The sequence below is a fragment of the Microcebus murinus genome, chromosome 28, assembly GCF_040939455.1.
Source record: "Microcebus murinus isolate Inina chromosome 28, M.murinus_Inina_mat1.0, whole genome shotgun sequence".
Classification (NCBI taxonomy): Eukaryota; Metazoa; Chordata; class Mammalia; order Primates; family Cheirogaleidae; genus Microcebus; species Microcebus murinus.
In genome coordinates this window covers 1,785,329-1,853,548 of record NC_134131.1, presented here as the reverse complement: position 1 = coordinate 1,853,548, position 68,220 = coordinate 1,785,329, and the positions used below count along the sequence as shown (strand labels likewise).

The 68,220-nt window shown below is 53.0% G+C and overlaps 4 protein-coding genes across 20 annotated transcripts in view; all 4 read left to right on the top strand.

Annotated features, from left to right (window-relative positions):
• Positions 1–7,750: 7,750 nt before the first annotated feature.
• FAM193B (family with sequence similarity 193 member B) lies at positions 7,751–43,571 on the top strand. 10 transcript variants are annotated; one of them, XM_012787360.2, is made up of 12 exons: positions 7,917–8,051; positions 8,664–9,139; positions 25,070–25,312; positions 25,888–26,125; positions 27,654–28,038; positions 30,962–31,163; positions 32,077–32,316; positions 35,932–36,066; positions 38,644–39,664; positions 39,814–39,889; positions 41,323–41,420; positions 43,188–43,571. In XM_012787360.2, exons 3-11 carry the CDS (start codon positions 25,199–25,201, stop codon positions 41,417–41,419), a joined length of 2,508 nt encoding a protein of 835 aa, XP_012642814.2. In that variant the 5' UTR covers positions 7,917–8,051; positions 8,664–9,139; positions 25,070–25,198; the 3' UTR covers position 41,420; positions 43,188–43,571. The 10 variants fall into 10 exon arrangements, 9 of the variants coding, with proteins under 9 accessions (XP_012642813.1, XP_012642810.2, XP_012642808.2 ...); XR_001159951.3 differs by lacking the exon at positions 8,664–9,139 and having other exon boundaries at positions 7,751–8,051; positions 38,644–39,075; XM_012787359.3 differs by lacking the exon at positions 8,664–9,139 and having other exon boundaries at positions 7,751–8,051; positions 27,945–28,038.
• Positions 43,572–45,478: 1,907 nt separating this feature from the next.
• DDX41 (DEAD-box helicase 41) lies at positions 45,479–52,204 on the top strand. Its single transcript, XM_012787364.3, has 17 exons — positions 45,479–46,034; positions 46,125–46,235; positions 46,523–46,682; positions 47,120–47,194; positions 47,323–47,383; positions 47,501–47,637; positions 48,515–48,587; positions 48,720–48,873; positions 48,951–49,087; positions 49,948–50,110; positions 50,303–50,434; positions 50,711–50,782; positions 50,913–51,009; positions 51,145–51,294; positions 51,385–51,456; positions 51,571–51,681; positions 51,842–52,204. The coding sequence occupies exons 1-17, from the start codon at positions 46,008–46,010 to the stop codon at positions 51,976–51,978; spliced, it is 1,869 nt and encodes a 622-aa protein (XP_012642818.1). The 5' UTR covers positions 45,479–46,007; the 3' UTR covers positions 51,979–52,204.
• Positions 52,205–54,231: 2,027 nt separating this feature from the next.
• Positions 54,232–59,213, top strand: DOK3 (docking protein 3). The gene is made up of 5 exons (XM_075998435.1): positions 54,232–54,586; positions 55,887–56,192; positions 57,833–57,932; positions 58,057–58,229; positions 58,307–59,213. The coding sequence occupies exons 1-5, from the start codon at positions 54,521–54,523 to the stop codon at positions 58,997–58,999; spliced, it is 1,338 nt and encodes a 445-aa protein (XP_075854550.1). The 5' UTR covers positions 54,232–54,520; the 3' UTR covers positions 59,000–59,213.
• A 6,623-nt stretch (positions 59,214–65,836) lies between these two features.
• The window catches only part of PDLIM7 (PDZ and LIM domain 7), a 17,535-nt gene continuing 15,151 nt past the window's right edge, over positions 65,837–68,220 (top strand). For 7 of the 8 annotated variants that reach the window (XM_012787346.2, XM_075998511.1, XM_012787344.2 and 4 more), the window contains exons 1-2: positions 65,837–65,985; positions 66,932–67,038. In XM_012787346.2, the coding sequence (XP_012642800.2) occupies positions 66,943–67,038 (96 nt within the window). In that variant the 5' untranslated portion in view covers positions 65,837–65,985; positions 66,932–66,942. Of the gene's footprint in view, positions 65,986–66,606; positions 66,800–66,931; positions 67,039–68,220 lie in introns of those variants that run through there. The other variant, XM_075998509.1, reaches the window with a different exon arrangement.

The following is a 68,220-nucleotide window of genomic DNA, read 5'->3' as shown; positions in this document are numbered from 1 at the left end:
CTCAGGCTGGTTTCAAACTCCTGACCTCGAGCAACCCTCACCCCCGCCTCAACCCCAGGCAACTACTAATCTTTCTCCATTTCTATAATTTTTCATTTTAAGAATGTTATATAAATGGAATCATACAATATGTAACCTTTAAGGATTGACTTTTTCCCCACTCAGCATAGTTTTCAAGAGATTTTTTTCAGGCTCTTGCATACATCAATAGTTAGGGGTTTTTTGTTTTTGTTTTTTTGAGACAGGGTCTCATTTTGTTGCCCTGGCTAGAGTGCAGTGGTATCATCAAAGCTCACAGCAACCTCAAATCCTGGGCTTGAGTGATGCTCCTACCTCAGCCTCCTGAGTAGCTGGGACTACAGGTGTGTGCCACCACGCCCGATTAGTTTTTCTATTCATTTCTTTTTCTTTTTATTTCGGCATATTATGGGGGTACAAATTTTAAGGTTTCAAAAAATGCCCTTTCCCCCCCTCCCCCCACAAGGCTGAGTTTCCAGCGGGACCATCCCCCAGATGCTGCACATCTCCCTCATTATGTATGTATACACCCGCCCCCCTCACCCCTTGATTTCTTTTTCTAATAGAGACCAGATCTCACTCTTGCTCAGGCTGGTCTCCTGGCCTCAAGCAATCTTCTTGCCTCGGCCTCCCAAAGTGCTAGGATTACAGGCGTGAGCCACCGCACAAGCCAATAGTTAGTTCTTTTTCATAGTAAAAATAACCATTACACAATGTATAAGAATGGAATTTTGTGACATCAATAACTGAAAAGTATGAGGACAGAACTGATGAAGGAGCAGAGTTTTTGTATGTTATTGAAGATAAGCTGGTATAAATTCAAATTAGACTGTGATAACTTTAGGATGTTAAATGTAATCCTCATAGTAATGACAAAGAGAGTAGCTAAAGAATATACACAAAAGAAAATAAAGAAATTTGTTTTTATTCATTTATTTAAAAAATAAATGAAGGGGCTGGGCACATTCGCTCATACCTGTACTCCTAGCACTTTGGGAGGCTGAGGCGGGAGGACTGTGGCATCTCGCCTTGTCAGTTCTCATGGTAGGAGCTGTTGCTTATGCCTCTTTCACCTGGTCTTCTGTTGCATTCTTTTTTTTTTTTTTTTTTGAGACAGAGTCTTACTCTGTTGCCTGGCCTAGGGTGCCATGGCATCAACCTAGCTCACAGTAACCTCAAACAAACTCCTGGGCTCAAGCGATCCTCCTGCCTCAGCCTCCTGAGTAGCTGGGACCACAGGCATTAGTGGGACAGCCAGGCCACCCTGCCTGGTTAATTTATATATATATATATATATATATATATATATATATTTTTTTTTTTTTTTTAGTAGAGACAGGCTCTTGCTCTTGCTCAGGCTGGTCTTGAACTCCTGAGCTCAAACAATCCGCCCACCTCGGCCTTCCGGTGTGTTAGGATTAGAGGCATGAGCCACCATGCCCAGCTTGTTACATTCTTTTTTTTTTTTTTGAGACAGAGTCTCGCTTTGTTGCCCAGGCTAGAGTGAGTGCCATGGTGTCAGCCTAGCTCACAGCAACCTCACACTCCTGGGCTCAAGCGATCCTCCTGCCTCAGCCTCCCAAGTAGCTGGGACTGCAGGCATGTACCACCATGCCCGGCTAATTTTTTCTATATATATTAGTTGGCCAATTAATTTCTTTCTATTCATAGTAGAGACGGGGTCTCGCTCTTGCTCAGGCTGGTTTCGAGCTCCTGACCTTTAGCGATCCTCCCTCCTCAGCCTCCCAGAGTGCTAGGATTACAGGTGTGAGCCACCGCACCTGGCCAAGTGCCGAACTTTCGGTAATACTTCTCTGACATGGTCCTTCAGAGACTCAGTTGTGTGGACTCTGGTTGAGAGGTGTATTAACTTTTTTTTCTTTTCTTTTTTTTCCCATGGAGTCTCACTCTGTCATCCCAGCTGCAATGCAGTGGCGTCATCATAGCTCACTGCAACCTCAAACTCCTGGGCTCAGGCGATCCTCCTGCTTTTGCCTCCTGAGTAGCTGGGACTACAGGTGTGTGCCACCACACCCGGCTAATTTTTTTATTTTTAGTAGAGATAGGGGTCTCACTCTTGCTCAAACTGGTCTCAAACTCCTGAACTCAAGAAATCCTCCCACCTCAGCCTCCCAGAGTGCTAGGATTACAGGCACAAGCCACCGTGCCTGGCCTAAAGACTGTGAAGTGTCATCTCCCTTTGGGAGATTTGTTTCCCAAACATCCCTGCAAAGTCATGCTCTTCAACACTGTCTGCAGTGTTTTTTCCCCTCCCTTCATTGGTCTTCCCTCATGGGTCCTTCAATACAGGTTCAATTGTTCTTGCCCGATTAATTAGTGATCGGGAGTAATTACTGTTTAATAAAGCAATCTACTGATAGCAATTTACTATTTACTTCCTAGAAAAAGAGTATCTGGTAAAAAAAAAAAAATCACAGCGTTAAAACTGCTGTATAATAGTTATGGTAACAGGCTGTAGAGCTTCGAAGAGGTCAGGGCAAAGTCTAGCAGCTTCGCCTTCCCAGAGGCCCTCACCCAAACATCCCTGTTTCACTCTTTCCATGCCCCAGCTCCCTCACCCTCAAGGAAGGTCCAAATCTCACCCTGGGATTCAAGATCCTTCACACACGCCCCCACCTCTCACCCTCTCCAACCTTATTTCTTCTCCTCCAAACTTCCCTCTCTCTCTGTTGAGGTTGGGAGAGTTCACTTTAGGCATTCCTCCCCAAAGGTACAAGCCCATTCTCAAGGTGAGAGGGAGGAGGATTGAGGGACAGGGGAGGAGTTGGTTGCCTCCCTCTAAAGGTGCTAAGAAATCCCTCTACTAGGCTGAGGTTCAACTCCAGGACTCAAGGAGAGGAAGGGCCTCTGATCTGCCTTCTTCTGGTGGAACCAGGTCTTCACGGATGCCCACCTGGGATGAGGGGGGGGGAGGCAGATGGTGCTCAGTGATCACTGGGGCTCGCTGAAGCACATACCTATGTGAGGCATCTTTTCATACACATCAGAACAATCTAGTATGGGTGGAATTACAGCTAGCCAGGTCCCAGGTGGAGAGCCAGGGGCCAGAGTGGCTTTTCTGTCTGGGGTAAGGAAGCTGGTGGTCTAGGAGCCTTGCCAGTCCTTGGGTCCTGAGCATCACCGGATGGGAAACCATGCAGAGATGGTGATCTAGTTTGCATTGCTGTTACAATTTCCCCTTCCCTCTTTGGCACTCAAGCAATTAGCTCTGTGCCTGTTGCCTTGAGGCGGGAGTGGAGGGTAAATCACCGGGTAGGAAGTAGGAGAACTTGAAAACCATCCTGGATTTGGGGTTCCAAAAGCCCAAGCACTTACAGACCTGAGGGATTTAGGCCAGTGGCCTTCAAATGTTTGCTTGCATTCCCCAAAATCAGTTTAAAAAACTACACACCTTCTCACACAAGACAAGCTACATAAATTGTAGCATTCAGTGCACAATGAAAAGATGGACCCCTTGTTCAAACATTAAGAATTTTCAAGAAGGCAACAGCATGGCATTAAGCCAAGCACAGAGCCCTTCTGGGTTTGGGGCCTTGTAGGGCCGCACTATTATGCATCCATGAAACCAAACCTACCTCACACATTAAGTTAATGTGTGAAAAAAGTAAGTTTAAACACTTGCAAAAGACGCAATTTCATAATACTGTACATTGTACACTTGCTTTAATTGTAATTTTCTTCCAGTTTTCAGAGCCACATAATAAGCTAAGGCATGAGAAATGTTTGTCATGACTGCTCATCAACATAGAACAGAAAAGCAAACTGTGCTACTTCTATACAATGGAATACTACTCAGCAATAAAAAGGAAAGTTACCGCTGCATAACATGGATGAATAATTATGCAGAGGAAGAGAAGCCAGGTAAAAGCGAGTATATACTGTACGAAAATGCAAAAGAAAGCAGATCAATGATTGTCTGGGGAGTGGGGAAGAGGTGGGAGGGAAGGATTATAGTCAAGGAAACCATGTGGCAGAATTCTCCCCAGTGGTGTGTGAATGAAAATAATGTGTAGTCATTTCTGGGTACAGCTCATAAAATTGTCCAAAGCAACCCTCACTCTATCTCCTTTCCCATCCTCTAGTTGAATGAAGAGGACTTTGTGAGCCTAGGTAAGGGCAGAGCCACAGGTAGGAGACTGGATCTCTCTCTTTTTTTTTTTTTTTTTGAGACAGAGTCTCGCTTTGTTGCCCAGGCTAGAGTGAGTGCCGTGGCGTCAGCCTAGCTCACAGCAACCTCAAACTCCTAGGCTCGAGTGATCCTTCTGCCTCAGCCTCCCGGGTAGCTGGGACTACAGGCATGCGCCACCATGCCCGGCTAATTTTTTTATATATATATCAGTTGGCCAATTAATTTCTTTCTATTTATAGTAGAGACGGGGTCTCACTCTTGCTCAGGCTGGTTTTGAACTCCTGACCTTGAGCAATCCGCCCGCCTCGGCCTCCCAAGAGCTAGGATTACAGGTGTGAGCCACAGCGCCCGGCCTTGGATCTCTTGAGTGTTTGCAAAGTTCCTTCAACTGGTATTGGCCTGTGACATGAACTATGTCTAAGGTGTTCAACCCTTGCCACCTGTAGTTTGTTACAGTAGCTAACCAACCCTGACTAATACATAGTCCAATGTAATCACCCCGCTAGAAGAGAGCTGGCAGGGCCCCTCAAAGTAAGCTGCACACAAGGGCTTAGGCTAGTTCCCTAAGGCTTGTAAATTGGGCTCAGTAGGTGGGTCAGTTTTGGGGAAGGGACAGCCCATATTGCTGGGCCAGTTTTCTCATGAAGCTGTGGAGCAAGGCCTGAAATGTAGGGAAGAAGACAGTATGGTAGCCACAGACAGGGCCCTACTGCCCGTCGGGTTTTTAAGAGTTTTTGATGAATGTTTTGGGACAAAATAACCTTCTGCTCTGAAGCCATTCTGGATAGTCTGTCCACATTCGTCTTCCTCAAAACTTCCTTTTGCTAAGCCTTCAGTTTCCTTCCTTCCAACTCTCTGACCAATGGCTGAAACCATTATCCAATGCCCAGGAATCAGTGTGCCTCTATTTCAGGGTCTCTGTACTGACTTCGTTTTTCTACACCCTTGGGCCCATCTCTGAGGAAGACTGGAACACACTAGCAATCCACTTCTGGCTGAAGCCACCATACCACTTGGTTTCAGGTTTTTCTTCCTCAGTCAACTCATCACGAACAACTGTCCACGAGACCATTACTACAGGTTGAGGCAGAGGGCAGTCGGGGAATATAAGCAACTTGCTCAGGCAACCTACTTGGGCTTTAGGACTTGCTTGGACCCAGCCCACATATGTCACTTCCTCTTGATGATGGAGTGCTGCTAGCCACCTCTGATTTTATGGCTGGGTAGATCAGATAACACTAAGCTCAGGTTACCCAGTCACCTGGCATGCCATGATCAGGTATCCAATCTCACCAGACCCTTGGAGCAAGCCAGGAGCTATTTCTCAAAAGGCGAATAACTATTTGCTAAAGGAGGGCATATAACTTTGCTCCAAAATCCAATGCTTGAGTATTAAGGCCAAAGCTGGAACTACTTACTTTGTAGAGTGGTAAGAAAACCTCTCTGGGCTGGTGGCTCACGCCTGTAATCCTAGCATTTTGGGAGGCCGAGGTGGGAGGATTGCTGGAGCTCAGGAGTTCGAGACCAGCCTGAGTAAGAGCAAGACCTCCGTCTCTACTGTAAATAGAAAGAAATTAGCCAAACAACTAAAAATAGAAAAAAAAATTAGCTGGGTACGGTGGCACGTGCTTGTAGTCCCAGCTTGGGAGGTGGAGGCAGGAGGATGGCTTGAGCCCAGGAGTTTGAGGTTGCTGTGAGCTAGGCTGACGCCATGGCACTCACTCTAGCCTGGGCAAAACAGTGAGACTGTCTCAAAAAAAAAAAAAAAAAAAAAAAACAACAAAAACCTCTCTGCTTGTTATGATCCTCCCCTAAAGTTGGCAGCTTTCAAGTAATCTAGTAAAACTGGTCAAAATAATGTACCTAAATACATTTCTGTTACCTCTCAAGTCTAAAGAAGCCCAGCAAGTCCTGCACCTCTTTCTTAGCAGGAGTGTGATGTACTTCATTTTGTAGAGAGTATCTCAACATACCCCAGACTCCTAGGTAGCTCATTGACTAGACAAGCCCCTGTATATTTGTGGGATTTATTATCCATCCTCTTATCCACATGATGCCTTACTAAGTCATCTAGGGTAGCTGTTACTTTCTGTTTTCAAGGTCCATCAGCATGATGTCATTGGTGCCATAGTAGATTAGCCTGACATCTATTAGAATGGTGATTTAGTAAAAAAAAATCCCTGTAAACTGAGCATGTCCAGACAGTGACATACCCCTGAAACAGTGAAAGTTTACGGCTGTCACTGCCAGATGAACACAAATGACTTTCGATGTTTAGTATAGGAGAGTAAGAATTGACTGGACTGCTGGTTGCCTTTTATAGGTCAACACTGTGCCAGTCTGCTCCAAGGAGGACCACATCTGGAAAAGTTCCTGGGGTCCTTACCAGGATAAGTCTATCATAATGCTCTGACATTCTTTAAGGCCATCTCTCTTCTATAGGCCATCTCTCTTCTTTAAGGCCATCTCTCTTCTATAGGCCATCTCTCTTCTTTAAGGCCATCTCTCTTCTATAGGCCATCTCTCTTCTTAAGGCCATCTCTCTTCTCTAGCAAAATTGAAAAGGTAATAGTGATGTCATGGGAATCACCCTGTATCTTTCAAATCTCTGTGATGGGATAAAGTACTATTTTTGATTTATGTTCTTGTTAGTTAAGGAGAGCTCCAGGACCTTCCATCTTGCTCTTCTTCTCAAAATAGCCCTTGCTGTGCCTGCGTCAGGAAGCCAATGTTAAGAATCTGTCCCTGTCGATGATATCAATAGCAATTCTCCACATAACCAAACCGTATGGTTTTGGAGTACCCATGGCCCATGCATAAGCAGACTGCACTCAGAACACTTTTAGAAAATCTGTACCATGTGGCATGTATTTATACAGTATATTCACGAAAAAAAGGGAGGGAGGAAAATCTCATCTTTGACAAATATATAATTATTAAAGTTTTTAAAATCCTCCCCTGCACATGCCACGGTTTTGGAAACACCGATCTAGTCCGTGGCCTGGCCATGTCGCCGTTATCGCACTGGTTGTAACTGTACATCCACACATCCGCCACACTCTGGAGCCAGGAGCCAGGTCGTGGTCCTCAGTCCCAAGCGCAGAACGCTGGACTCCTCGCGGACCATAAGTTGCCAATAAAGACCTAGACGGTGTCTTCATCACCTTCAGCTCGGGCTGTCCGCAAGCCCGCGAATTCTGGCTGGATCATATATACAGCAATCTCTCTGTACACCTTTTGTTGCCTCAGTTTTCTCCGCTGCAAAATGGGAATGACCTGTACCTACCTCGCCATACTGTTAAGGGGAGTTCAGCCGATGGATGTGGAAAGTACCATAGCGCTGTGGAAATTAAGGCGCCCAGGGCGGTGCAGCGCGATCACCACGGCGTTTCACGCGTTCCTCCCGCAGGTCTCATCCTCCCAGTCCCCGGGTGGGGGTGAAGGGCGTCTCCCCACTAGGCTTTCAGCCCACGGAACTCCGGGTGCTGACCTTTTTCAAAATGGCGCAGGCAGCGTCGGGGGCTAGTGCGGCGGCGCGGACTCCGCGTGCCCTCTGACCTGCTGGCAGTGGGCGGAGGGGGAGCCGGGCGCCGCCATGTTGCCTGTTGTCCTGTGAGGGGAGCGGCGGCGGCGGCTGCGGCGCGGGTGCTGTGAGGGAGCGAGCTGCAGCATGACTCGGAGGCGGAGCAGGCCGAGCGGCGGCGCGGGCCGGCGTGAGCGGGCTCGGGCTGTGGGGCCGCAGAAGCCGCAGGCGCCCGAGCCGCCGCCGCCGCCGCCGTGCTTGGAGGCGGGAGCGGGTGCTGGGCCCCCGGAGGTGCCGGCGGAGCCCGACCGCGACGGCCCCAGGGAGGAGGACGAGCCCAACCTGGCGCCGGGCCCGCAGGTAGGAGCGAGCGAGGCGACTTCGGCTGCTCGGTCGTTTTCACCTCCACCCTGAACTGCCCTGCCCTGGCCGAGGCCGGAGCCTTCTCCCCAGGCCCGGGGCCGAGGCTTTCTCCCCCGGGGTGAGAATGGAGGCTGAGCCCGTTCTCCAAAGCCCAGGCTCGGCCGGTCCTCCTCCGACCTGGCTGAAGCCGCTTCCCCTCCCCACCGCCTCTGGGCTGGAGCCGAGGCTGAGCGTTCTGGTCACACACCCACACGGGCACTCGGCTCTGATCCTGAGGTCACAGCTCGGCTCCCTGCCCTCCACCTCCCTTCGGGCCCACCTGCCCCCTCAGCCACCCCGGGCCATCTCAGGGTGCCGGGGCCTGGACGGCTGCAGCCTCTTCCCTCTCTCCTGGGAGCGCCTCCTCTCCTTCCCCTGCTCTGCTTGCAGCCCCCACTGCCCCCTCAGCAGCTGTGTCCCCAGCATCTGTCTCCTGGGGCCTCCCTCCTCTCCCTGCCCAGCAGAGCAGTTGGAGCAGACAGCCAGGCTGCCCGGTAGACTTTTTGGTGGGGCTTCTGCACTGAGGAGGAAGCCCAGCGGAACCTGCGCTTTCTCCCCTCGTACCCCTAGCCCACAAGGCAGCCCACCCCGGCCCTCAGATCCCTCCCTGGTTTGGAGAATCCTGCTGAGAGTGAGCCATAGCGGTATTCTCCAAAGCTTCCAGCTTGCCACCTGGAAGAAGGTCACTTTCTTTTGCGCAAAGGAGATGATGGGAGGTACCCTGCCAGTGTTATTTGAGAGGCGGGGGTGGCATGGGCTGCAGTTGCTCTGGGAGGGTTGTGGCATTCGGGGCTGGGTGGCTCTCCCTAAGCTTGCTCTGACAAAAGAGTTTTTGAGTTGGTCTTTTGGCTGAGCCTGCCGAGGAAGGCAGGCTCCTGCAGGAGTCTTGGAGGGTCGGATGCAGCGCCGGATGAGGATGAGGCGTGGCGGAAGATGCGTTTGGCTCTGCAGACACTGCATCGGGCAGCAGGGGACTCTGGGAGGCTGGTGCAGCCAGAACGCATGGCTCTTGACAGCCTTCTAGTAGAATCTCTGGAATTGTGCATGTGAGTGGGGATGCCGTTTGGGGTACCATTCCCAGAAAGCCTTCCCTGACCTCCCCAGTTGAGTCAGGTGCCCCCTCTGTGCCTCCCTTGGGAGCACTCCCCATTCTGTGATGACACATTCTGTTGATGTGTCTGTTCCCCAGAGTGAACTGTGAACTCCACAGGGGCACAGACTATGTCATCTATCTCTGATGACGTGCCTAGCCCAGGGCCTTGCTGATACAAAATATAATGTAAATAACTAGGTAAATGAGAGAATGACTTAGTTCAGAAAGTGTGCTTATTGTAACCCAGTTTTGATGCTGGTCTCCTTTGTATCTTAGATCACAATAAGAAGGTTTTTATTAATGGAAATGTCACCTCTTATTGAGTGTCAGAAGCCCTACCTTCACCCCAGCCTCCTACCCTGGGCTGACACTGGTTCCAAAGGAGACTCCCCAGCTTGGACTGTCCCCTCACTGGGTCTGGCTTCCAACCCTGAGGCTGCTTCTCCCTCTAGCCTACTGTAGGTTCCCCTGGGAGTTCTGTTATCCAAAAAGGGAGAGTGGGAGAAGGGAGAGCCAGGGAGCTGTTGTCTTCTCCCCTTCCCATTCAGACCATACACTACTTTAGGGTCCCTGCCACATGGAGGTGCCAGAAAGCTTGGATGGTGGCTTAACAATTCAGTTTTTATTGAGGACACAGCTTTCCCAAGAGCTATAAGCTTCATTAATTTCTCTGATCTCTAGGTTCCTAGCTTGTTCTTGTCTACTCCACTGCTTGATCTGCCAGTTCATTCATTTATTCGTGCCAGGCACTTTACATGCCTTTCTTTTAATCTTCCCACCTCCCCTGTATTTCTTCTAAGCATTAGCACAAATGTGATTAGTTAACTATTGATGTTATTATTTGTCTATATGTAAACTCTGAAAGTGCAGGAGCCATATCAGTCACCCTATGCCTGGTGATTAACAAATGTTAATGAACAAACTGAAAGATATAAGTATTATTACCCTGTTTTTCAGATGAAGAAACAGAAACTCAGAGCAACTAAACATTTGCCTATAATTAAAACAAAGCATTGTGGGAAAAAAAAAGTAAACATTTGCCCAACTGACTCCTGCTATATAGTTGTCAGGCCAAAAAAAAGGGGAAGAGGACACTTTTATATACTTTGTGAGATTTTTAACAAAACTTGTATTTTTCACTACACCCACAAAGAGGCGAAACAAACCGACAGACTCTGTTTTGATTGTGCCCCACTTTTAGCTGGGGGAGGAGGTGGGATCTGGATGTCAGAAGCAGGCTTTTGTGCCCTGGTGAAAAGTACCTGGTGAAAGAGTAGGGTTCAGTTATTCCTCTGCCTATGGGCGTGCCTTTGGTGAGGCGCTCTGGCTCCCACCACTGCTTTAAACCCTGTCTAATTTGAGCCAGTATTTTAAAACCCAAAGGTTTCCCATAAATCTGGATCTATGCCCCTTCTCAAAACTCTAAAGATCTGGTGATGCTGGGCCCCACACATTTCCACAAGGCGAAAATCTGTAGTTTCTGAGTGGCAGCTGATCTCTTTAGATAGCTTGCGCTGCTTAGGCCTCTCTGGTTCTCTGCAGGCCCCATGGCTCAATTGTACATCCTGTGCACATTTAAATGCAGGAGTTTAATTGGGATCTATAGTTTCAGTTGTTTCAGGCCACTAAACCACATTGATCTGTTCCCTAAGAACTCAAATCCTCTTTACTTTCCAAGAAGACTAAGACACTTACTGCCTTATTAGCAAAGAAAAAACAAACAAAAAAAGAACTTAAAAACCAGTTGAAGGAAGCAGTGGGGAATAATGTTTACAGACTTGGGTTGAACTTCCAACTCAGCCTGCTTCTACCTTTGTGACTCTGGGCACATTTTCCTCCTATCTGAGTCTCACCAACAACTTCACAAGAGAATGTGAAGCAACCTATGTAGCATCTACTACAGCCTTCTCAATAGGAGTCAGTGCTGGCAGAAGTTGTACCAGGTGGCCATCCAGCCAGAGTGTTCTCACCTGCTAGTTCTAGCTGGTATCTTTGGTCTCTCTCGGACCACTCAGCTTATAATCCAGGTGTATACTCAGTAAGGACCCAGGAGACTTGCTATAATAGAATGTTAAACCAACAGTTGATGGGGGTTGGGAGTGAGCTCATCCTACCCTTCCCTACCTCTTGTTCCCCTCTACCCCTGATCTCTCTACAGCATCCCCTGGGACTATGCCCAGTCTAGTTTAAAAGGACTCTAGAGACTTGGTTCTCCCACAGCTCCTTCAAGGAATTGGAGCAGGTGATCAATCAGTATCTTTAATAAAACCATCTCATTATATTTAATTCACTCAGCAAGCATCAAAACAGCCTCTGTGTCAGGGCCTTTATTTGGGGTGTACAGATGGGTGAGATAGTCCCTGTCCTCAGGGACTTCCCCCTTTAGGGTCACTGCCCACCTAGCATGCACTACTTCCATTGCCAGTGGGAGAAAATGACATTGTAGGGATCCTTGCCACCTCTGGTGGTTCTTTGTAAGCCAGCAGAGACTCGTAAGGTAAAAATGACAAAAGTCCTTTGAAGATGAAGAGTTATCCACTCAGGGTTTAAAATTTTTAATTTCTTTCAAATGTCCCAGAGCTAATATATCTGATATCAGATGGATGATCCTAACACCTTTACTTATTGCACAGACTTTTTAGTAAAAACTAGAATTTTTACTTATTGCACCTAGAAAGTCTATGTTTTAATTCATTTTGGGGGTATATATTGTGCATGGTCCTTATTGCTCAATGCATGGCTGTTACACTAAGTTATAATATTAAGTAAAAGAAATGTTAGGTTTCCACCATTTTTATTCTTTCTTTCTTTCTTTCTTTTTTTTTTTGAGATGGAGTCTTGCTCTGTCACCTGGGCTAGAGTACTGTGGCATCAGCCTAGCTCACAGCAACCTCAAACTCCTGGGCTCAAGTGATTCTCCTGCCTCAGCCTCTCAGGTAGCTGGGACTATAGGTGCACACCACCACGTCCAGCTAATTTTTTCTATTTTTAGTAGAGATGGGGGTCTCACTCTTGCTCAGGCTGGTCTCGAATTCCTGACCTCAAGTGATACTCCTGCCGCTGCCTTCCAGAGTGCCAGGATTACAAATGTGAGCCACTGGGCCTGGCCCCTTTTTATTCTTAATCTGACCCCACTGCTGGGCCAGGCTGGCAGTCATTCATTCATTTAGGCCAGCCACTGCACACATGCTGTGATGCCCAGTCTTCCTCTCACCTGGCATTTATTCTGCAAACACTGACCAACCCCTGATCTGTGCCAGGACCTGAGCTAGCTGTAAATGCAGAAGTGAATCAGATGTGGTCCCTGCCCACAAGGAGCTCATAGTCTAGATAATATGTATATAGTAATTGCAGTTTAGAAGAAGGTATAGTATCTGCCTCCTCTGAGTAAAGGTTCAAATCCTAGATTCTATTAAGATCTAGTAAGTGGTCTTTGGAAGTATTTCAGCCCCTTGGTTTTTTTCTCATGTATAAAATGACAATGAATCCAGGCTTACAGGGTTATGTTAAGGTCCAGCAAGTCCTACATGCTTATCACAAGTGGTAGCTATGAGTATTTTAGATACCTGATGCTCAGTTTGCCCAAAACATGATATTCTAGGGGAGAATGGGTAAGAGAAAGCTTCTCAGAACTGAGTCTTCAAGGTTAAGTAGAAGTTCTCCAGAGGGCAAGATGGGAGAAAGGGTCTAAACAAAGGAAGTAGCATACAGAGACCCAGAGGTGAGAATTACCCAACTCATTTGGAGAGTGAGGAGAGAGATCAGGCTGGAGGAGTTAGCAAGAGGAAACTGCAAAAGAGATTTGAGTTTTATCCTATAGTCAGTGAGGAATCAATGAAAAGTTTTAAATAGGAAAGTGAACGTGATGTGCTTCAGTAAATTCTCTCTGATAGCATGTAGGGATGTAATTCTCAGTGGGAGAGGCAGCTGTGGTTGCTTGATTCCTCTTCCCTCGCCCCAGCCTTGCTAATCATCAGATCCCCTGTGTTTTGCTGGACCCTATCCCAGACCTACGGAATCAGAGTCTCCAGATCTAGATCCCAGGAATCTATTATTGAATTGCCCCAGGTGATTCTGACATCTGGCTGAGTCTGGGAACTGCTGAATTGAGAGGCCATGGGGATCCTTGAGGGAAACTAAGGTATTCTTCAAAGAATGGAATTTCCCAGGGAGGACCCTTTCCATAAGCAGAAATAGAAACAACCTTCCCTCAGGTTGTGCCTTATTTTATTTTATTTTTTTTTTTGAGAGAGAGTCTTACTTTGTTGTCCAGGTTAGAGTGAGTGCCGTGGCGTCAGCCTAGCTCACAGCAGCCTCAAACTCCTGGGCTCAAGCGATCCTCCTGCCTCAGCCTCCCGAGTAGCTGGGACTACAGGCATGTGCCACCATGCCCGGCTAATTTTTTATATATATATCAGTTGGCCAATTAATTTCTTTCTATTTATAGTAGAGACGGGGTCTTGCTCTTGCTGAGGCTGGTTTTGAACTCCTGACCTCGAGCAATCCACCCGCCTCGGCCAGGTGGTGCCTTATTAATGATAGTAATAAGGCAACTGCTAATTTTCCTTTGTGTATCAAAATGCTTACCTTGCCTACTGTGTGCTACAGGCTCTGCTGAATGATTACAATACAGTGATTCATGGGACACAGGCTATGTCTTTGAAAAACTCCCAGTATTGTGGAGAAGACATATTTCAACCACTAAGACATATGTGATAAGCTCTATTCTAAAGGTATGTAAAAACATGTCAGGGCATCCCAGAGCCAAGCCCATTTCATCTTTTGTCTATGGACTTACCAGGTGTAACACTCAGACTGAGCCAAAAAAGAAGAGGCAGAGGGAACAGCATGCACAAAGTCTTTCTCCTTTATATATTGGGTGAAAGGAATGTTTACTAGTCCTTCGTGGCAGGATGTGCAGAAGCAGAAAAGGACTGAGGAGAGTCACACTTATATTCCAGGAAGGGCCCTGTGTTTGTGCCCTCCAGTTTTGTGCCCATGCTTACACCCTCATCCTTCAAACTCTAGACAGCTCACAGCCAAATAGCTGTGAGGTTATGCAGCCTGTGGGTGAACATGCTGCGGTCCTATAGGCCAGCTCCCCTTTATTCCCTACCCAAGGGTCTTAGCTCCCTTGTGATTTCCCAGTCCATGCTGAAATGAGTAGATCTCTCTCTCTACTCTGAAAAGTGATATGGGGAAATTAAACAGAAAGAAGGGGCCAGAGGGACAGCAAACACTGAAGGTTCTTTTTTTTTTTTTTTTTAAATTATTATTTATTTTTTTCTTAGTCCATGAAGACAGATTCCTACACTGAAGGTTCTTACTAGGAAATTATAGCCAGAAAACATGGACTTGGGGGTTCAAAGAGGCCTTGAAGGTCACTTGTCTAGTCCTCTTCCCCATGCTTCAAGTAATTAATTTGGTTTGGGCAAGTCTCAGGAAGTTTCCCTGTCATTTCTTCTAAAACAGAAGAGGAAATAAACTAACGAGTATTGCGTACCTACTGTGTGCCAGGCCCAGGCCAGATACTTTACATAACTTATTTCCTTCTGTCCTTACAACTCTGAAATATGGTTTTATTCCCATTTATAAATGAGGAAAATGAGGTTCAAAAGTATTGAGTAATAGTCTAAGATCATACTGAAAATGACAGAACTGAGATTTGAACTCAGCTCTCCAGAGTTCATGCTTCTCCCCCGCCCCCCGGCCCGTGAGAAACCCATGCTGGGGTTAGTATTAAAGTGGCAATTTGGCCTGAGGATCCAGGTAAATCCGCAGTTTATCCTTGTGGCTGGTACCACTCAGGAAGCAAGTTCAATGGGTGAACTAGCCTTGTGGGGTGTGGGGTCACTAGAGTCAGAGAGACTCGTTGCCCTACCCTTAATTCAGCTTGTACAACCAAAGAGGATTCTTCACAAACTGGTCCTTATGGTGAAAAACAGATGTTCTGCCTCCTGGAAGGGCCTGAGCCTGCAGCCTGAATGGGAGGTTTGGGTAGAGGCTTCAGGGCACTCAGGTGGGGTTGTGTCAGCCCTCTGATATTTACTACAGCTCCGATTGTCAGCACTGGAATGGTTTGAGATTCTTGGCGCTGATTGCCCTCTCATCAGTGGCTCACAGTGGTGCAGCCATGTCTTTATCGCAGCATGTCAGGAAAGGGGCTGGTTTGTGTTGTATTCATTTGTTTTATTTTAAACTTGTTTTTTAGAGATAGGGTCTCACTCTGTCACTCAGGGTGGAGTGCAGTGGCACGATTGTAGCTCACTGTACCCATGAACTCTTGGGTTCAAGTGATCTTTCTGTCTCAGCCTCCTGAGGACTAGGAGCTAGGACTATAGGAGTGTGCCACAATGCTCAACTCATTTTGAAATTTTTTGTAGAGATGGGGTTTCACTTATGTTGTCTAGGCTGTTCTCCTGGCCTCAAGCAGTTCTCCCACTTTGGCCTCCTAGAGTGCTGGGATTGTAGGCATGAGCCACCATGGCTGACCAACTGTGTTTTAAATTCTATCCTTTGTGTCAAGCAGCTGAGACGTGAGCCAGATGGGCTCTAAGCATTCATTTATTCAGTGAATGCCTGCTGTGTGCCAGGCCCAAGCCAAGCCTGGGTTCCTGGGCATACTTAAATGACCAAGATCCACATCCTGACCCCAAAGAGCTCACATTCTACCAGGGGCCTGGGGACAGCCAGGGAATACATGTATGGCACAGTGTGATAGATATTATGCTGAAAGAGTTCTACTTAACCTGGGCCAGCAAAAGGTTCATTGACCTCTGACCAGGATCTTAGGGGATGAGTAAGAATTTGCCAGGGAGTAGATGTTTCCCAGCATGTAGCATTACAATTGGTAGGAGGTAGAGACTCTGAGGATGTTTGTTGGATGAGGGAATGAATGGGTGAATGGAAGAGTAAGTGAGGATAACTGGGCTGATGAGTTTTTCTAGGCTGGGGATTAATCATTTTCTCCACTTCTTTTTTTTTTTTTTTTTTTGATCGTATTTCCCCCTGAAGTATGTTTTCTCCACTTCTGAAAGGGAATTTTAGCTGCTATTATTATGCTCTACCTGCCTTAGTGACAGAGAGGCTCTTGGAGTTGGGTGCCTTGAGAGTAGAGTACCCTAATGGGCCATTTCAGAAGAGTTTGGAAGCTGTTGCAGGGCAGCTGGTTAGATACAGCATGTGTCTTGGGGAAATCCTGTACAAGCATACATGAACTCTTGAGAATAAAAGGAATCCATGGAAGGAATGAGACCAGGTTGAGTGGTGGAAATTCAGTCCAGCAGTCCTTGACAGCTGTCTGGTCTGGTAACTGGGGTTATTCCCAAATTGTGGACAGAAGGGCCAAAGTGGAAAATTGAGTCATGCCCTCAAAGAGCTACCCCGATATGCCATAAACTGTGTAATCACTGTTATAATTACTGTTGCCCATCGTGCACCCACTGTGGCAGGCCCCACTATAGGCTTTGCATCAGCAGCTTTCGAACTGTTTGGTCTCGGAACCCTTTTACATTCTTAAAAATTATTGAGGACCCCAGAGAGCTTTTGTTTATGTTGGTTTTATCTATGGATATTTACCAAATTAAGTATTAAAGCTGAGAAAGTTTAAAAATATTTAGTCACTAATTCACTTAATAATAACAATATTAAAGCTATCACATTAACTTAAATAGCAATTTTTTTTTCTTTTTTGAGACAGAGTCTCACTCTTTTGTACCCTTGAACTCTTGGGTTCAAGCGATCTTTCTGTCTCAGCCTCCTGAGTAGCCCTTCACGGGCTAGAGTGCCGTGGTGTCAGCCTGGCTCACAGCAACCTCAAACTCCTGGGCTCAAGCAATCCTCCTGCCTCAGCCTCCCAAGTATCTGGGACTACAGGCATGTGCCACCATGCCCGGCTAATTTTTTTCTACATATTTTTAGTTAGCCAATTAATTTCTTTCTATTTTTAGTAGAGATGGGGTCTCGCTCTTGCTAAGGCTGGTCTTGAACTCCTGAGTTGAAATGATCTGCCCACCTTGGCCTCCCAGAGTGCTAGGATTACAGGTGTGAGCCACCATGACCAGCCCGAAATAGCAATTTTTTTAATGAAAACTATATTTTGCAAAACAAAACAAAGTTAGAGGAATGGTCTTGTTTTCATATTTGCAAATTTCTTTTCATCTGGCCTACTAGAATAAAACTGGATTCTCATATATGTTTCTGTATTCAGTCTATTGCAATATGTTGTTTTGGTTGAAGTATATGAAAGAAATCCAACTTCACACAGATGTATAGGTGGAGAAAGGAGGAGTGTTTTAGTAGCCTTCCCAGATGATTATAGATACTCTTCTTTGCAATAGGAAATTTGAGACCATATAAATGACATCTTTATACTCATTTACATTAAAACCCATTGGTCCATCGAGCACTTTGAGTGGATCTTTTAGCAGTGGGTTGATTTTGTAACATGATGCTTTGACCATTCAGAAAATAGGTTCACTTAGTTTTGCAGATCTTCCAAATGTTTTCCTACTTCTTCACAATACCAAAAGATAACATTTATTATATCACCAACAATTTCATCAGAAAAGTCTTTAAGTATTGGGAAGCTGTCAAGCTCATGGTGGTAGATACAAGTTTTCTAAAGTTCTGATTTTTGGCCGGGTGCAGTGTCTCACGCTTGTAATCCTAGCACTCTGGGAGGCCGAGGTAGGTGGATTGCTCGAGGTCAGGAGTTCAAAACCAGCCTGAGCAAGAGCGAGACCCCACCTCTACTATAAATGGAAAGAAATTAATTGGCCAACTAATATATATAGAAAAAATTAGCCGGGCATGGTGGTGCATGTCTATAGTCCCAGCTACTCAGAAGGTTGAGGTAGCAGGATTGCTTGAGCCCAGGAGTTTGAGGTTGCTATGAGCTAGGCTGATGCCACCGCACTCACTCTAGCCTGAGCAACAGAGTGAGACTCTGTCTCAAAAAAAAAAAAAAAGAATGTAACAAGCTGGGCATGGTGGCTCATGCCTGTAATCCTAACAAACCATGAGGCCTAGGTAGGCAGATTGTTTGAGCTCAGGAGTTCAAGACCAGCCTGAGCAAGAGCAAGAGCCTGTCTCTACTAAAAAAAAAAAAAAAAAATAGAAATTGGCTGGACAACTGAAAAACAAACTATATATATATATAAAAGCCAGGCACGGTGGCCTGGCTGGCCTACTAATGCCTGTGGTCCCAGCTACTCAGGAGGCTGAGGCAGGAGGATCACTTGAGCCCAGGAGTTTGAGGTAGCTGTGAGCTAGGCTGATGCCATGGCACTCACTCTAGCCTGGGCAACAGAGTGAGACTCTGTCTCAAAAATAAAATAAATAAATAAATAAAGTTCTGATTTTTACTTGAAAGCTTGAATTTTATCATTGGCCACAAATACTTTTAGTTGTTTTCCTTGAAGTGGCAAGCTCATTTTGTTCATTTGTTCATTTTTTGAGAAAATATCTGCCAATACCCAAGTCTGAGTAACAAATCAGTTATTCTTTCAAGTAAAAATGGTGTTTCATGAAAAAAGTGACCTCTTCTTTTGATTTTATTTCTTTATCCAGGAAAAGCTAGAATGCCCTAACTTAATGATTCTCAAGCCAAGACAGAAAAGTCTTGGGCCTGGTCCAGGTAAGGGAGTAGTGATATTGGTTTTAATGGCTCCAGATGCCAGCCCCTGGCACTGGAATGGCCATGGTATAGAGTTCACCTGGCCCTCTGTGGGGTTGTGTACACTATAACATGAATCCCACATGAGTAATCCTACCCTCCCTAAAGATTCTGGTTTTGCTCAGAGAGTGAAGCAAAATTATCTTAGAGTTTTTTAGTTGTTGTTGTGTTTTTTTGTTTGTTTGTTTGTTTGTTTTGTTTTTTTTTTTTGAGACAGTCTCACTCTGTTGCCTGGGCTAGAGTGCCATGACATTAGCTTAGCTCACAGCAACCTCAAACCCATGGGCTGAAGTGATCTTCCTGCCTCAGCCTCCCAAGTAGCTGGGACTACTGGCATGCACCACCATGCCTGGCTAATTTTTTCTATTTTTAGTTGTTTGGCAAATTTCTTTCTGTTTATAGTAGACATGTGGGGTCTTGCTCTTGTTCAGGCTGGTCTGGAACTCCTGATCTCAGAGTGTTAGTGGAGCTTTTTTGAACAGATCCAAAATCTGCTCAGAAAACCTTCGAGAACTTTTCTTCCTCTTCCCCCATCTTTTGGCTAAGGCTGGACCTATATCCTCAGAGGCTCTGAAATTTAACACATTGATTGCCACACTAGGAAAAAAATTTTTTCCTTGGGGCCACTGTGTTTTATTACAAAAATAAAATAAAAACTTCAAAAACAAAATGATCCTTTCTAATTTAATGAAAAATTTGTTATTTTTTTATTGTTTTCTGTGTGTAAGTTATATGCAACTTGGAAAATAGTTCACGCAGCTTCCAAAGTGAAGAAATAAGTGAGTTACACATGCTTCACGAAGCCTCAGGCTCAAAACTAGCCTGAGTAAAGTACAGCTCACTTGACATTTAATGTGTTAAACTGAGGTAAGCAGAAACAATCAGTTGTTGCCCAGTGCTGCTGGGTTTAAGAATTAGTGCCATCAGCCTTTGTGATGAAGAAAAAATGGTTGGATGTTTCACTCTGTCAAGCATCCTCTTAGTGTGGGAATACTGTGCTAGGTGCTAAAAATACAGCTTAAGAAGTTAGTTGAAAGTCAGGGTTGACTGACTCTTCAGGGAATAAGGGGGTCACAACTGTCAGAAGTTGGAAAATGGCAGGAGATAGCAGTCAAAAAAACAAGTTTTTCTCTGTCAAAGCCAACATTTGAAGGAACAATGGTATTACTGACTAAATATAACATCTCCTGGGCTTGGGATTTTCACCAACCTCTGGGAGTTAAAGCATAGATGAAAATGTCAGAGAAAAAAGTTCCCAGCTCCACGAGGCATTGTGCCCAGGGGCAGGCATCGGGCCTAGGGTTAAGACATCAGCTTGGGGGTTGTCCCCTTGAACTGCCTGGGCCTGAGAGAAGGACTCAAGTATACTAAACGCATAGGGGACAATGGAGAAGGTAGTCTCCAGTGTAGACTTACTAAGAACAGAACAGCCAAGGTGCCTAGATTGAGTGCCTACTGTCTGAATCCCTTTGTATCTCTAATGTCACTTAATCCTATGGGCACTTTATGAAAAATGTAGTTTTTCAGGCCTTGTGTTTCTTCATTTATTTGTTTGTTTGTTTGTTTTGAGATAGTCTCACTTTGTTGCCCGGGCTAGAGTGCTATGGCTTCAGCCTAACTTACAGCAACCTCAAACTCCTGGGCTCAAGCAATCCTTCTGCCTCAGCCTCCCAAGTAGCTGAGAGTACAGGCATGCGCCACCATACCCGGCTAATTTTTTCTGTATATATTTAGCTGTCCAATTAACTTCTTTCTATTTTTGGTAGAGATGGGGTCTTGCTCTTGCTCAGGCTGGTATCGAACTCCTGAGCTCAAATAATCCACCTGCCTCAGGCTCCCAGAGTGCTAGGCTTGAGCCACCACACCAGGCCACGTGTCTTTCTTTAATTGGGAAAACAGCCTGTCCTGTAAAGTCACTTTCATTTGATGTCTAATGTTGTTTATTTTTGTACCAGTTTGACTCTAGGGATAATCACATTATTCCCATTAATAGGGGGCATCTCATTGTAATCCCTAAAGAAGTAGTCTTCTACTCTTCCACACTTTAGATTGGAACCATTCTGGTGGAGGTCCAGGATGAGGAGATGGGCCTTTTGCTGTAGGAAACAATAATTCCAAGCAGTGTCTTCCCAAGCTGCCTGCCGGCTCTGTCACAATGGGGACACCTAATAAATCTGAGTTAGCTGCTACAAGCCCAGCTGGGCCTGTGCCCTGAGCCAGGCCCTGTGCTGCCCTGTGAGGGATCCAGACAGGAATCAGACCTGATGCTTGCCTTCTAGGACACAGCCTAGCAGAAGAGACCCAAGTTACAGATGAGTAAATATTAATAGAAGGCACAAGTATTGTAACCAAGATATAGGGTACTAGAGGGATATGGGGGAGGACAGGTGAATTAAAAGAGGGATTCTCTAAGAGAAAGCCTGGAGGAGGATGGATTTAAGTTGGGCTTTTGATACCTGCTCAGCTACTTATTAGTAATCGGGAGAAGGAAGGAGGTTTTAAGCAGAGGACCCACATTAGCAAAAGCATGAGGTAGGAAAGTACAGAGAATATTGGGAACTTAAGGAATGACTTCATGGGGTTGAGGACAGAGACTAAGATTTCTAACAAGTCACCTTAGATTCATCACATGTGAGAGACTCTTGCATTCTTGCAAAATACAGAACCATTTATTATTTTCCATTGCTCCCATCATGTTAATAATTAATATCATATATTGAGCAGTGTATATGTGCCTGTCACTGGACTAGGTGCTTTATCATATGTAATTCTCACAGCTGGGCCAGGCGTGGTGGCTCACACCTGTAATCCTAGCACTCTGGGACCCTGAGGTGGGTGGATTGCTCAAGGTCAGGCATTCGAAACCAGCCTGAGCAAGAGCGAGACCCCGTCTCTACTAAAAAATAGAAATTAATTGGCCAACTAAAAATATATAGAAAAAATTAGCTAAGCATGGTGGCCCATGCCCATAGTCCCAGCTACTTGGGAGGCTGAGGCAGAAGGATCACTTGTGACCCCAGGAGTCAGAGGTTGCTGTGAGCTAGGCTGATGCCACGGCACTCTAGCCCAGGCAACAGAGCAAGACTGTCTCAAAAAAAAAAAAAAAGTAAACAACAATAATAATAATTCTCACAGCCAATCCTACAAATTAAGACTTAATCCCATTTTACAGATGAGCAAACAGAGGGGTAAGTAGAATTGCCCAGCCTCATACGGCTGGTAAGCATTGTAGGCCCAGGTTAATGGCAAAACACAGTATTCCCACTGTGCCCCAGTGCCTTCCCACAAGTACTTTGGCACTAAGTAGGGTCACATTAGTCACATGGTTAACTTAAAAGAATTGTGTATTTACTTTTAAAATAAAACAAAAAACACTTATACATGGCCTTATACATTTGAATTCTTAGTCATACCTACAAAACCGTATATTGTCAACCCTCTGCATCTGTTGATTCAACCAATTATGGATAGAAAATACTCATTTAAAAAAATGGATCGCTGCATCTATACTGAGCATGTACAAACATTTTTTCCTTGTTCCCTAAAACATATGATAAAACATTTATATAGCATTTACATTATATTAAATATTATAAGCAATCTAGATATTATGAGATGTACGTAGATTATGTGCAAATATTATACCATTTTATATCACAGACTTGAACATTTGTAGATTTTGATACCCATGGGGAGTCCTGGAACTGATCTCCCGTAGGTACCAAGGGATGACTGTGTATTGTACTTTACAGACCATATAGGAATTTCAAGAATAATTTTACTCATACAAGATTTTCAGCTTATGTAATGACTAATGACTTAGAAACCCTAGCACTCAAATGAAATAAAACTATATAGTAAAATGACATGTCCTGGTGTTTGCCTTAAGAATGTGTTCACCAGTACAACAGGGAAAGGGACTTGGACATTAGCCTCACCTCCTCTACCTAGAGTTTCTTTCTTTCTTTGTTTTTTTCTCTTTTTTTTTTTTTGAGACAGAGTCTCACTCTGTTGCTCTGGCTAGTGTGCCATGATGTCAGCCTAGCTCACAGCAACCTCAAACTCCTGGGCTCAAGTGATCCTCCTGCCTCAGCCTCCCAAGTAGTTGGGACTACAGGCATGCACCACCATGCCTGGCTAATTTTTTATATATACTTTTAGTTGTCCAATTAGTTTCTTTCTCTATTTTTAGCAGAGACAGAGTCTTGCTCTTGCTCAGGCTGGTTTCAAACTCCTGACCTTGATCGATCCGCCTGCCTCAGGTTCCCAGAGTGCTAGGATTACAGGCGTGAGCCACTGCGCCTGGCCCCTAGAGTTTCTTTTTTGGCATCTTGTAGCAGTGTAACATCTCCTAGGTATAGTCATCAGAAAGGCTTCCTTTGCCTTCGTTTCTCTGAACAACATCCTTCTCTATCAACTTTCCATCCCTTTCCATAAGAAGTTACTATCAACAGGTTCCTTTTGCAGTTGCCATTTAGCAACTACCTTGCTTCACTGAAATGTTCCCTTGGCAGAGACTAATTTAGGCAGTATCCTTTGGGAGTTGCACATGTAAAATTTGTATCTCTGTAGTATTCTTTTCTGAGTTCCTTGTACTTCCAAGTACTCCCAAATGTTTCATTATGCTCCTGGTACTACCGCTGGGTTCCTTTGTTTTTCAAGAAACCAGGGACCCAGGTCAGTTGTAATTATACATTACAGATTTAAGGATACCCTGATGCCAACTCATTGTGAGAAGGTGATTTCATGTAAGAAAGATGATGACATTGTTTTATTGGTAGGATGAGGGGTGATGATACCCTTATTATTCCTTTAGTCTTCTGCAAGCACATGTTACCTAGCAGTGGGTAAGTTTGGACGGTATGTTAGTTAACTATTGTTGCATAACAAACCACCCCAAAACCTAGTGGCTTAAAACAGCACCATTTACTGTTTCTCATGAGTCCATTGTTTGCCTGGGTGTTTCTGCTGATTGAGCAGGCTTGGCTGATCTCAGTGGGGCTCACTTATAGAGATCAGCAGACTGATCAACTGAGAAAACTGTGCTTTCTCCACACGTCTCTCACATCTCTCCAGCAGCTAGCCTGGTCAGGCTCTCATGGCATGGCAGAGGTGCAAGATTCAGCAAGCCCAGCCATGCAAGGAAGCAAGCGGAAATGCATACACTCTAAGTTTATGGCTGGCATCTGGTTTCCTAATATCCCATTGGCCAAAGAAAGTGACATAGCCGAGCCCAGTGTCAGAGGCGGAGGGAATGCAAAGTTGCAGGGTATAGGAAAGCTGTTAATTGAGGACACTAAAGCAATCAGTCTTCTAGTCAGGGCCCTTTAGTGTGAAAGAAAACCTGTTGGCTTATATTTCTGGGTCAAGTTTGTCCTAGAAGGGAAAAAAAGCCCTAAGTAATGACTGCGTATTGGGCCCATGCTATGGGCATGCACAGGGACAGGCACTATACCTGCTTATGCAGTGATCCTCAAAACAACTCTGCAAGATAGGTAGGAATTGGAACTCAGAGAAGTTAAATAACTTGCTCAAGGTCACCCAGCTAATACGTGGTCAGGCAGGGGTTAGAGTGCGCATCTGTCTGACCCCAAAGCCCAGTTCTTCTCACCACGCTCACTGCCTCCCAAGAGTACCAGCCAGAGCCTCACCTTCCTTCCCCTTGACAGTTTTCAATAGAGTTGATGCTTTTTGACTGTACACACCCCTCCAAATTGTTGCTGTGATCCTAAAGGAATTGTGCAGCTCTGCAGAAAACTCACATGTTCTCCTAAAATCTCCATTGTCTGAAAGCATTCTTTCCTTCCAGATGGGGATTGGTCTGTAGACTGCACAAGCAGCCCAAGAATTGTGGCCCCTCCCAGACATGCCAGAGAGGGAAAGGCCATCTTCTCTTTAACCTTTAAGATTTGGGGACGCCAGGTTATTAGGATGTTTGAGCATGAGCTTTGGAGTTAGGCTTACAGGGGTTCAACCTCTATAACCTTGGGCAACTCATTTAACTTCTCAAAATCTGTTTCTTCATCTAAAAAAAAGCGGGAATAAGAACACCTCATTTGCAGAGCTGTTACAAGGACTAAAATTATGTATGTAAAGTGCCTAACCCAGTGCCTGGCACGTAATAAGTGGCGTTACTAATACTGTTACCATTATTTCTAAGAAGAGCCTTTCCCGTCCTGGGAAACCCTGTTTCTGTCTATTGGGCAGGTCCCTCTCGCCGCCAGCCACTCCCTGCAGACTTGCTGCCTGCTGTGTCACCGGGAACGCAAAGGCTGGGAAGAAGGCCCTTCTCACAACGGACTGGTGTTGCAGGGCGAGAAGCTGCCCCCCGACTTCATGCCAAAGCTCGTCAAGAACCTCCTAGGGGAGATGCCCTTATGGGTCTGCCAGAGTTGCCGAAAGAGCATGGAGGAAGATGAAAGGCAGACAGGTCGAGAACATGCAGTGGCGGTAGGTAACCACTGAAAGGGGCGGGGTCCCTGATTGCAGGAGGGCTGCCTCCCCCGAGGAGTCAGCCTGCTCCTTCCCTGCCGTCAGGCAGCCCCTGTGCCCAGGCATGGAGGCTGCCGGGCTGCACTGGCACGGCATTAGCAGCTTGGGTTCAAATTTGGGGGAAGAAGGGAGAAACTTGTGACAACCCATGGTGATCCTGCCTCTGTATGTGAGCCTACTGCCTTCAGCTCTGTGGCAGCCTTGGTCTTCCCCTCCAGACCCTCCTTTTGCCCAGGATCAGTTTAGCTTCAGACTCCTGACTGAAAGGCCCTTCCTCTCACTGGCAGCTCTTGCTGTTCCCCACAGTTTGCAGGCAGTCTGCCTCTGCCACAGTCTCTGCACACTTCATGTAGCTGGGAGCATCACAGCCCCTGCCTGGCCCTATTTGTCTCTGACCTGGAGCTGTGCTGATTGTTTTGGCCATGGCACAGGGGCCTGGAGGAAGAGGGCCCCAGGAGGGTAAGCTGAGGCAGCAGAGGGTCAGCTCTGATGTTTGCAGTTTGACCGTGAGCCTTTTTCTTTCCCTTCTCCAGATCTCCTTGTCACATACATCCTGCAAATCGCAGTCTTGTGGGGGTGACTCTCATTTGTCCTCGTCCTCCTCTTCATCATCCTCGTCCTCGTCCTCCTCCTCCTCCTGCCATGGGAACTCAGGGGACTGGGATCCCAGCTCGTTCCTGTCAGCACATAAGCTCTCGGGCCTCTGGAACTCCCCACACTCCAGTGGGGCCATGCCAGGCAGCTCACTTGGGAGTCCTCCTACCATCCCCGGTGAGTCTCCAAGCTCGGGAGAGAGCCAGGCCCCGTAAATGCAGACAGCTGTGTTTTCATATCCATTTTGTTGAAACAAATCACAAGATCAGTTACTAAAGTAAGTAAAAGTGGAGCTGTTCTCATGGAAGCAGGAGCAGCCTAGACACTATGGGACTCCTTTCCTCAAGACTCTGAGCATAATACTGCTGGTAGAGAAAAATATACCCCTCAAAACTGTTACTGGCTCTCACAGTTGTTCCCATTGGATCCTAGAGGGACCTGGCAAGTACTGTATGAGTAGGAAGTGGCATCTGGAAGGACGGCCAGGGAAGTAGGACTTAGATCACCTGACATCTGACCCCTGTAACACCATAGAAGACCTAATGACCTTGTCTTCCTAGGCCTTGATTTCCCTACCTGAGGGATAGGTATAAAAGCACTGTACTTATGTCTACAAGAGATTGGCAGTTCAAGCTATAATGATATTAGCCAATTTAGCTGCTGTATAAGTCTTCTTTAGACTCAGATAATTCTCAGAGACAAAACCTGTGGGCTATTAGTTTATTATGTAAATACGATTTACTGTCATACTTCTAAGTGGAAGGGCCGAGTTCTTCAAAGTGGTGCTGACTCCAGAATTGTGAAAGTTGAACAGAACGTAACTCCATTTATCTTGGTACATAAGCTACAGAGAGTTGTCACAGCCTTTTCCCACTTCTCTGAAATCTGGGCCCCCAGGAGTCTGGCATACCCTGGCTGCTTTGGTCCCTGTGGCCCAGAGGCAGAGCCTTGGCCTGCTGCTCCTTGGCTTCTGCAGACCTGCCCCAGGCCTCAGGAACACCTCTGAGCAGGCAAGACATGGAGACCCTGCAAGACAGAACACGCAGCCCGTTCATGGCAGACTTAATCACCCACACACCTACCTCTCACATCATTCTGCCTTTCCCCAGGTGATTAAAGATTGATAACTTTTAAATGTCACATAGGGAGACTAAAAAAAATTTTGCTGGTTTTTGAATATGTAAGTGTATTGACTCATATATATGCCATATCTTTCTCCAGCTAAGAGTAAAGTTATGGATCAGCTTGTGAGGTCCTTAAGAATCTAGATTTTCAGTTTTTTTATACTAAAGTTTTTAGATATAGTGCCACTTTGGGTGGATCCTCAAATCTGGATGCTCCACTGGTCACCATAGAATAGGATACATTTGGGACCAGAGAAATTGTTAGGTTAGTAGACATTGGTCAAAGTATGTCATCTTTACCTATAAATTGACACAGGTAATAAATAATGTCTACTTAGAGTGAGAGAGGGAAAAAAATAGCAAGGTATGGGGCCTTTTGCGGGCCAGCATTCATAGCGCTTTCTCCCTTGAGCCTGTCAACCTGCTGCGCATAGAATCCTCTCCAGCTCCAGGGTCCCCTGTGCTGAGAGTCTGTGCCCTCTGGTCACAGCAAAATAGGATGTGGTGGCAGTCAGCCTCTGGGCTTTCCTTCCCAGGTCTGGGCTCCCATTCTGACCCCTTTCTCCTCCCTCTGCCCACAGGTGAGGCTTTCCCCATCTTGGAGCACCACCAGCACTCAGACCTCACTGCTCCCCCTAACAGCCCCACCGGCCACCACCCCCAGCCAGCATCTCTGACGCCCTCTCACCCTGGCTCCTGTGGCTCCCCACCCCACCCACACCTGCTGCCTGCCACCCCGGCAGCACCTTTCCCTGCCCAGGCTTCAGAGTGCCCCGTTGCTGCCGCTACTCCCCAAACCCCAGGGTCATGTCAGAGCCCCCACCTGCCCTCCACCAGCATGCCGCTCCTGAAGATGCCTCCACCATTCTCAGGGTGTGGCCACCCCTGCAGCGGGCACTGCGGTGGGCACTGCAGTGGGCCTCTCCTCCCGCCACCAAGCTCTCAGCCACTCCCTAGCACTCACAGGTAAGTGCCAGCATGAAGGGCAAACTCCCTGCTCACTTGAACTTAGAGTTTTAGAAAACTTTGATGAGTATACCTTTTGGGGTGTAAAGTAAAAGATAGACTACAGTTTTTGGGGGCTAGAGTGCAGTGGTGTCAATCATATAGCTCACTGCAACTTCAAACTCCTGGGCTCAAGCGATCCTCCTGCCTCAGCTTCCCAAAATGCTAGCACTATAGGCATGAGCCACCACACCTGGCCTAGACTATGGGTTTTTAAATTGTTTTTATAATTTTGAACAAAATATGTGTTTATTGTTTTTTTTTTAAAAAAAAACTTAGAACAATTAAGACCGTATAAAGAAAAAAACGTTCTCACAACCTAAAGATAAACTTATACCACTGTGATATATTTTCTTCTTGATATTTCGGTATATAAATGACATAATTAGGTACCTATTTGGTATACTTTTTTGTTTAGTAGTAATTTTTTAACATTACATTATTTCCCCAGTAAAAATTCTTTGCTACTTTTTTTTTTTTTTTTTTTTTGAGACAGAGTCTCGCCTTGTTGCACAGGCTAGAGTGAGTGCCGTGGCGTCAGCCTAGCTCACAGCAACCTCAAACTCCTGAGCTCAAGCAATCCTTCTGCCTCAGCCTCCCGAGTAGCTGGGACTACAGGCAAGCGCCACCATGCCCGGCTATTTGCTACTTTTTAATAGCCAAATAATGTCTTACTGTATAGCTCTAGCATAATTTACTTTATCATTCCCCTATTCCTGGACATTTAGGCATTTCCAGTTTTCTAACCGTGACAAATGAGGATGTAATGAGCATCCTTGCACCAGATTGTTTTTGAATGAGTAACTATGTCATTTAGGGAGATTCCTAGGAGTAACTCTAAGTGCTGAGAAAGGTTATATTAATGTATGTTTGAAAGAATTCTTTGGAGAAGATCAATGTATGTTTTGTTTTTGTTTTTGAGACAGAGTCTCACTATGTTGCCCAGGCTAGAGTATCATGGCATCAGCCTAACTCACAGCAACCTGGGCTCAAGCAATCTTTCTGCCTCAGCCTCCCAAGTAGCGGGGACTACAGGCATGCGCCACCATGCCCGGCTAGTTTTTTCTATATATATTAGTTGGCCAATTAATTTCTTTCTATTTATAGTAGAGACAGGGTCTTGCTCTTGCTGAGGCTGGTTTTGAACTCCTGACCTCGAGCAATCTGCCCGCCTCGGCCTCCCAGAGAGCTAGGATTACAGGCGTGAGCCACCGCGCCCGGCCTATATTTTTATATTACAAATCTGACTTGTGTTTGTTATGCATTTAGATTTTCCCATTCTAGAATCCCACTGCCCTAAAGCAACCACTCTTAGCAGTTTTTTTTCCCTCAGGTGTCTTCGTTACACTTGGTGTCGATGGTATCTGGGCAGTTTACACCCTCTGAAAACCAGAGTCTCCCAGAGTTAGCATTACCTTGTCAGCATGTCATATTCCTGCGTGGTGTTACAAGCCCACAGCTTTAAAGGCTGGAGAACATTGACCGTAGTCCAGTTGTGAACATTTAGTCAGTCTAATATTTTAACATTATAAATAACATCTCTAAGAGCTTTTTTCCTCTTTTGGATTTTTTTCCTTTCACAGATTCCTCGGAATGAAAAAAAGTTATCAAAGGGTGTTTGTTTTTTTGTTTTTTGGGTTGTTTTGTTTTGTTTTTGGAGGAGGGCTTTCCAAATTGATGTAACTACCAACAATGAGTGCTAGTTTTTCCATATTCTCAGGAGCACTGGGTGTTTTAATTTTTCTAAAATCAATTTTGCTAATGTGATAGATTGGCTGACTCGGAATAAACTTCTATAAGCACCACTGATGATGATTCCTGCCACCCTCCTTTTTTTAAATCCTTTCCATGGCTCAGTGTCCTTCCTAACAGCAGAGAGGGGCTGTGCTGGACTAGGTGTCCACATGGCTCCTTGAGCTCTGTCCTTGCTCTCAGCTCCCCTGGCTCCTGGAACCTCAGCATTGGCACCAGCTCCTGCAGCACTTCAGCTGCTGATGGCCCAGCTGAGGGCTGTGGTTCTTCCCAGCTCCCATTCTCAGACCTTTCAGGCCCATGTCTCATTCTGACCCTGCCAAGATATTCTGTATTACAAGCTTCCCTTGATGCTTCCCAAAGTCCAGAGGCAGGGGAGTGCAATGAGCTTTGCACACAGAGAGACATGGTTTTGAGTCCTGGTCACCTGCTGAGCAGAGCAGTTAAGCACCCTGAGCCTCAGTCTTCACCACTGCATAAAGGGGATAATGACACTTATATTTTGCAGGACTTGGAATGGTCAGAAATAACATGCTGAATGCAGTACCTGTAGCCCTTATAGTCTGTGGCCCTGAAGACACTTGATTTTCCTCAGCTCAGTGCCCTGTGGTTAAGGCAGCTCCACCCACTGCTGCAGAGCATGATTCGGTCATAAGGACTTTAGAAAGTGAAAGGAGAGTGACGTCACTGACCCCCTGAATGTTCCAGGGAAGCCATCAGCCCACTGATCAGTTCAGACCTACTTATTGAGCACCTCTTGTGTGCATGGTTGTTATGCTATACCCTGAAACCCCAAAATAGAAGCAACACAGTTCCTGCCTGAACGAACAATAAACAGGAGGATGGAAAGAGGTGTACACAGTGCCCCGAGAAGGACACGTGGTGGGCATAAGCAGGGGAGGCATGGGGAACCTTTCCAGAAGAGCAGCATTTGTGGTTGTGGTGGGCCCTGAGGGACACCACAGGTGTTGGCCCTGTCACTGTGAGAGGTGCTGGCATGACTGCCTCGGACTTCTGTGGAGTGAGGCGGGTGGAGGGCAGTTAAGGTGGCAGATGGACGCTTCATGGGCTCCTGCTGTGACCTGATCCTGCATCACCCGACCTCACTTCTGCCTGTCTCTCTCCCTATCAGCAGAGACCCTGGGTGCAAGGGGCACAAGTTTGCACACAGTGGCCTGGCCTGCCAGCTGCCCCAGCCCTGCGAGGCAGATGAGGGGCTGGGCGAGGAAGAGGATAGCAGCTCCGAGCGAAGCTCCTGCACCTCGTCCTCCACCCACCAGAGAGACGGGAAGTTCTGCGACTGCTGCTACTGTGAGTTCTTCGGCCACAATGCGGTGAGTGAGCCTGCCAGACCAGAAAGGGCTGGGGGCCAGCCAAGGTGAGCAGAAGGAGTGCCCTGCTCCCCCTCAGAGACCTCTTGCTCATGGTGCTAATCACCGCGCTTGGACCATGTGCGTCCTTGCACCTGCATACGCTCGCCTGATCCTCACAGCACTTTTGTGAGGTAGGGTATTTTTTAACATTTTGCTACCTTTGCTCTTCTTGTGGTTTCTCTTAAGATTGACTTTTTTTCCTTAGGCAAAAGGAAAGGAAGTGGCAGAGAGAAAGCTATGATTCTGATGAGTATGTATACGTGTGTAATCCCAGAGAAGTGAACGCTTGGGCGTGATGAAGGCAGAGTGGAAGCAAAAAGGCTCTCAGTTCCCCAAGTGTGACAGCCAGCCGAGGGACAGGCCGTGAGCACAGATGGCGCCAGGAAGGAGGCTCAGATCAGAGTACATGCTGGCTCTGGACAGGGGGAGAAAGCAGTTCAGAAGTCTCATAAGGTGAAGAGGAAAGGATTGCTGGTTAGGGTAGAGCAGTTGAGGATAGAAGAAATGAAAGTAATTAAGTTGCTAGTCACCTTTGAGCTAGGGGTTAATATCCTCATTTTAGAGATGACAAAATTGAGGCTCACAAAGACTCAGTGACTCGCCCAAGGTCATACAGCTACCCAGTGACGAGGCCCAGGCTCAAACTTGCTTTCCTGGCTCCCCAGTCAGTGTTTGCCCAGCTCTGCCCTGTTCCCTCCCACTCCCTTCACCCACCAGTTCAGAGCCTGGCTGAGGGTGAAGCCATTGGGCCTTGGTGGCTGATGGTAGAGAGAACAGTTGTCTCGCTTCTCACCACATACTTGGTGCCAGCGGGTGGGAGTGCTATGGGCCTCCCAGGCCCAGGGTGTAATGTCAGCACCTCCCCCTCCCCCAGCCACCCGCTGCCCCGACGAGTCGGAATTATACCGAGATCCGGGAGAAGCTCCGCTCAAGGCTGACCAGGCGAAAAGAGGAGCTGCCCATGAAGGGGGGCGCCCTGGGCGGGATCCCTGGGGAGCCCGCCGTGGACCACCGAGATGTGGATGAGCTGCTGGAATTCATCAACAGCAAGGAGCCCAAAGTCCCCAACAGCGCCAGGGCCGCCAAGCGGGCCCGGCACAAGCTGAAAAAGAAGGTGGGTGTGGGGGGGAGCTCAGCTCTGCCACCTCTCCTCCCTGAGGAATCCCTCACCCCAAACCCCAAGACTTCTGGGGTGTGAATGGTGCTGGCTGCCAAAGGCCTCAGCTTGGCTCACTGTTCTGGGAAGGTCTGAAGGCATTTGGGAGGCATCAGGGTCAGGGAGCCCGGGGCAAATGATTGGAGGAAAAGCGTGTCCTGGCCTCAGAAGCTGCTTGCTGGATTCCTCCAAGACAAGGACTTGCTTCAGCTGGTCATTTATTCGTTCAAGCAAATGCTTCTACAAGTACTGGCAGCCAAAGCATGACGCAGTTAAGTTCTCACCCAGGAGAAGCTCAGTCCAATGGGGAGAGTGACAAAAAACCGGACAAGTATGTTAGCATGTGACAAGTACCAGGATGAGGGAAGTCTCCCACCCTGCCTGGAAATGGCTTTACAAGAGGCTGACTCGTGAGCTGAGACACAGGGAGTGAGTGCAGATTCATCAGGAGGGCCCTCCTGCCGGCAGGCACAGCACATTCCCCAGCAGCTTGATGCAGTCAAAACTGAGGACAGAAGAGTGGCGGGATGCACAGTGGGGTTGAGGGAGGGCCTCAGAGGCCTGCTGAAGAGCTTGGCTTTATCCTACAGGTAAGGAGGGTTGTAATCAAAGAATGTACTTGGTCACGTCTATATTCTAAGACAGATGGCGCTGTGGAAGGTAGACTGGTGGGGTGATACTTGAGGCAGGAAAACGTTGAGTTTGACACCTCAGGCAGGAAGTGATTGGAGAGATGGTTGATGGTGGGGCCGGAACAGAAGAGAGATTTTCAGAGGAACGTGGAAGTGACGGGCCTTGGTGCTCTGATGACAGAACAGGAGGTGGAGTCAGGGGCGTGTCCCAGGTGTTGCTTAGAGACCAGAAGATGGTGGTGCCTTTCACGGAGCCAGGATGGGATTTGCAGAACACAGTGGACTCAGTTGAGGCATGTTGACTCAGAGGTTCCCATGAGACATCCAAGTGGAGATGGAGGTGTGGGGCTAGCAGTTGCCAGCACAGAGATGTAATTGAAGCCATGGGAATGAACCAGTCCTCGGGGCTGAGGATAGAACCTGGCAAGCTATTTCCCAGCAGTCCTGCTGCCAGATGAGCCCCAAGGCTTGATAGCTTGTCCCTTGTGGCTTCATTACCTCTTTGCTTGGCTACCCCCAGCTGCATCTGCACAGTGACACAGCATCCGAAGAGATTTGTGTTTAACAACCAGCTAGCTCCAGTTCTTGGGTGGTCAAACAGCCCTAGTGCTCTGGAAAGCAGAAGTGATTCTCCGTCTTTTTCCAGCCCAAACAACAACCAGGACCCTTCTCTTGCAGCCTGAAGTAGTGAGCCAAGGGGTGCCACCATTGCCTTCAGAAAATGAGCAGCACTTTCTTTCTCCTGTCCAGAGCTGCCCAGCCAGAGTGTTGGGCCGCAGGCGTCTCTCTGGCCTTTCCTGGCCTCTCAGGGCAGTGATTCCCAGAGAGCACACTTGGCAGTTGCCAGGCCTGGTGTGCTTTTCATAAATGTGTGTGCTCAGACATCCCTTCTCCTTTACTGATAATGCTCTCTTCTCTCTCCTTGTCTTCCTGACAAACTTTCCCTCCAAGGTCAGTTCAGCTATTGCCTCCTTTGTAGATGGTCTTGGCTAACTTCTTCCCCTGTGCTTCCACCACACCTCACATGTCTCTCTGGGTTGCCATTGACCACACGGTGCTCACCCATCCCACAGCTTGCTGCGCAGCTCCTGTCTGCCAGGCCCAGGCCAGAGGCCAGGGCACAGATGGAATCAGATAACCCTGGCTTTCTAGACTTAGTCGTGGGGCTGTGGGCAGGACATACATACACAGGCAGTTGCAGTGTCCTGTGATAGGTGATTATGGTCACTATGTATTTATACAGCAGCCTCTCCTCCCTAATGTCCGTCTGCCTCCCAGACGTAACCACAACCTCGCTGTTCACCAACCCAGCTTCCCCCAGTAGCTGCCCAGTGATGGCTGCTCATGCTCTCCCACCTCAGGAGGTAAATAGAGCCACCTGTCTTTCTGCTCCCTCATCCCACTGCCAGACTGCCACTCTCATGGCTTTGTGTAGAAACCCCTGCTCTGTCATCTGCCACCTGTTGGCCACTCCTTTACACCCACTGAAGACTGTTGTCTGCCTTCTCTTTTTCCCAGCCAGCCCCTCATTCTGTCACTTGAACTGAGTAAACATTGCTAAGGACAGGTAAGAGAATACACAAATTGACCTAATGCTTTCTCTTTCTTCCTTGCCCCATTGCCCTCCCTTCAAACTCGTAAAAACCGCATCCCTGGTTTCCACCCCAGCCTGCCTCCCCTTCCCCTCTCCCTCTACATCTTGTGGGAAGCACATGATTGAATCTGTAGCACCCGGCCTTGTGAGCCCTGCCTTGCCTGCCAGGCCTCATCACCTCCACTCACCACAGCCCCTTTGTCAGCCCTCCATTCTCCTCAAACATCTAGGCCTTCCCAGCCTCATCTTATTTTTTAGCAAATAACGTATTTCAGTGAGGGGAAAAAAAGTCATTGAGCAGACATTCTTTTGTTCATTCCTTTTCTGTTTTCTTTTTTTTTCTTTTTTTTTTTTTTTGAGATAGCCTCACTCTATCGCCGGGCTAGAGTGCAGTGGCTCTAGCCTAGCTCACTGCAACCTCAAACTCCTGGGCTCAAGCAATCCTCTTGCCTCACCCTGCCGAGTAGCTGGGACCACAGGCATGTACCACCACCCCCAGCTAATTTTTGTATTTTTTGTAGAGACAGGCTCTCATTCTTGCTCAGGCAGGTCTCGAACTCCTGGCCTCAAGTGATCCTCCTGCCTTGGCCTCCCACAGTGCTGGGATTACAGGCATGAGCCTCTGCTCTGCCCCATGCAGTCCTTTCTCGCCCCCTCCGGCCAGCGTTGAGCTTCCTGCTCTGTAGTTCAGTTCTGCTCTCCTCCAAGCTGTTTCCTATCCACATTTCATTGTGCCCACTACTCACTCTTTTTTGAAAGCAAACTGTCCCTCTCACACACCCTCCAGTCCCTTTCCTTTCATCATAGTCAAAGTTCTTGAAAAATGGTGTCTGTGTTCACTTCCCTTGTCAGCTCACTGTAGACTGTTTTCTACCCACACCCCCTCCACAGAGTCACCAAGGAATTCTTTGTTGCCAAATCGGAGGCTGACTCTCCTGTTCTCATCTTGTTTGCTTACTAAGAACATTTGACATTTTGTTTGGCCTCCTTTTCAAACGTTGTCTTTGGCTGCTCTGTCCTCAGCCAAGCAGGGCCAAGGAAAGGGCAACAGGAATACCGTATCCTCCAGATTTCTCACCTGCCTCTCTGACTTCCTTTCTGTCTCTCTGTGAGCTCCTCTTCCTCTCCCCAACTCTCCCTCTTGAGGACATCTCCCTGGAAAAGAGAGAGGTCACCTAGAAAGGTCCAGATAGTGTTTCCTCCCTGCACTTCACATTGACGCCTCCCACCGCTACAGGGCATCTCCTTAGGGATATCCTTCAGGCAATCCAAACGCAGCACATCCCGGACTGAGCTTGTTATCTTTCTCCAAAGAGGCCTGCTCTTCCTTCTCCGTTGTCTCTCTAGTTAATGGCACCACCGTCCACCCTGTTCCTGAATCAGAACCATGGGCACCATCCTGGGGACGTGCATCACAGTGACCAAGAGCAGCGGACCTTGGAATTGGACCACGGTTTGAAGCTCAGCTCTGCCACACTTGCTGTATGACCTTAGGCATATCACTTAATCTCTAAGCCTCAATTTCTTCATCCACAAAATGAGAGTAACAGAACCCAAGTCATGGATTATTGCAAGGATGAAATGAAGTGGTGCATGGAAATGTTGGGCAGAGTGCCTGGCACATTTGAGTGCTGGGTCGGTGGTAGCTTGGCAGCCATCATGGTTGTTGGTATTGTTTTCCTGACTCATTCTGTCTCCCCTCCTGTCACCTAAAGTCCTATCCATGCCACTTCCCCAATAGCTCAGACCAATCTACTTCTCTCTACTCTACTGCCACTACTTTAAAGCCTTCAGTGGCTGAACATGGCTCTCAGGATCAAACCCAGACTCTAGCGTGGCCTACAGGGCTCTTCATGATCCAGCCTCTGCTTAGCTTGCCAGCGTCATCCCTCAGCCTCTCTTTTCTGGCCTTCCTGCCCACCCGCCCTGCCTGCCCCTTCCCTCCCCCAACCCCCATCTGGGCTCCAGCTGAATGATTCGCAATCCCTGAAGGTACTGTGCTTTCCCATTTCCCAGCCTTCACACTGTCCTTCCTTCTGTCTAGGTAGAGCTTGTCTCACTTTCTCCAGGATGATCTCACTTGCCCTTCAGTGCTTAGTGCTGATACTACCTCCCCTGGGAAGCATTCCCTGATGACCCAGTCTGAGTTAGGAATACCTCCTCTAGGTTCCCAGAGCACCCTGTGCTTTCTTCCCTTGTCACCGTCACTCTAAATTAAGCAGCCTGTGTTGCCATGTCTGTCTCCCCCGTCATACTAATGTCAGCAAGGCAGAGACTGTGCTTCACACTTGGCTCAACTCCCAGAGCCCAGCCCATTGCCTCACAGAGTTGATGGTCAGTAAATGGTTGTCAGATGGAGTTGAGAAACTTGGGGAACTTCTGGAGATCATACCTGGGTGTATTGTCCTGACTCTGCCACTTACTAGCCGTGTAACCTTGAGCTAGTTCTTTATTCCTTCCGAAGTCAAGGTTCCTAATTTATAAATTGAGGATCATGATGCAACAAGGACAGCTGTGAGGATTAAATGAGACAACCTATGGAAAGTAGCAGGCTCATTGTACATAGTAGAAAATGTGCATTTCTGTGCTTTCTCCTTCTCTTGCTACCAATGTACGTGTATGTGGTCCTATGTCATTCCCTCCACACCAGTAGTTTTCAGACTTTTTGTATTTAATCACAAGAATTTCTTCTGAAATCTTCCATGAAACCCCAATCTATAACAAACAGAAGCCGCAGAGTCATGCTGGTGCAGGGCGGAGTGAGGTGAAGGGCCCTGCTGTTCTCGCCCGTCCCCATGGCCTCCACACTCTGTGCACAGCTGGAAACACTGCTCCAGACGGAGCAGCTTGTCCCCTGAGCACCACAGTGCCCAGGCCCAGCCTTCACATGCAGGGCAAGAGGCTCCACACGGACCCTCCCAGCTATCGTAGCAACCCTGTGAGGTATAGGTGTTTTTCTCCCTAATTCACAAACAGCGAAAGTAAGGTTCAGAGAGAATAAGTGATTTGTCCAAGGTCCCGCAGGGACAACTGACCATAGTCAGTTGTGGAGCCAGCATTCACGAGCAGTGAGAGAATACAGGCCTGCCCGCTATGGTGCACGGTCACTCTGAGCGGACTGAGGTGGTGGCAAGCCCTCTTTTCTTTGTCTCCTTAGTTTCCTGTTCCTGCTTTTCCTCCTCCATCCCCAAATCCACTGGAAATCCATGAAGTGATGGGCATCATCTAGCACTTGGTGCACCATCACCATCTCCTTCCCGAGGGTCTTGACATCTGTCTTCTGTGCCCCCCCCAAAGGCCTTGTTGGCCTGCTGGTGCCTTGGGCTTGGGCGGAGAGGTGGGGGTGACTCAGAGCCCACAGACTTTCATTTTGATTCTCTAGATCCTGGTCTGTCACAGATGACTGGCAGGGTCTAGCCTCTCTGAGCCTCCCCATCCTCACCTGGGCAAAGGGGCAGCTTCTGCATCTGCTGTGAGGGCCCAGTGTGGCTATGCCTGGTATGCCATTGGGCACACTTCAGGTGTGGCCTTTCTATGGGAACGTTGCCCTCTGCGGTATTGCCCAGACCCAGCATCAGGAGGGCACAGGCATCCCAGCCACCCAGAGCCTCAGTCTCATCTACCGTGGTAGTCTCAGCCCCCATCTCTTCCTTCTGGGAAGCCCCATGGCTTTTCCCCTACCACATACAGCATTAGAGAGAATGTCTCTCTAGTGGCCGTCTGCCTTACATGTGTCCCCACTTAGGTATTCACTCCAGAATTATTGTTGCCATTTGCAGATGAGTACTCTGAGACTGACACTGGGGCTCTGGATGAACAAGCTGTGAAAACCCTACCCCCTTGGGTGTCACTGTCCCTCCACCTCCAGGATATGTACCTGTCTCATTGCGTTCCAGCCTCGCTCCTGCAGGGTGGGGGACAGGATTGTGCAGAGCAGGATTGTGAGGTTCTGCCTCCAGCAAGTTAGTGGTAAAGCTGGGCCCCAGGCTGATATGTCAGGTGTCACATTGTGCCTGGTAGCTGGCGAGCCCCTGCTGAAACTGCCTCTTGTATTGGCAGGAAAAGGAGAAGGCCCAGTTGGCAGCAGACACTCTAAAGCAGGTGAATAGTGTTTCTGGAAGCCGGGAGCCACGGCCTGCCAGGGAGAGGCTCTTGGAGTGGCCTGACCGAGAACTGGATCGGGTCAACAGCTTCCTGAGCAGTCGTCTGCAGGAGATCAAGAACACGGTCAAGGACTCCATCCGTGCCAGCTTCAGTGTGTGTGAGCTCAGCATGGACAGCAATGGCTTCTCTAAGGAGGGGGCTTCTGAGCCCGAGCCCCAGAGTCTACTCCCCTCAAACCTCAGTGGCTCCTCAGAGCAGCGGCCCGACATCAACCTTGACCTGTCCCCTTTGACTTTGGGCTCCCCCCAGAACCACACGTTACAAGCTCCAGGCGAGCCAGCCCCACCATGGGCAGAAATGAGAGGCCCCCACCCACCATGGACAGAGGTGAGGGCCCCCCCGCCTGGTATTATCCCCGAGAACGGGCTAGTGAGGAGACTCAGCACAGTGCCCAACCTGTCCCGGGTGATCTGGGTCAAGACACCCAAGCCAGGCAACCCTGGCTCTGAGGAGCCAAGTCCAAAGGAGGTCCCTAGTTGCAAGCAGGAGCTACCTGAGGCGGTGGCCTCATGTGGGAAGCCACGGAAGGGCAAAAGACAGGGCAGTCAGACCAAGAAGAGCGAGGTGAGCCTGGCCCCCCGGGCCCCGGTCAGCCTAGAGGCTCTCAGTGCTAAGGGCCAGAGCCCTGGCCCCAAGCAGCCAGGCAAGGTCCCAGAGCCTCCCAAAGTGGGCACCTGTGCTGAGGCTGGAGTGGGGAGCCGGGGGAGCCAGCCAGGACCAGGGTGGTCTGGAAGCCCCAAAACTGAAAAGGAGAAGGGCAGCTCCTGGCGAAACTGGCCAGGCGAGGCCAAGGCACGGCCTCCGGAGCAGGAGTCTGTGCAGCCCCCAGGCCCAGCAAGGCCACAGAGCTTGCCCCAGGGCAAGGGCCGCAGCCGCCGCAGCCGCAACAAGCAGGAGAAGCCGGCCTCCTCCTTGGGTGAGTGCACCAGGAACCGAGTGACTGACCCCCACCCCAGCCAGGCCATGGGGTGGAGGGCAGTCTCGAGCGTGGGCAGCACTGCCCCTAGAGCACGACCCCAGAAGCCTGGCGGTGGGCACTGAGCCCTCCTGGCTGTGTCTTCCTAGACGATGTGTTCCTGCCCAAGGACATGGACGGGGTGGAGATGGATGAGACTGACCGAGAGGTGGAGTACTTTAAGAGGTAGGTGTGGGCTGCCTGCTCTCCCACTTGCGGAGGACTCCAGGTTTTGCCCACAAACAGCCTGTATTGTGCCCTGGGCCTCAGAAAGTCATGCTTCCTCAGCCCTGGCCCTTTGGGAAACTCACTGCCCCTCCAGGCCCTCTCCCAGCAGCCTGTCTGCTGGAACCCGGGTGCTACAGGGCAGGATGGTGCACCTGGGAAGGTGCAAGGGACAGGGAGGAGCCGTGTCAGGCCCCAAGAACCAGGGCTTTTTCTAGCTTTATTTGCTTTGTTTATTCACTCACGTTTCTTGCTCTGCCTGGGCTGAACTCTGGGGACTGCAGTGAATCAAGCATGGTGTAGACAAGGAGTTGGGACAGCAAAAACTGCAGCCTGTGCTAAAAGCTGTTGGAGATGCGAGGGCACAGTGGCACTGGGGGTGGGGCAGGCCAGGAGGCCTTTCCAGAAGGGTGTGGTGGCGGAGCTAAAACCTGAAGAATAGGAAACGTGGCCAGGTACAACGAAAAGGTATTTGTGACTGTGGGGCCAGTGTGTATAATGGTTTGAGGGTGAAAGAAACACAGCGTACTGTTGGCCTTTTGTGTCCACTGGTTCTGCTTCTGTGTGAATTCAACCAACCGCCAATCAAAAACATTCAAAACCAAAAAACAGATAACAATACAACAATTAAAAAAATATAGTTATAACTATTTACATAGCATTTATGTTGTATTGGTATTATAAGCGATCCAGAGATGGTTTAACGTATATGGGAAGCATCTACAGATTTTTTTTTTTTTTTTTTTTTTTGAGACAGAGTCTCACTTTGTTGCCCAGGCTAGAGTGAGTGCCGTGGCATCAGCCTGGCTCACAGCAACCTCAATCTCCTGGGCTCAGCGATCCTACTGCCTCAGCCTCCCGAGTAGCTGGGACTACAGGCATGCACCACCATGCCTGGCTAATTTTTTGTATATATATTTTTAGTTGGTCAATTAATTTCTTTCTATTTTTGGTAGAGACGGGGTCTCGCTCAGTCTGGTTTCGAACTCCTGACCTTGAGCAATCCGCCCACCTCGGCCTCCCAAAGTGCTAGGATTACAGGCGTGAGCCACCACGCCCAGCCCGCATCTACAGATTTTGATATGGGGGGGGGGCAGTCCTAGACCCAGTCCCCTGCATATGCCAAGGGATGGCTATCCTTAGGGGAACAGAAGCCAGCCCAGTACAGCTAGAGAGTGAAATAGGAGATGAGGAGGGGACTTGTGTCCCAAGGCAGTCATGCTGTCTTTATACCTTGTCCCCTGGGTTCACAGGCAGTGGTGTCTGGGAGCCAGAGAGGATGCAAAGCCAACTGGTTTTCTAAGTGGTTGGGACACAGTGTCTAGAAGAGGGGTCCAGTGAGGAAGGGAGGAAACCTCTGATTGTGCTTCTCCCACATCTCCCAAATCCAACAGGTTCTGTTTGGATTCTGCAAAGCAAACTCGTCAGAAAGTTGCTGTGAACTGGACCAACTTTAGCCTCAAGAAAACCACTCCCAGCACAGCTCAGTGAGGTATAGAGACCCCAAGTGTTGCATGCACCCACTCCCTGTGCTCTACCAGCTTCTGTGCCCCCTGCCAGACCATTCTATGTTCTGGGGCACAGGGAGTTGGACGTTGGGCTTGGCAGTCCTAACCCCTACACCTCCACAGTGACTGCACAGTTGGCTACGGTCTCCAAAGGTCTAGGCCCCATTTCTTCTCCTGGGGCCACTCCAGTAGGCCTCTGTTCTTCCATCACTCCTTCCTGGGCTAGGCCCCTCCTGAGCCCTCCTGCCCGTGCCCCTGAAGGGGCCCTTCCCAGACTGCCGTCCCCTGGGACATCAGCATGAGGGCTCTACCTCTGTTACCAGCTGCCTTCCAAGGAACCCAGGCAGTGGCAGGCCCCATGGGGTAGCCTCCTTCCCAGACATGATCAGGTGTCAAGGTAGAATTCCACTTGCCTGGCCCAGCTCCTCAATGCAGGCTACCAGGGTGCTTCCCAGCTGAAGCAGTGTGAGAAAGGGCCAGCCTCAAGGGAAGCAGTGAGGGGACAGGCAAGCTGGACCAAGGCCTTATAGGTCATTTAGGCATTGGTGAGGGCTCTCCCAAACAGGACCATTTCCATGAGGAAGTTGGTAGCCAAGCTGCCTCCTGGAAGAAGAGACAGATGGCTCTGGCCTCCCATCCCAGCCACTTGCACAGCTCCTTTTGTCAAAATATTGATGTATTGGGTGATGTTCTGGACTGGGAACAGAAGACTGGAGAAGGCATTGGACCAGGAACCCTGGTGCGGAAAAGAAGGGCAGCTAGGAGGCAGGCCTTGTGCTGGGCTGAGGCTCGGTGTCTATGCAGTTGCATACCACCCCTGAGCTTCATCCCTGGGGCCAGGCCTTTTGTGGCTGGCAACCACACAGCTGCCCTCAAGGCAGTAGAAGGCTGGGCCAGATGGGCTGAGCTCATGAATGCCCGACTCCCACTATGTCCCCCACCTGTCGTCTTCCTCCTCTTGCCAGTGCCAGGGCAGCTCCTCTCTGGGCTGTGACAGCAGACTTCCTGGTCCCATAGCTCCCCAGGGGCAGACCAGAAAGCCTGAAGCCAGGACAGCTTTCAAGGCTGGGCTCCCTGTGGCACTTTTGTGCTATCCCAGAGCCAGGACTGTCTTCTTCAGATTCACCTCAGCCCTCCTCTGCTCTGAGGGGGCTGGGCTCCCTGACCTTCACCAAACTGAGATATCTAGTCCAGGGCATCTTGCAGAGCCAAGGTGCCTTCCTGCTTCTCTTCTCTACCACCTCAGGAGCCAGGAGGAGCAGGGACCTCAGGCACTTTATCTCTTGTCCCTACTGAGAGAAAAGGGTGGACTCTGCTCCCACAGGCTCAGTTCCACTGTCATCCCCATCCAGGAAACAAATCCAGCCATCTTTTCCCTCTGCCTCCTCTTGACCCTTTCACCTTTGCTGATCTCTTTTCCAAAGTAGAGGTGTCCCTTCCTCTCTTCCAGTAGGAGCTCTCCTTGACCCCCTCCACCCTGCTCTGGGCAGTAAGAGTGTGAGTGCCAGAGGGTGTGGTTACTCAAGGGTTGTCCCACATGTTGACAGACCCCAGGACTCTGTCCTCCAACAGGGTCCTAAACCTTCCTCCTCCTCTAGAGGTGATCCAGGGAATCTGTTCAGTGTTTTCAGCCCAGGGAACAAAGGTAGCAGCCAGCTGCTCCTGCCTCCATGGGGACCCAGAGTCGGTATGGGGAGCCTGGGGCACGGGCTGTTGTTCACTGGGATCCTGCCGTTTTTGTTCTTTCTCAGGCCCTGCCCAGAATGAGCTTTGTCAGGTCGTCCTGAGGCCTCGACTGCCAGTTGAAAGTCTACACTTTCTCCCTCCGTGTGCCCTGCCTGCCCAACCAAGACCCTCCCTGCTCCCTGCCATCCTTGACCAACCAAAAGCTGAACGGATGCCACACTGTGCTGAGGCCCCTCAGGACCTCGGCAGAGCCGCTTCCTGGTGCTACGAAGCCTCCACACTCAGAGCCCAGGGACTGGGCTGGCCTGTGGGCCGGGGGCTGATGGTACTGCTGGCCCAAACTGCTCTCTTTGTGTTTGGTTTTTTGTTTTTATTTTATTTTTTTTCCAATTCTTTTGATACTGTGAAGATCTTTCATGCCGAAAGATAAAGCAACATTTGGACACAGAGTTGGTGTGTTGGTGATTTGCCGGTCTGGGCGGGGAGTAAGGCGAGGGATATACTCAAAAGCATGGGATCTGCCATCGAACACATACTAAGCTTAAGCAGTTTGGCACCGTTTCCACTTACTCCTCACAGCAATCCTAAATGGTATTATCCATTTTACAGACAGGAAAGACTTGACAACTCAGTCTGGCGAATTAGGGTTGAGCACAGACTCGTATGACTCTGACATCCGAGCCCTTTCGGGAGGACTTCAATATGTGAGCCTGGAACAGCCCCTACCCGCTCTGTATGTGTTTCCTCCTTTGTGAGCTGGGCGAGTGGGAGGGGCTGGACTTGGTCTCTGCCTCTGGACCTGAGAAGAGTCTAGGAAAGCCCTGAGGCCTCTGTGAACTGTGCACCTGAAGCCTGTGCCGTTGAGGGTTCTCACACTGATGATGTAGTCGGGGAAGTTGTGGGTAAATTGAGTGTTTTATAAATTAGATCTTATTTTCCAATGAGAATGGGACATGTAGCTGAAGTCTTAAAAGTTGAGGATAATGAACTCTTCTATAAAGTAAAGCAAACCACCTCATCCCTGCAATGGGATGTTTCAGATTTTAATATAATGGGTTTGCTAAGAATGCCGCACACATAATTGTGTCCAAACTCCTTACCCCCAATGTAGTTTTCTCTACCAGAACCAACTCTTAATTTGAGCTTATGTGGGGAGCACCCTGTCTAGAGACAATGGCCACATAGTCACTAAGCCATGTGTGGATGGAGTGAGCAGAAACAACAACCATGCCCTCTTCCCTGGCTCCCTCCCCGCCAGGTTGAGCCCTATCATGGGATTGGCAGTGAGTGTCAGCCTCCTTTTCCAAAGGGAAACAAATAGCACTGACCACAGCCTCACAATTCCTGGTCCCTGGCCTTCCCCAGTCCCCAAGGTGGTGTAGACACTTCCTTTGAAACCTTTGTATATTCATTAGCCCTGTTCCTCTTTCCCTTGAACTCTTGTATGATGCTCGTACCCTGCAGTTGGATTGGCACAACTATCTGCAAATCTGCTTCATCACTCAAAAATTGGAGGTCTGATCAAGTAGCCCATCCATCTACAGAGAAAGACTCCTTTGAGTGTCCTTCAGGGGCCTTTGTGCCTGGGTCCCCGTCTCCAATACTTGCCGGATGACCTGTCTCCAGCTAGGTCCTGCAACCTCAGGTCTCCTGACTTTTGCTCATATATTTCCCTCTTCCCAAATTACCCTTCTTTCATGAATTCGTGCCGATACTTCACATCCCAGCTGAGAGGCCCTTTCACTTTGAAAACCATGAAAATCCATTTGCCCTGCCTTTGTGATACTTCCAAAAGTGGTACCTTACCTGAGGATCGTTCTCCTTAATGTGAAGACTAGTTACCTGTCTATATATTTCTGTCTCCTCAATGAATCCGTCAGCTCCTCCCCCACCAGGTGTGTCCTGTTCATCCTTTATCTGCTTCAGTACTGTGCATAGTGCCCAGCACGTGCTCACATGAAACATGAATGAAGGAACCTACAGCAGTGACCAGGTCATCCCACTTTCAAATGAAGTTGAAATTACTGGTACAGTCATGGCTGGTGTGCTCTGGGCCCAGTCTCCTTTTTCAGCCTTGGGTCTGGCTGCCCAGCTCTCCCCGGCCGCAGTGATTTCTCCCCCCCCCCCCCCCCAGGAATCTGTGCACATGGCCAGACCTTTATTCTGCTGCACCCTCGCCCGGGAAGCCTCTCCATCCCTGCACTGAGCCCCCACACTTCCCTGGCAGCTCAGATCCAACGTCTCCGCCTCTGGTTCCCCAGGCAGTTAATCCCTCTGAGCTGTCATTGTCATAAGATTCACAGTAATCATGGTTTGCATTTACACAGGGCCTCGCGGTTAAAAACCACTGTCATCGGTATTTTATTTATCCCTCACCACTCCAAACAAAGGGGACACCAGCCAGAGAGCCCGGCTGTTCCGCGGGCCCGCCCTGCCGCAGCGGCCCGGCGCGGGACGGAGACCCGCTCGCGCTGCCCCGGAGCTCCCGGCCGCTAGGGGGCGCGGCGCGCGCCGGCAGCGCCACGCTCAGGGCCAGGCTGCGCGCCCGGCGGGCCACCGGCTGCGGATCAGCGACCCCCACTCAGGGCGTCGGCTTCGCCCGGGGCTTGGTTTGAGCCTTTAGCGCACGCTCCACACGCCCCAGCGTCCCACAGTGCCTCATGTGACGCTTTCGCCCTCAGCCCTGGCAGCAGTCGCGAGACCAGCCACGCAGGGCGTCGGCGTCCTGCTGCGCGAGAGCGGCTCGGGAGAAAGATTTGTCCCTCTGCGCGACTCGTAACTCCGAGGCCGTCGCCAGCCGCTGCTGTCCGCTTCTTCATACCTGATTGGCTCTCGCTCAGGTAAGGCGAGGCGTCTTGCCGTGGCGCGCATGCGTGGGGCGAAGGATGGAGGAGTCGGAGCCCGAGCGGAAGGTGGGAGCGAGCCTGGGGTCCTTGCGGCGGGGAGGGAAGCCGGGGTGAGGGCGGGGGACCGAGCCGGGCCTGACTCCCGCGTGTTCGCAGAGGGCTCGCACCGACGAGGTGACTGCTGGAGGAAGCCACTCGGAGGCGGAGGATGAGGACGACGAGGACTACGTGCCCTACGTGCCCCTGCGACAGCGCCGGCAGCTACTGGTGAGGGGCCCTGTGGAGGGGCAGCGGGGGCGCGGCCACCTGGTCGCCATGGCATGGGCGGTGTGGCCCGGCCTGCGGGGCGAGGGCGGCTGTCAGGCGTGTCAGTACACGCGAGTGTGACCCTCCGGCGAACGAGGGACTGACGACCGGATCTGGGGGATCGGGTAGCTCCGCGCCTCGGGCTCGGGACCCCTGCCCAAAAGCCAGGGTCCTGACGCAGGCCCTGTGGGCCCGGTGCCCCGTTCTGTCTTGGGCTCGACTCTGGCGGGGCGCCGGTGGACCCTCAGCTCCAGAAGCTGCTGCAGCGAAGACGCAAGGGAGCTGCGGAGGAGGAGCAGCCGGACAGCGGCAGCGAGCCGCGGGGAGATGAGGACGACATCCCACTGGGCCCTCAGTCCAACGTCAGTCTCCTGGATCAGCACCAGCACCTCAAAGAGAAGGCCGAAGGTGGGCTGGGCAGCGCTGCCCAGGCGGGAGGGGAGACGCTAAGCCTGGCACGCTGTTGGTGTCTCTGTGACGTCTGTTTCTTTCTTTCTTTTTTCTTTTTTTTTTTTTCTTGAGACAGTCTCATTTTTGTTGCCCAGGCTAGAGCGAGTGCCGTGGGCATCAGCCTAGCTCACAGCAACCTCAGTCTTCTGGGCTCAAGCGATCCTCCTGCCCCAGCCTCCCGAATACCTGGGACTACAGGCATGCGCCACCATGCCTGGCTAATATTTTCTGTATATATTAGTTGGCCAATTAATTTCTTTCTATTTATAGTAGAGACGGGGTCTCGCTCTTGCGCGGGCTGTTTTCAAGCTCCTGACCTCGAGCAATCCGCCCGCCTCTGGGATTACAGGCGTGAGCCACCGGGCCGGGCCTGTGACATCTGTTTCTTATCTCAGCCCGCAAGGAGTCTGCCAAGGAGAAACAGCTGAAGGAAGAAGAGAAGATCCTGGAGAGTGTGGCTGAGGGCCGAGGTATGGTTGTGGCCAGGGTAGCAAGGAGGTGCACTGAGCCTCTTCCCCACAGCACCGGGCATGTTGCATCTCAAGGGGCTGGCTTCTCAGAAGCAGGAGCCAGCTCTGAGGCACATCTCTTTCCCCAGCTTTGATGTCAGTGAAGGAGATGGCAAAGGGCATCACGTACGACGACCCAATCAAAACCAGGTATGCCTTTCAAGTCTAGTTGTCCTTATTTAGGGTGGTGTGTGGCGGGGACTAGCAGGGACACCCCAAGGCCAGCTGTGCTCAAGCCCTTCCTTGATCCCTGCCACCTACCCATAGCTGGACACCGCCCCGTTACATCCTGAGCATGTCTGAAGGGCGGCATGAGCGTGTACGGAAGAAATACCACATCCTGGTGGAGGGAGATGGTATCCCGCCACCCATCAAGAGCTTCAAGGAAATGAAGTTTCCTGCAGGTACCTGGGAATGGGGAGCGATATCGTGCTTTTAGAATCAAGCACCTGTGAGGTTGTTTCCTAGCGCCTACTGAGGTCAGCCACATCAGCACTGGGCCCAGCTACTAGAGATAGAGGGCTTTAGGAGGGATTTCTTTATTTTTTTTTTTATTTTTTTTTATTTTGAGACAGACTCACTTTGTTGCCCAGGCTAGAGTGAGTGTTATTTTTTTTTATTTTTTTTTTTTTAATTTTGAGACAGACTTTCACTTTGTTGCCCAGGCTAGAGTGAGTGTTGTGGCATCAGCCTAGCTCACAGCAACCTGAAACTCCTGGGCTCAAGCGATCCTCCTGCCTCAGCCTCCCGAGTAGCTGGGACTACAGACATGCACCACCATGCCCGGCTAATTTTTTGTATATATATATTTAGTTGGTCAATTAATTTCTTTCTATTTTTAGTAGAGACAGGGTCTTGCTCCACCTGGTTTCGAACTCCTGACCTCGAGCAATCCGCCCGCCTCAGTCTCCCAGAGTGCTAGGATTACTGGCGTGAGCCACCACGCCCAGCCTAGGAGGGGTTTTTTAGGTTCCTTTTTCAGTTGTCCTAGCTGTACATGTTCACTATCCTCTATTGTTACAGAGCTTCAGCGGGAGAATGATGTTGGGTTTAGACAGACCTAGGTGCAAATAGGGCATGGCTCCACCTAGCCCATGTTTCTTAGACAAGTCTCTCTCTTTTTTTTCTTTCTCTCTCTCTTTCTCTTTCTGAGCCTTGGTTTTATCATGTGCAACTTGTGGGAATAGTGCCAATTTTACAGTACTATTTTACAGTGCCAAATTTACAGTACTGATAAAGTATCTCGAGTCACAAGGATGACGCTTGGGTTGTTTTCCATAGCCGTCTTGAGAGGCCTGAAGAAGAAAGGCATCCATCACCCGACGCCCATTCAGATCCAGGGCATCCCTACCGTGTGAGTGTGGCCTGTGGGCCTGGGTTCCCTGAGAAAGGTGTCGACAGGGAGGACCAATGGCTGAGTGTCCAGCTGGAGAAACAGTCCCTGTCTTCTGCAGAACTTGACACTCAGGCTGTCCTCTCCCAACAGTCTGTCCGGCCGTGACATGATAGGCATCGCCTTTACGGGTTCAGGCAAGACGCTGGTGTTCACACTGCCTGTCATCATGTTCTGCCTGGAGCAGGAGAAAAGGTTACCTTTCTCCAAGCGTGAAGGGCCCTATGGACTCATCATCTGCCCCTCGGTAAGATAGACTGGCCTGAGAGCAGGGCAGAAACTAGGGCCACCGTCTGGTGCCAGCCTTTGTCCCTGTGCCTGCAGCGGGAGCTAGCGCGGCAAACACACGGCATCCTGGAGTACTACTGCCGCCTGTTACAGGAGGACAGCTTACCACTCTTGCGCTGTGCTCTCTGCATCGGGGGCATGTCTGTCAAAGAGCAGATGGAGACCATCCGACAGTGAGTGTTGGCACCCCCTGCCTCACAGGCCATGCCAGAGGCCCCAGGGAAGCTAAAGGACGCTTTAACCATTCCGCACACCTTCGCTGAGGCCCACTACGGGCCCAGGCCTCACGGAGCCCCTAGTCTAATGGGGAGGTTCACTGGGGTGGGACAGGAGGATGTGGCCAAGTACTAGGGGACCACAGCAGACAGAATGGCCCACCCTGCTGGGTCATCTAAGGTAGGAGCTCAGAGAAGGCTTTGCAGGGAAGGTGATGTTTGAATTTTGAAGAGGGCCAGTCCAGGCAGAAAGCACAGCCAGAGGTGGAGGGCCTAGGGAGGTCAGGGTCATCCAGTTGTCAATCAAGGAAGCTGAGGTACTGGGCAGGGCTGGATCCCCTGTGGCACCTGTGTCCGTCACATGCAGTGCAGACGTCACCAGAGGCTCTAGAGCGGGCCCTGGGCTCACAGACAGGCCGGGCGCCATCCCCATTTCTGAGGCATTCCCAGTTTCAGGGAAGGTGTGGGCACAGAAAAGATGCAAGTCAGTGTACCAGGAGAGTGAGCCCATCAAGGCTTACAGAGGGGCTACGGAAGTGCAAAGCAAAGCATCTCGGGATTCAGGACAGTCCTGGGTGGGAGGAGTGACCCAGTAGAAGAGGGAAGGGTGTGCTGGGCTGAGCAGTGGCCAAGAAGATTACAGCACCTTCCACGAGAGAGAGGTGTACTGTAGATGGGACAGGGTGGTGGACGCGGCGAGGAGGGCGCAGGTGAGAAAGACGGGAAGGAGGGCAGAGGGCAGATCAGAGGCAGGCTGCCTGCCAGCCTGTAGGTGACAGCAGGTAGCCCCAACCTCAGCGACTCTCCTTGGTCCCCAGTGGTGTACACATGATGGTGGCCACCCCTGGGCGCCTCATGGATCTGCTGCAGAAGAAGATGGTCAGCCTAGACATCTGTCGCTACCTGGCCCTGGACGAGGCCGACCGCATGATTGACATGGGCTTCGAGGGTGACATCCGCACCATTTTCTCCTACTTCAAGGTGCCTGCCCCCTGCCTGGCCAGGCACCCCTGCACCACCTTACCCCTGTGACACCACAGGGAACTTTGGAGGGCCCCACCCTTTGCTCCTAGTCCAGGGTGCTGCATCCCAGCTGCTCAGCTTCCCCACACCCCATCTCCCACGCGCCCTCATGCCCTCCGTGCCCTCGGCCCTAGCCCCTGCCTTCCTCAGGGCCAGCGGCAGACCCTGCTCTTCAGTGCCACCATGCCCAAGAAGATTCAGAATTTTGCCAAGAGTGCCCTCGTAAAGCCTGTCACCATCAACGTGGGTCGAGCTGGGGCAGCCAGCCTGGATGTCATCCAGGTGGGCAAGCACTCCTGCTGGGCAGTCTCTCACCTGTGAGGGCGGGGTCTGGTGAGGCTCCCTGGAAGCTGACTGGAGCAGGGGATCGGCCTGTGGGCACTGGGGGTTTCATTCAAAGCCCCTGGCCCTTAGCCATGGCCATTTTTAGGGTGCCCAGACATTGGTTGCAAGAGGCTTCTGGTGGCCTCCTGGCCCTCATGAGATGGCTGACCTGTGGCAGGGCCATGGCTGGTGAACCTAGCCTCAGGATCACCTGACCTGGCCCTGTGGTGGCAGGAGGTGGAATACGTGAAGGAGGAGGCCAAGATGGTGTACCTGCTCGAGTGCCTGCAGAAGACACCCCCACCCGTGAGTGCCACCCATGCTGTGCAGAGACCCCAGGACAAGGGGGAGCGGGGAGGGACGGCGTACCGCGGAAGGCTGGGTGAAGACCCAGGCAGAGTCGGCCCCTCTCACTGGAGTCGGTCTTCCCGGACAGGTGCTCATCTTTGCGGAGAAGAAAGCAGATGTGGACGCCATCCACGAGTACCTGCTGCTCAAGGGGGTCGAGGCTGTAGCCATCCATGGGGGCAAAGGTCAGGGTGGTGCATGTGTTGGCATGGACCCTGCTGCCCTGGCAGCCCCTCACCCAGTCCCTTCCCCTGCCTGTCCAGTTTGCCAGGCCCAAACTTCCGCTGTGGCTCTAACGGCTCCTACTTGGCCCTCCCCAGACCAGGAGGAACGGACCAAGGCCATCGAGGCATTCCGGGAAGGCAAGAAGGATGTTCTGGTGGCCACAGACGTAGCCTCCAAGGGCCTGGACTTTCCTGCCATCCAGCACGTCATCAATTATGACATGCCCGAGGAGATCGAGAACTATGGTAGGAACTGGGGGGCCAGGCATGTGGGCCAGGCAGAGGAGGGGCCGGGCCAGGCCCCCGGAACCCTGTGCAGCGTCCCTCTCTCTGCAGTGCACCGGATTGGCCGCACCGGGCGCTCAGGAAACACAGGCATCGCTACCACCTTCATCAACAAGGCCTGTGGTGAGTCTGTTGCCAGCGACACCTCGGCTGTCCCTCGGGCCCTCTGCCTGTGGCCACCCAAGGTCCAGCTGCAGGGCCCGGGTGGGGCCTGAGGACTCCCCACTGCCTCCCCAGACGAGTCGGTGCTGATGGACCTCAAAGCCCTGCTGCTGGAAGCCAAGCAGAAAGTGCCGCCCGTGCTACAAGTGCTGCACTGCGGGGACGAGTCCATGCTGGACATCGGAGGTGACTGCGGCGGGGGAGGCACTGCGTGGGCGGGGGAGGCAGGGAGGCGGGGGCACCACGCGGCGGGCGAGTCCCTGCCGTGGGCCAGTGGACTGGTGGGAGGCCCAGGCCCGGGTGTGAGTGTAGCCTGCAGCCTCGCTGACACCCGCCCGTTCCCCAGGAGAGCGCGGCTGTGCCTTCTGCGGGGGCCTGGGTCATCGGATCACCGACTGCCCCAAACTCGAGGCTATGCAGACCAAGCAGGTCAGCAACATCGGCCGCAAGGACTACCTGGCCCACAGCTCCATGGACTTCTGACCCGACTGTCTTCCTGTCCTGCCAAAAGGCCTCAGGCCCCGGGACTCCAGCCACCCCCCTCCCCCCCCCCCCACACACACCAGCCCCCCGCCGCGCAAGAAGCCAGCATCCTCGGCCCAGCTGGCCTGGGCTGGGCCAGGCCGGGCCTGGCTGCCTCCCCATACCCCCAGAATTACCGTTTTTATTCCCCTTCGCCCTTTCTGCCATTAAAGCATAAGCCCCTCTGTCTTAGCGCCAGGCCCGCCTCTGTCTCGCCTTGTCCTCCCCTTGTTCCTGGGCCAGCCTCACCCGCAGAGGCGAGGCGTCTGCGTCTCCCACCGCTGCTGCCGTGGGGACTTGGTTCTCTGCTGGGCGCCCTGGATTTATGGCTCAAGGAGGGACCACATTGGTGGGCCAAGGGGAAATGTCTGGGTTGTCCGGTGTCCTTGCTGACTGTTGTCACGCCCAACTTCAGTTTTCCTGGGGCCCCGCCGGGAGCCCTCCTGCCTGCCCGCCCAGGCTCCCAAGAACCTCAGCTCTGCACACTGGGGAGCCAGCACGTGCCACAGAGCTGCCATTCAGGCCACATGTACCTACTGACCCTGTTCTGCCCAGCGCTGTGCTGGGCTGCGAGGATCCAGGAGAGCCACCTGGGATGCTTGCAGATGAGCGGGAGAGACAGACTCAGACCCCGATAAATGTGGATGGTCGTCACAAGACCACGGGCAGGTGAAACAGGAGGTCAGCATTTGCAAGAGAGAGGCAGAGGCTATGTTCCCAGTTCCTCTGTGCCAGGCATGTTGTGTGTAAGGCCACATGCTTATCCTGGTGGGACAGCAGTTGCTTAAGCCATATTTGTCACTTGGTTTGTGGCCTTGGGCAATTTTTCTGAACTCTGATTTCCTCATCATTGAAACGGCGATGAGAATGCAAAAGACATGGCATCTGAAGCTGCTGGCACTCGGGGCTGCCATGGGCACAGAGTCAGGTGCCGGAGGCCATTAGAAAGTATTTCCTGGCCACAGCTGGGTGTGGTGGCACACATGTCGTCACAGCTACTTGGGAGGCCGGAGAATCACTTGAGCCCAGGAGATTCAGACCAGCTTGGGCAACATAATGAGACTCCATCTCCCCAAACAAAACAAAAAAGTGTATTTCCTGGCAAAATACATGGCCTCCGAGTGGCATTTCTCAGCCTGGTCTCACACGTTCTTTCCCAGAGATGGCACCGAGTGAATGACAGGACGGTGTTCCCAGAATTCAGATGCACACAGGGAGCCCCGATTCTGGGCTGCTGCAAAGTGAGGCAAAAAATGGGCCCCTGGCAGGACTCACAGCTTTTTTTTTTTTTTTTTTTTTTTTTTTGAGACAGAGTCTCGCTTTGTTGCCCAGGCTAGAGTGAGTGCCATGGCATCTGCCTCGCTCACAGCAACCTCAAACTTCTGGGCTCAAGCGATCCTCCTGCCTCAGCCTCCCGAGTAGCTGGGACTACAGGCATGCGCCACCATGCCCGGCTAATTTTTTCTATATATATATTAGTTGGCCAATTAATTTCTTTCTATTTATAGTAGAGACGGGTCTCGCTCTTGCTCAGGGTGGTTTCGAACTCCTGACCTTGAGCAATCCGCCCGCCTTGGCCTCCCAGAGTGCTGGGATTACAGGCGTGAGCCACCCTGCCCGGGCCAGGACTCACAGCTTTAAAAGAGCATGTGACATCCCCAGGGGCCCAGCGGGGTATGCCACCTGCTCTCGCGTGGCTGGGACCGTTAGGGTATGGAGCCCATGTGGCTGGGTGCCTGGCGTGCACTCGTCCCCCAAGGGCCCCTGAGGCAGCCCACCTTCCCCAGGCGGTGCCTTGGAGGGGCTGGGCGGGGGAGGCGGAGGCCAGAACACCAGCCCCTGAGCGCCAGGCTGAGGAGCCCAGGCTGGACGCAAGGGGGGTCCAGACGGCTGGTTAGGGTTGGTGGAGAGGGCCACAGCAGGCCCGCTCCAGGCAGTGGTTTTTGGGGAGACACTGAGGCAGGCGCCAGGCAGCGGCCACGAGGACGAGGAGCAGCCAGTGAACAGAGCGATTTCAGACGAAGCAGAGCCCCGCAGAGCAGAGCGAGGCCGGCGACTCTCAAGCCAGGACTCGGTGGGGAAGCCAGGAGCTTTTGGGTCTGGCTAGAAGAGGGTCCTGGCGAGGTGGGTGTGGGGAACACAGGTCGCAGGCTGCAGGGTGGGACGGGGGGAGGGGTCAGAGCCCGTGACTCAGGGGAGCCAGCCTGCGGTCAGACGCTCACGCCCAGCTGACCAGGTGCAGGCCCGGCTACGGGCCCTCGGGGGCCCTGAGGCTCCTCCAGGCAGATGCGGGCACCTGGGGCCAGCCAGGGCCCCCGGGAGGAACGTGTGCTGCCCCTCAACCCTTTAGCTGAAGCCGGGGCTCCCCTCCCCCCACCCCGCAGCTGCCTCTGGACAGAGGGAGCGGAAGTGGCCAGAAGGGGAAGTCTGAGGAGTTCCCGTCCAGCCTGTCACCAGTCTCCTCAGGTTTTCGCGGTGGCAGCCCCGTGGCCTGGCCGTGGCCATGGAGCCCGTGGAGGTCCCCGTCAAGGACGGCATCCTCTACCAGCAGCACGTCAAGTTCGGCAAGGTGAGGGGTCCCGGCTGCGGACAGCTCCCCCAGACCCGAGACCTGGGCAGGGCGTCAGGTGCGGGGGCCACGCCAGGCCGGGGGGTGGAGCAGGGCCCGGTTCTCAGCCTGGGGGGCCAAGGCGGCCTCATTTAAAGACAGGGAACACAGGAGCGGGGGAGACCTAGGAATCAAAACCTCTGAGCTGGGAAGAGCCCGACGGCCTCCTGACCCTTCTGTCAGTGCCACTGAGGCCCCTCAGCAGGGCTGGGGCTGGGGCGGAGGAGCCCTCAGACGGGACCCCCGCCATGCAGCAGAGCGTGTGGCTCCCAGTGCTGGGAGGGAGGAGGTCACCTCTTGTGGGCAGCAGCCCCTGCGGAGGAGCCCTCAGACGGGACCCCCGCCATGCAGCAGAGTGTGTGGCTCCCAGTGCTGGGAGGGAGGAGGTCACCTCTTGTGGGCAGCAGCCCCTGCACCCCCGCAGCCCAGCTGCAGCTGCTGCCCAGGCAGATAAACGGGCGGCTTCCTCTGCTCAGAGTTATTTGCATGTTTCCTTCCTTGCCAATGTGAGGTTCAGGCCTCCCGCCCACCCCAGACTGTGGCCGGTGGCCCAAGCACCCTTTCTGGGGGAGGAGGAGGAACCAATATAATGGCAGTATCGAGTGGTCTGTCCTAGCTACTAGGCCTTTTATTTTATTTTTTGAGACACGGTCTCTCTCTTGCCCGGGCTAGAGTGCCGTGGCATCAGCCTAGCTCACAGCAACCTCAAACTCCTGGGCTCAAGCGATCCTCCTGCCTCAGCCTCCCGAGTAGCTGGGACTACAGGCATGCGCCACTATGCCCAGCTAATTTTTTCTATGTATTTTTAGTTGGCCAATTAATTACTTTGTATTTTTAGTAGAGACGGGGTCTCGCTCTTGCTCAGGCTGGTTTCGAACTCCTGACCTCGAGCAATCCGCCCTCCTGGGCCTCCCAGAGTGCTGGGATCACAGGTGTGAGCCACCGCGCCCGGACAACTACTAGATCTTTTAAAGACATAATCCAGGAGCAGCCCCAGTCTCCTGTTCTCATGGCCTTTTGAGAGGCAAAGACACTGGTCCTTATGGAGGAGGTCACAGTTAGGAAAGGGCAGGGTGAGATCTGAACCCGGGACTGACCCACCCCAGGCACAGACTCTTCCCCCCCCCCCAGCCAGCCCTGGCCAGGCCTCCCCCCCGACCCCGAGTGGCTGGGAGTGTTTGCTGAGCAGCTTGTGCCGAGGCGAGCGGCAGGGAGAGTAACCACGGGAGGGCCTCCTCTCCCACCCTCGTCTCTCCCCCAGAAGTCCTGGAGGAAGGTGTGGGCTCTGCTGTACGCAGGAGGCCCGTCCGGCGTGGCGCGGCTGGAGAGCTGGGAGATCCGGGATGGCGGCCCGGGGCCGGCGGGTGACAGGTCCACAGGGCCTGGCCGGCGTGGGGAGCGGCGGGTCATCCGCCTGGCTGACTGCGTGTCCGTGCTGCCGGCCGACGGCGAGAGCTGCCCCCGGGACACTGGCGCCTTCCTGCTCACCACCACCGAGCGCAGCCACCTGCTGGCCGCGCAGCACCGCCAGGCCTGGATGGGCCCCATCTGCCAGCTGGCCTTCCCGGTGAGCGAGCGGCTCCTTGTTCATCCCCCCCTCGTCCATGCTTACACATACCCTGTCGCTCCACAAGCGCTGCCCAGCGCCCCCACGACCGGGACACAACCCAGGAACCCGAGCAGCCGTTCTCAGATGGCCATGAGCGAGCTTGTGCTGGAGACCAGGAGCCGGCGGCGGGGGGGGGGGGGGGGGGGGGGGGGGGGAGGGGGTGGCGGGGGGGGGGAGGGGGGAGGGCCGGCGCCAGTGGGACGTCAAGGAAGGCTTCTCCGGGGAGGGGACGGCGGCCCTGATGACACACAGGAGCCCACGAGGCAGGTCTGAGGGGCCGTGACCTAGGTAGAGGTAGGTAGAGGAGTGAACTAGGTGGTCGTGAAGAGGTAGCAGTGTGGGCAGAGGCCTGGAGGCAGGACACAGTGTCCGGGGCAGGAGGAGGGCACTGGCATGGCCGAGTGGGCAGGAGCAGGCGGGAGCTTGTGGGAGCCGCTGGAACCGCTTCGGGCCCTGTGCATGCTCTGGGATTTCATTCTGGAAGGAAAAGCCTTTGGGAGGGTTCAAGCCAGGCTCCGACAGTGGTGAAACCTCCCGGGGTTTGTGATGCACCCAAAGGAAATGAGTCTGGCGGTTCCTCAAACACTGCAAGTTGCCACATGACCCAGCAGTTCCACTCCTGGGTGCGTACCCAGGAGAACTGGAACAGGGGCTCCAACAAAACCCGCGCACGGATGTTCACAGCAGCACCATGCACAATCGACGAAAGGCAGGAACGGCCCAAATGGCCACCGGCTGGCAAATGGATAAGCAAAATGTGGCCCGCCCACACAGTGGAATACTGTTCAGCCACAACAAGGAGTGACATGGGGACATCTGTGACAAGACTGAACCTTGAGCACACAATGCTAAGTGAAAGGAGGCAGACACAGAAGGCCACGTTGTGTCCCACTCCATTTACACGAAGGGCACAGGATGTGGCTGCCTGGGCCGGGGAGGGCCCGGGAGTGCGTGCTCGTGGACCCAGGACTCCCACGTGGGGTGACGAAACATTTCTGGAACTGGATAGTGGTGACGGCTGAACAGCCTTGCGAATGTACTGAACACACTAAGATAAGGGGACGAGTGAGGAAGCTGTTGCATTTGTTGCATTTGCACCTGGCCTTGCTACCGTGAGCCAAGGGTCACGGTGGAGGTGCTGAGGGTCAGAGTGTCAGGACATGCTAGAGGACTGCGGATAAGGGGGACGGAGCGGGGGAGGGAGGGATAGAGGGGGCAGGGGCAGGGCAGGCGGCTGCATTGACTGGGAGGAAGTCGGGGGGTGTTGCTCACCCCCACCCCATCCTGCCTCTTCTCTCCTCCAAGCTGTCAGGGAGCCTGTCCCTCGCCAAGCTCAAGGGCGGTGGGGACATCTCTGGTGTGCCCAGGGATCTGTAGCTCTCGGACACCCTCAGGCACAGCACCTCTCCCCCGCCCAGCACCCTCAAGGGGGAGCGGGGTGGGTGTGTGCAGCCCCGTCTGGCAGCGGGGCACAGGTGGGAGGGCCCGGGCTCATGGAGTGCGTCAGGGCAGAGCCGGGCCTGGCGCCGGGTCCCTGGATGCCCTTGCTTGCCATGGAGCCCTGGGATCCTGACCCCTGACTCCAGCCTGTTCCCCAGGGCACCGGGGAGTCTGCCTCAGGACCAGGGCCGGCTGAGTCTCCCAGGAGGGGCCCTGTCCCCATGGAGGAAAACTCCATCTACTCCTCCTGGCAGGAAGGTGAGTCGATGGGGGGGCGCAGGGCAGCCTCAGCCCGCCACACCCAGGCCCGGGCTCACCCGGGGCCGGGGCTCACCCGGGGCCAGGGCTCTGGGGGCTGACGGGCGCCTCGCCACCTGCGCAGCGGGCGGGTTCCCGGTGGTGGTGCAGAGGACGGAGGCCGCGGCCCGCTGCCTGCTGAAGGGGCCCTACCTGCTGGTGCTGGGCCCGGACGCCATCCAGCTGAGGGACCGGGCCGGCCCCCAGGCCCTCTACAGCTGGCCCTACCGCTTCCTGCGCAAGTTCGGCTCCGACAAGGTGAGGTGCCGGTCCCTGCGGGGGTGGCAGCGCCTTGGGCCTCCGGTGGCTGACCCCTGCCGTGTCGCCCGTGCCAGGGCGTGTTCTCCTTCGAGGCTGGCCGCCGCTGCGACTCGGGCGAGGGCCTCTTCGCCTTCAGCAGCCCCCGGGCCCCCGACATCTGCGGGGCTGTGGCCGCCGCCATCGCCCGCCAGCGGGAGCGGCTGCCGGGGCTGACCGGGCCCAGGCCCTGTCCCCTCCCTCGGGCCACCTCCCTGCCCTCGCTGGACCCCCCTGGAGAGCTGCAGGAGGTGCCGCCGCCCGGGCCTGAGCCGCCCACCTCCAGGAGGCTGCGCCTGGCCGATTCCGGGCCCCAGAGCCTGCCGCTGCTGCTGGGGCCCGCGCCGGGCGAGCCCGCGGCGCCCGTGCTGTACGCAGTCGTGTGCAAGCGGGCCAGCGGGCCCCCGGCCGCCGCCGAGCACCTCTACGAGAACCTGTGCACGCCCGAGGCCGGCCCCTCGCCGCCCGATGCCAGCCCCGACCCCCAGGAAGGCCCCTGCGCCCGCAGCCCCCTGGCCAGCCCCGTGTGCCACAGCAGCGAGGACCCGACCTGGCCCGGCCCGGCCCAGGACAGCAGCCTGGAGGCCCAGTACCGGCGGCTGCTGGAGCTGGAGCTGGACGAGGCAGGGGGCACCGGCCGCCCTGGCGCTCAGGCGGGCTTCAAGGCCAAGCTGGTGACGCTGCTGAGTCGCGAGCGGAGGAAGGGCCCTGCCCCCTGTGAGCGGCCCTGAGCACCGTGCAGAGGGGCAGCCGGAGCAGACAGGCGCTCTCCCCGGGACAGGAGGGTGGGCCAGTGGGCAGACAGTGGGCATCTGTGGCACAGCCCTGTGTCTGCTCTGGCCTGCAGGACAAGGCGGGAAGCCTGGGAGGGGAACCCCACCCCTGCCCTTCCCTCCTGCCACGTACAGTGTACAGACTTGTGACAATAAAGCCCCCAGAGCAGCCCCCCTCGATCCTCCGCGTGGCCACAGCCCGCACCTCTTCGCTCCCCCTCCTGGCAGGGTACTCGGGGTCCCTCAAGGGGCACACAGACCCTCGCTCACACTTGCTGCCACACACACCAGTTCCCTGTGCTGGGCTCCAGGGACACAGATGACCCAGGCCTGACCTCTGCCACCCGTGGGCTCAAATCCACGGGAGCAGATGGACAGCATGTAGACAGCCGGCTCCCTCTGTCTCTGCACGGAGAGATGGCAGTCGGCAGGGGGGCAGCCGCCGGCCTGGTACATGGGAGGGGCCTCTGCGTGCAGCTGGGGGGCAGGCAGGGCTCCACCGGCAGCCAGCAAGCCGGGCTTTCTAGGCTGACGACGGACCCACCTAGGCCAAAGGCGAGGAGGAGAGCGGGGACACGGGTGGTGGGGGGGGCAGAGGAGGGCGCAGAGCATGAGAGGCCCTGGGGGCCTGCGAGGAGCTGGTGTCACCCTCAGGCGAGGAGCAGGGTGGAGGCCAAATTCGCATGAGCCCAGCTGGAGACCAGGAAGCCTGAGCTGGCGAGGAGCCGGTGCACGGGAGGGCGGAAGGGCTTTCACGGACGAGCACACAAAATACTCGTTCCCTGCTGAGACTCAGACACTTTGCAGACACCTCCGGGAAACTACAAGGAAAGAGATGAAATGACAGTCGGGCATTCTCCTTCAGGAGGGTTTCGCTGCGTGCCTGCTCCATGCCAGGCGCTGGGGCACCGCTGTGTTCAGGACAGCCTCGCTCTGTCCTCAGGGAGCCAGCACCCTCCTCTGGCCACCTCCTCTCCTTCTAGCGCATTCCCTCTAGCACAACCAAGACCGCTTCTGTCCAGCCACGCTGACCGACAGTGACCCTTTCCCGACTGGCTGTCGTCAGGGCCCTGCTGGTCCCACTGAGGCTCTGTGCTCCATCCCTGGAGTCACTCCCTTGCTCCTCTCTCTCCTGTCATCTTATTTGTCTGGCAAAGCCCCAGCGTCTCGGGTAAGCCCAGACACTCTCCTCTGTGTCCGCACCCTGGCAGCTGCGCAGAGCCAGGGTTCATAGAAGCAGGCTACTGCATCCTCACTGACACTGTGACCGCCAGCCTCAGACAGGCAGGCTCGTCCTGCTGCCCAAGGACCCTGTGCCCTAGAGTGGCAGCTTTTTTTTTTTTTTTTTATATAAGAGACGGGGTCTCGCTCTTGCTCAGGCTGGTTTCAAACTCCTGACCTCGAGCAATCCGCCCGCCTCGGCCTCCCAGAGAGCTAGGATTACAGGCGTGAGCCACCGCGCCCGGCCTTAGTGGCAGCTTTTCTCCTACCCAAGACCTTCAAACCTCCTCCTCTCTGTCCCCACCCCCTGTCACCGTGCAGACACACTGGGGAAATAGCATTCAACAGAATGAGTACCTTCAGCCTCCACTGCCACATCTGCAAGTGTGCTGGCTTCTGCCCCTCCCCCGGCAGAAGCGTTGTCTCCTGCACATGCTCTGATCCCGGCTCCTCTGACCTCCTCGGAGCTTGGCAAACCGAGCTGTCTCCTCTCTCCCCCTCTATTCTACTATCACTGTCACCATCCCCATCATCATCATTTCTAGCCACACACTAACCTGCTCTATAATTTCGCTTTTTTTTTTTTTCTTGAGACAGAGTTTCACTCTGTTGCCCCGGCCACGGCGATCCTCCTGCCTAGGCCTCTCGAGTAGCTGGGACTACAGGCACGCTCCACTGTGCCCGGATAATTTTTTCTATAAATATTTATAATTGTCCAGATAATTTCTATTTTCAGTAAAGACGGGGTCTCACTCTTGCTCAGGCTGGTCTTGAACTCCTGACCTTGAGTGATCCTCCTGCCTCGGCCTCCCAGAGTGCTAGGATTAAAAGCGTGAGCCACCACGCCCGGCCTGATTTCACATTTTAAAAGAAACCTTCCCAGCGTGTGGTGGCTCACACCTGTAATCCCAGCACTTCAGGAGGCTGAGGCATGGGGATCTCTTGAGCCCAGGAGTTCAAGACCAGCCTGGGCAACGTAGTGAGACCCTGACTCTACAAAAAAACATTTTTAAAAATGAGCCAAGTGTGGTGGCACACACCTGTAGGAAAAGGAAAAAAACAAACCTTCCCTTGACCTCACACTTCCCATCAGCCACCCCCCCCATTTCTCTGTTCCTTGTCATAGCGAAACTCAAGAGTCCTCAATTACTCTCATTTCCACTTTTCTCGCCTCTTATTCTCCCCTCACTCCAGTCTCCCCTTTGACCCACAACATTACAGGGCCCTTATCAGAGTCACCAACTTCCTTGTTTCCCCAGACAAAAGAGACCTGGACCCCCGCCTTCTCAGCAGCATCTGACAGCCCCCCTGAGACACTGCCTGTGCTTGGTTTTCCTCCTACCTCGAGATCTCTCCTTCCCGGTCCTTCCTGTCCCTTGGTGGGAGTTCCTCCTGGGGTTCTAGTCTCAGACACAGCGTGACTCAACCCTGGCTACACAAGGAATCACCTGGGAGCCTTTAAAAATGGCCCTTGTCCCCATAATATGCCAAAATAAAAAAAATAATAATAATAAAAAACAAAAAAAACAACAACAACAAAAAAATGGCCCTTGCCCAGGGGTCTGACCTCATCAGTCTAGGTGGGTGGGGCCTGAACGTCAGTGTTTGTTTTTTCAGTTTCCATTCAGTCCAAGTGTGCATGCAAGGCTGACAACTGCTGCCCTAAGTAAGACACCCTCTGGGTTTCCATACACCATTTAAATGCTGACTCCCGGGCGCGGTGGCTCACACCTGTAACCCTAGCACTCTGGGAGGCCGAAGCAGGAGGATCGCTCGAGGTCAAGAGTTCAAAACCAGCCTGAGCAAGAGCGAGACCCCCGTCTCTACTACAAATAGAAAGAAATTAATTGGCCAACTAATATACATAGAAAAAATGAGCCGGGCATGGCGGCGCATGCCTGTAGTCCCAGCTACTCGGGAGGCTGAGGCAGGAGGATCGCCTGAGCCCAGCAGTTTGAGGTTGCTGTGAGCCAGGCTGATGCCAACGGCACTCTAGTCCAGGCCACAGAGTGAGACTCTGACTCCCAGAGGTGTAGCTTCAGCACAGAGTCCTCCTCTGGGCCCCACTGTTAGGAATCTAGCTGCACGCTAGACAGCTGGATGTCTGAAAGGCATCTCCAAATCCCACGTGTGAAGGGAAGTTACACGAAGGAGGGCTCCCCGCGCAGTGCTCCTCTAGGGTGTGTGCGGCCACGGGCAGGCAGGCTTCAGCTTTAGCTTCACTCGCGCAGGCATTTCCCGATGTGCAAGAGGCTGGCTGCTGCAGCGGACTCCTCCTCCTGGCGGCAAGCCCACACCACCAGCCCTTGCCAGCTCAGCAGATCCCAGGACACACTGAGGATTACCCAGAGACTCAGGGTCGTGGCCAGAACTGCAACCCAGGACTCTGGGTACCTGGCCTGACGTCCTTCCTTCATCACAGATCTAAGCTGTTCCGTTTCCCAGTGGTTTCCGCGTGGTTCCAACCAGACCACGGAGGCTGCGTGAGTCCTGGCCACCAGGGGGCACCGTGTCCTAATCCAGGTCCCGTTCCTGCCCAGGGACGCCTGTGCCGGGAGGCTCCTGGCTGGGTCCCGCTCGGAGTCTTGCGCTGCCCCAAGGAAGGGGGGCCTGGGCTCCTCCTCTCTGCTGGAGGGCCACCAGGCCGCCGCTCCTTTCTCTGCTCATTTGCCGTTTCACTCTTTCAATCCTTCCTTCGTTTGTTCATTCACATCCGCTATGTGCAGGCACTGGGAGATGTCAGTGGACAAGACACACGAGCCCCTGCTCTCGTGGGACTGACACACTAATGGGGACAAAGGGCAATGAAAGAATGCTACTAGAATGTCAGACAGTGAAAAGGGCTTTGGGGGCCGGGCGTGGTGGCTCACGCCTGTCATCCTAGCACTCTAGGAGGCTGAGGCGGGCGGACTGCTCGAGGCCAAGAGTTCAAGAGTTCGAAACCAGCCTGAGCAAGAGTGAGACCCCTTCCCTACTATAAATAGAAAGAAATTAATTGGCCAACTAATACATATAGAAAAAATTAGCCGGGCATGGTGGCGCACGCCTGTAATCCCAGCTACTCGGGAGGTTGAGGCAGGAGGATCGCTTGAGCCCAGGAGTTTGAGGTTGCTGTGAGCGAGGCTGACGCCACGGCACTCACTCTAGCCTGGGCAACAAAGCGAGACTCTGTCTCAAAAAAAAAAATAGAGCTTTAGGGAACCATAAAGCAGGGCCGGGGCCTCGAGTGGCTGCCCCAGAGAGCACACAGGAGAGCCTCGGATTAGGCCACACCTGAGCAGAGACCTGAACGGAGGGGGAAGAGCCACCGCCCCAGTCGCCCCAAGCAAACCCACTGGAACCCTAACGCTGAGGGTGACACGGTGCAAGTTCTGCTTTGAAAATGCCACTTTGGCTGCTGCCGTGTGGAGAAGGCCTTGGAGAGGGCAAGGGAAAGAGCAGGGAGCACGGTGAGGAGGCTGGCACAGGGGCCCAGGCACAAGACGACAGTGGCGGGGACAACGGTGGCAGCAGTGATTAGGTGTGAAACATCGTGAAGGCAGAATTTGCAGACTCTGGGGGATGGCAGGGAGAAGAGAAGGGAAGGATAACGTCATAGTTCCCGCTAAACCAGTCGGATGGAGGGTGACAGCGGCATCGCGAGGTGAGGAGGAAGTTGGGAGGTGAGAAAACCGCACGGTGTGGCCGGGCGAGGTGTCTCATGCCTGTAATCCTAGCTCTCTGGGAGGCCGAGGCGGGCGGATTGTTTGAGTCCAGGAGTTCGAAACCAGCCCGAGCAAGAGCGAGACCCCGTCTCTACTATAAATAGGAAGAAATTAATTGGCCAACTAATATATATATAAAAAAATTAGCCGGGCATGGTGGTGCATGCCTGTAGTCCCAGCTACTCGGGAGGCTGAGGCAGGAGGATCGCTTGAGCCCAGGAGTCTGAGGTTGCTGTGAGCGAGGCTGACGCCACGGCACTCACTCTAGCCTGGGGCAACAGAGCGAGACTCTGTCTCAAAAAAAAAATAAGAAAAAAAAAGAAAACCGCACGTGTGAATTGGGACGTGAGGGGTTGGAGGTCTCCAGCGGACATCCAGACGGGCTGCTGTGGGTTGGGGTCTGGAATTCTTGGGGGGAGGCCAGGGCTGGCCATATGACTCGGGAGTCCCCGGCATAAGGTGTCAGGGAAGCCGACCCCACAGGACAGCGTGGGGCCTTGGGGAGCGAGTGTGGACAGAGGAGAGGTCAGGTGGCCGGGGCGGGCGGAAGGCAGGTGAGGAGCCGCCAGAGAGGGTGGGAAGGTAGGAGTAGAGGCCGGTGGGGCGGGAGGAAGCCCTGAGCCGGGGGAAACGGTGTCTCCAGGCAGAGGGAGTGATGGGCCCGCTCCTGCAGGGTGGAAGCCGACGACCCCATTCACTTGGTGACCCGAGGGCCCTGGAAACTTTGAAAAGAGAGATCCCAGAGGACTGGTGGGGACAAGCGGGGACGCCCAGAGGGAACCAAGTGGAGACGCACGGACAGACAGGCGACTCCTCAGGGGAATTTTGCCCTCAAGGGGTGTTGAATGCAGAGGGACGCGGGTCAGAAGCGTCTTTAAGGAAACTCTTCCGGCCTTGTCCTGGGGAAGCTGAGCGGACAGGAGCAGCAACCAAGTGCAGGGTGGAGACGCCCCACTGGAGACGCCGCCCGCTCTGGAGTGGGGAGGGACAGCCCGTGGCCGGCGCGGCGCGGTGGGCGCCGGCTCTGCCCTGAGGTAGATGCAAGGGCGCGCAGGCCCACAGGCCGGGCTCCGGGCACCGCTGAGGGCCCCTCCGGCTCCCTCTCCTCCGGCCGTGTTTTTCCCGGCTTCGGGAGCGCGTTCTGCAAATCTAGCTTTGGCAGGGCGAGGGCGGGGACGGAGCGTCTCCCAAGGGTGCCCAGGCCGGTCTCGAACCCCTGCGCTCGAGATCCTCCGCCTCTGCCTCCCGAGTAGGCGAGATCCCTCAACCTTCCCCGCTCGAACCCTCCCCCCGGATGTAGGAGTCCTGGAGCCGCCAGCGGCGGCGCCTGCAACCCGGGGCCTCGCGGCGGCCCTGAGGGGCGGGACCGCCGTCTCGCCCTCCAAGGAGGAAACGGGGGTTCCGAGGGGGCCGGCGCCAGGCGCGCGGGCGGGAAGGCAGCGTCCCGGCACTCGCCGGCAGGGGGCGCTAGGCGCGCGGGCGGGAAGGCCGCGTCCCGGCACTCGCCAGCAGGGGGCGCACGGGACCGCGCGGGCGGCGTCTCCGCGGGGCGTGCGCGGCGCAGGCCCCGCCCCGCGAGCAGCCGCTGGCGACCGGGCGGAGGAATTGGGCGGGGCGTCCCGCCGGCGGAGAGGGTCTCGTGGGCGTGGCCTGTGACCCCGCCCCCCGCCGTGGGCTCAAAGCGGAAGGCGGCGGCAGGGCGGAGGAATTGGGCGGGGCGTCCCGCCGGCCGAGAAGGGCTGGTGGGCGTGGCCACGAGGGGCGTGGCCTGTGGTCCCGCCCCCCGTCGTGGGCTCCAAGCGGATGGCGGCGACCAGGGGGAGGAATTGGGCGGGGCGTCCCGCCGGCTGAGAGGGGCTCGCGGGCGTGGCCACGAGGGGCGTGGCCTGTGGCCACGAGGGGCGTGGTCTGTGGCCCCGCCCCCCGCCGTGGGCTCAAAGCGGACGGCGGCGGCGGGGCGGGGCCACACCTCGGGCCGCCGGAGCCCGCCGCCGAGCAGCGCCCCGGCGGGCCGAGCAGGTACTGGCGACCGTGCGGGGCGTCTCGGGCTGGGCCAGGCGGGGCCCGGGGCCTGCGGAGGACCAGAGAGGGCGCTGGGGCTCGTGGGCCGCGCTGCGCTTCCTCCCGCGGGCCCGGGCCCTGCCTCCGCCCCCGCCTTCCTGCCGCGAAGCCCGTTGCGGCTGGGCGGATTGGCGCCTGCGCCGCTTCCTGCGGCCGGGACCGGCCAATGCATGGGGCCCGGGCGGAGGACATGGGGAAACTGAGTCACGGCGGTGTGGGAGCGGTCCTGTGTGGGAGGCACCCCCCCGCTGGGCTCCAGGATGGATCCTCCTCCTGGCCACGCTTTGGGGTGCCGGCCCCCACCGATCTCCTCCCTCGGGGGCTTCAACCCGCTCCCGCCCCTCCTCCTCCAGCACCGGGGGTCCCGCCCTGGCTCCCAGCAGCCTGGACTGGTCCGGGAATGGCGAGGGCCCGCTCCGGCTGCCTCCCTCCCCCTCCCCTCCCCCTCGTGTCCCAAGCCCCCGAGTGCTCCCTCCGCTGGCTCTCCGCGCAGTGTCAGCTTACACGCCTTATATAGTCCGAGCAGGCTCCAGCCGCGGCCTGCCTGCCGGGACCTGGGGGCGGGGAAGAGGAGAGCCGGCCCCTGACTCACTCTGCCGCCCGAAGCTCCCGCTGGCTTGGGGGGAGGCCACGCCAAATTAGCGCCGCGGCCCACCGCTGGATGAAGAGAGCCCCAAGCCTGGATGCGGGCACCCCTCACTGCCCCAGTCCCTGGGGGAGGGATCCTGCTCCTGTCTTTCCAAAGTAAGGTCCTCCAGGCCAGTCTGACAAGGTACCTGTCTACCTGTGCCTTGGGTGCGCTCCCATCCGCCGGTGCCTGCTTGGCACATGTCCAGGGCTAACGTCCTGCCGCTGGGCCTGCCCAGCATGCCAGACGCTCACCTTCGCTTCCCTCCTCCCTCAGGAGCCAGCGCCATGGATTCCTTCAAGGTAGTGCTGGAGGGGCCAGCACCTTGGGGCTTCCGGCTGCAAGGGGGCAAGGACTTCAATGTGCCCCTCTCCATCTCTCGGGTGAGCCTAGGTTGGGGGAGGGGCTTCCCCACGGGCCTCTGGGTGCTCCCATGTCCCATGGGTGACGGGAGGAGTCTGAGCAGGAGTGAGCCAGGGGCCGGCAGGCCAGAGATGTGGTGGGTGCCTGCTACAAGGACCACCACCTAGGAGGGTCCTGAGAGAGGAGCCCCCGGGCGACCCCAGGACTGCACTGTACCCGCTGCCATTGCACCAAGCTCCCGTGGCTGCCCCTGAGGGCGGGGGGGGGGGGGGGGGGGGGGGGGGGGAGGCCCATTTGCCATGATGGGAAGCTGAGGTCTCCAGGAAGTGTCTGAGCTTGAGAGAGCAATGGTTGGAGCCAGGCTCCAGGCAGGGCACTGTGACATGGGATCTAGCTTCAACCTCACTGCCACCCAGGGAATAGCAGTCCTCATCCTGTTTCTCCAAGTGAGGGAACTTGGAGAGGTGGAGGGGCTCCTGCAGTGGGATTTAAATTGAGGCACGGGATGGCATGCACTTTTTGTGGGTAGGAACAGGAGGTCTCTCCCCAGCCTGACCCACATTCAGGATGCAGCGGCCTTTGACCCTAAGCAGAAGTGTGGGAGAGGGCTCAGCTCTGGGACCCTGACTTCAACTCCTGAGAGCCTGTGCTGGTGGGCGGAGCTGGGGGCTGGCTCCTCCCTATGGCAGGGGGATTGCCTTATAAGCCCAAGAATGCAGCCCCATGCTGGGATAGCCAGCAGGGGCTAGAGTCTGGAGCCTAAAAGGGCTAGCCTAGGACTAGACTCCTGCACCCCATCCGTGGGCCTCTCAGCTGGTCACCAGGCTACAGCCACAGCTGTAGGGTCCAGTCGTGTGACACAGAGCAAACTGCCCACCCAGAGTGAATGAGGCCAGCCCTTTGGCTGGTATCTCTGACTGTGGCCTGGGGGTCAGCCGGGGGTGGGGACTTCCTGCCCCTACATCCGCCTGGCCTGCCCGGTGACCCACCCAGGCACCAGTGGGCAGGCAGCTGTGGCAGGAAGCCAGAGCAGGCCCAGCCCGCAGTGGACTGGAGGGTTGTCCAGGCACTGCCCAGCCTAAGAGGGCCTCAAGGCAGTTTGTCTGTGGGGCTGTGCTTGGTGGCCAGGGGAACAGGCACTGCTCTTCCCAGGGGTCCTCCCGTGGGGTTGTCCTGGACCTGCCTTGCCAGCAGGACAGCTA

Bases quoted from the DNA above. Each gene is read 5' to 3' on its own strand.
- FAM193B (XM_012787354.3), top strand. From the start codon at position 7,839: ATGACTCGGAGGCGGAGCAGGCCGAGCGGCGGCGCGGGCCGGCGTGAG. The intron at 31,164-32,076 runs GTGAGTGAGCCT...CCCCTCCCCCAG, and splicing joins AGTTCTTCGGCCACAATGCG to CCACCCGCTGCCCCGACGAG. The intron at 36,067-38,643 runs GTATGACCTTAG...TTGTATTGGCAG, and splicing joins TCAGCTCTGCCACACTTGCT to GAAAAGGAGAAGGCCCAGTT.
- DDX41 (XM_012787364.3), top strand. From the start codon at position 46,008: ATGGAGGAGTCGGAGCCCGAGCGGAAG. The intron at 47,384-47,500 runs GTATGCCTTTCA...ACCTACCCATAG, and splicing joins GACGACCCAATCAAAACCAG to CTGGACACCGCCCCGTTACA. The intron at 48,874-48,950 runs GTAAGATAGACT...CTGTGCCTGCAG, and splicing joins GACTCATCATCTGCCCCTCG to CGGGAGCTAGCGCGGCAAAC.
- DOK3 (XM_075998435.1), top strand. From the start codon at position 54,521: ATGGAGCCCGTGGAGGTCCCCGTCAAGGACGGCATCCTCTACCAGCAG. The intron at 54,587-55,886 runs GTGAGGGGTCCC...TCTCTCCCCCAG, and splicing joins AGCACGTCAAGTTCGGCAAG to AAGTCCTGGAGGAAGGTGTG. The intron at 58,230-58,306 runs GTGAGGTGCCGG...CGCCCGTGCCAG, and splicing joins GCAAGTTCGGCTCCGACAAG to GGCGTGTTCTCCTTCGAGGC.